Genomic DNA, 70,194 nt, shown 5'->3' on the forward strand with positions numbered 1-70,194 from the left:
GCTCTTGACTATTGCTCCCAGAGAACCCCTAAAGGAAAGAGACCAGACATCATCAAAAGTCTGTTGGACTCAGACAGTAGGGTATTGTGCACGGTTATGGCAGAAGACTTTACTGAAGTATTCCCCCATACTTTGAGATGGACTGGCCACCTGTATCTCAGTTCTGCACTCCTCTCTAAAACTAAATACATGCCTGTGGTTGTGCTGAAAGACTGTAAAGGGACAGCAAGGGGTACTACAACTACCTTGCTTCTACACTGCTATTGAGAGAGGACTGCAATGTGATCTACCTTAGAACGCTGCCTTTTGCTGCTATATGTACGACTACTCCGGTCATCAACTCAGTAAAGAAAGACTATTTATTGCAATCAATGGGTCTGGTTATTGTCTTCACCATTCTCCGGCTGCACTCCGGCCTTGAACCCAGCCAAAGACACTCGATCGAGGGCACTCCAACTACCAAAGGGCCGGAGCCCCAGTACCACAGAGTGCGCTGAAGAAAGAAGGCGTGCCCCCTCCATTTACTGCACGTCCCCAGGGAGTGCCAGAGGGAGGAATACCCTTGTGGACTAACTACCCCTCTCAGGGCCACTACTCACCACACCCATCCTCTCTGCTGTTGCATTGTCTCCACTGGAAAATACCTAATTGTTAGAGTTCCTGGGTAAGCTGATCCCATGATGATACACTGCCAGGATCCCAGGCGACAAAGCATTACACAATTCCCATTGACGTCAATGGTAGCAAGATACTAAGACATGTAACGGTCAAGAAGCCCATGTCACTATCCTCTTTTAGTATACTTGAAAATTAGTCTTATTAAAAGATGAAGCTGGTGGTGAAGCCAAGCACAGCAGTATTATAACAGGGGGGAAATGGTTTGCACTTTTGTCATTTCAGTTGAAGGGAATGTATCACTTCTATTCTATTTTTACTAATTAAAAAACAGATACTAATAAATGTTCTTTTTTATGTTTTTATTTTTTACTACATATTTTTTTTTTATTGTTTTCTGTAAATGATCATTGGGGCAGCCACATTGCCTGAAGTGCTGTTAACAGCATTTAAAGATACAGTTTACAGCAGCCACATGGACCATAGGTTCATGTAGTCTGGAGATGTTCAATGACTTCAATGGGACACTGTACTAGACATGCCCCAGGACCTGTGCAGAGGGCACTGTGCACGGAGAGGGAGAAGATGAGCTTTGCCCATTGCATAGTGTGACTAGTGGATCCTGTGTTATCTCTATAGACCAGGGGTGCACAACCTTTTTGGATTAGGGGCCACATTGTCAGCCTGAACCAATTCCAAGGGCCGAAAATAAAACTTAAAAGGGATATTACCAACTGAAATATTATTTTTATGGCATATTGAACATACAGTATACGGTATATTATAAGTGTCTAGTTACACTTCTAGTACTCCCATGTAATGGGAGACTACATGAAAAATACATGTGAGCAGCCACAAGACTAGACATACATGTCTGTTACCAGATGGTTGGGAGCTGCACAGAATGGTATTAAGGGCCGCAGGTTGTGTACTCCTGCTATAGACTGTAGGTGTTACCAGTCATTGTACTCCTTCCTGTGAAGATAATGAAATTACTACAGAAAAGTAATCTTAACAAATCAGGAAATGACAGCCTCTATGAGACTCACTAAACAGAACTGCAAGATTTCATGATTTATTTTAAGAGATAGGCCTCTTTCACACGGGCGTCCCAGATTTGCTCCGGATGCGTCCCGGGTGTATTGCGGGAAACCCGCACGAGTGCACACGCAATTTCAATCAGTTTTGACTGCGATTGCGTTTCTCAGTTTTCCGAGCGAGTGCAGTGCATTTTGCATGAGCGTGATAAAAAACTGAATGTGGTACCCAGACCCGAACCTCTTCACTGAAGTTCAGGTCTGGGTTCGGTGTTGTGTCGATTTTATTATTTTCCCTTATAACATTGTTATAAGGTAAAATAATAGCCTTCTTAATACAGAATGCTTAGTAAAATGTGCCTTGAGGGGTTAAAAAATATATAATAAAAAAAATAAAAAAACAACTCACCTCATCCTCTTGTTCGCGCAGCCGGCATAGTCTTCTTTCAGGACCTGCAAAAGGACCATTGATGATGTAATCGCGCTCACCACGTGGTGAGTGCGGTGACGTCAGCGCAGGTCCTGCTGAATAAAGATAGAAGGATCACCACGTGGTGATAGCGATTATGTCATTAAAGGTCCTTTTGCAGGTCCTGAAAGAAGAAGAAAGAAGACGATGCCGGCTGCGCGATCAAGTGGATAAGAGGAGTTATTTTTTTTATTTTCTAACCCCTCAAGGCACATTTTACTAAGCATTCTGTATTAAGAATGCTATTATTTTCCCTTATAACCATGTTATAAGGGAAAACAATACAGTGAATAGACTTTAATGGGGTCCGGGGTTGTTCATCCCCATCATCTCCTAGCAACCATGCGTGAAAATCGCACCGCATCATCCGCACTTGCTTGCGGATGCTTCCGATTTTCACGCAGCCCCATTCATTTCTGTGGGGCCCGCGTTGCGTGAAAAACGCAGAATATAGAACATGCTGCGATTTTCACGCAACGCACAAGTGATGCGTTAAAATCACTGCTCATCTGCACAGCCCTATTGAAGTGAATCGGTCCAGATTCAGTGCGGGTGCAATGCGCTCACCTCACGTATTGCACCCACGCAGAATTCTCGTCCGTGTGAAAGGGACCATAGCGACATGGAAAAAAAAAAAAAAAAAAAAAAAAAAGTTTATTCAATTCAATAAAATCTGAATGTGGAGTAATTTGTGCATGCACCTGAGTATTAAATAATGTCACCCAACTACATACTTACAAAGGAGATACTGGTGTATTTTAATACATGTAGCCATGAAGATTCAATGTAACCACAAAAGGCAAACTGAAGACAGGACATGTCTGCATCTGAGGTATGAGTAACACAATCTAAATATATGTTCTCCACTTCACTTAGAAGGCATTAAGGACACTGCATAGCAGAAGAAAAATGACAAATATATCAATAGGAGAACCATGATGGGCGTTTCCGTTTCTGCTCAATAATCCTCTTCCCTTCATCTTCAGGACGTGGCTTTTCCCCGTCATAAAGAATTACGGTTTCCACAGTGGGAGTTTTGAAAGGTCCTCCTTCCACAGCTTGTATTTCCTTCCTGATAAAGTGCGTTTCACGGCGAACTCTATCATAGCAGAAACCACACAGGACGTGTTTCAGCTTTAGATGCCCACATTCCGGACACGTGTCAATGTTATTCTGAAAAAAATTTAATAGAAGGATAAAAATATTTCTATCCAAGCAGAGGCAGCGTGGTCAAAAAAGCCAATATATCAATCATGGTACACCGGGTCTTATTTGAAGGTTTCAGCTATAGGTTCCCAACCCAGAAATCTTGTGTGCTGAAGTTCTGATCTACATAAGTGGATAAAAGCCACTACACAACCACAAAGTAATTAAGAAAAAAAAAAAAAAATACTTAAAATCAGTCTCCCTGCAGTTAGTCACCTCTTCACCCCAGAAATGTGTACATGCGCAAGACCAGGTTCATATAAGCAGTTTTTACAGAATCTCACAAAAAATGGCACATCATTAGTAATCAAATATAATATTCAAATAGCAGGGTAGTTAAAGGGGTAGTCTCGTTTGAGAGATCATTAGACTATGCCACCAGTGTGAGATAGGTGCAGGTTCCACAGGTGGAACCTGCACTTATCTCCAGAACGAAGATGGCTACTGTATTTTCAGGAGTCCCATACATTCATTTCTATGGGAATTGCGAAAATACTGGAGCACGCTCGGTCTGCTGTTTTTTTTTTTTTAAACTCCCATAGAAATGAATGGAGAGCGCATCGTGTACGCATTCTCCTTCCCATTCGGGGGCCTGTTTTAGAGATAGGTGCGGGTCTGAGAGATGGGACCCACACCTACCTGACTTTGATGGCATATAATAGCGATATGGCATCAAAGTCCCAGATAACACAACTCCTTTACTTGTATCACTGAAGCATATACAGTTGCAAGAAAAAGTATGTGAACCCTTTGGAATTATATGGATTTCTGCACAAATTGGTCATAAATTGTGATGTGATCTTCATCTAAGTCACAACAATAGACAATCACAGTCTGCTTAAACTAAAAAAACCACAAAGAATTAAATGTTACTATGTTTTTATTGAACACGCCATGTAAACATTCACAGTGCAGGTGGAAAATGTATGTGAACACTTGGATTTAATAACTGGTTGAACCTCCTTTGGCAGCAAAAACTTCAACCAAAAGTTTCCTGTAGTTGCAGATCAGACGTGCACAACGGTCAGGAGTAATTCTTGACCATTCATCTTTACAGAACTGTTTCAGTTCAGCAATATTCTTGGGATGTCTGGTGTCAATCGCTTTCTTGAGGTCATGCCACAGCATCTCAATAGGGTTGAGGTCAGAACTCTAACTGGGCCACTCCAGAAGGCGTATTTTCTTCTGTTTAAGCCATTCTGTTGTTGTTTTACTTCTATGCTTTGGGTCGTTGTCCTGTTGCAACACCCATCTTCTGTTGAGCTTCAGCTGGTGGACAGATGGCCTTAAGTTCTCCTGCAAAATGTCTTGATAAACTTGGGAATTCATTTTTCCTTTGATGATAGCAATCCATCCAGGCCCTGACGCAGCAAAGCAGCCCCAAACCATGATGCCCCCACCACCATACTTCACAGTTGGGATGAGGTTTTGATGTTGGTGTGCTGTACCTCTTTTTCTCCACACATAGTGTTGTGTGTTTCTTCCAAACAACTCAACTTTGGTTTCATCTGTCCGCAGAATATTTTGCCAGTACTGCTGTGGAACATCCAGGTGCTCTTGTGCAACTGTAAACGTGCAGCAATGTTTTTTTTGGACAGCAGTGGCTTCCTCTGTGGTATCCTCCCATGAAATCCATTCTTGTTTAGGGTTTTACGTATCGTAGATTTGCTAACAGGGATGTTAGCATATGCCAGAGACTTTTTTAAGTCTTTAGCTGACACTCTAGGATTCTTCTTCACCTCATTGAGCAGTCTGCGCTGTGCTTTTGCAGTCATCTTTACAGGACGGCCACTTCTAGGGAGAGTAGCAGCAGTGCTGAAATTTCTCCATTTATAGACAATTTGTCTTACCGTGGGCTGATGAATTGTAAGGCTTTTGGAGATACTTTTATAACCCTTTCCAGCTTTATGCAAGTCAACAATTCTTAATTGTAGTTCTTCTGAGAGCTCTTTTGTGTGAGGCATCATTCACATCAGGCAATGCTTCTTGTGAAAAGCAAACCCAGAACTGGTGTGTGTTTTTTAAAGGGCAGGGCAGATGTAACCAACACCTCCAATCTCATCTCATTGATTGGATTCCAGTTGGCTGACACCTCACTCCAATTAGCTCTTGGAGATGTCATTAGTCTAGTGGTTCACATACTTTTTCCACCTGTACTGTGAATGTTCACATGGTGTGTTCAATAAAAACATGGTAACATTTAATTCTTTGTGTGTTATTAGTTTAAGCAGACTGTGATTGTCTATTGTTGTGACTTAGATGAAGATCACATCACAATTTATGACCAATTTGTGCAGAAATCCATATAATTCCAAAGGGTTCACATACTTTTTATTGCAACTGTATTACTTATCCATGTCGGTATCTTGGTGCGTCACTTGACCAGCACTCTGACCCAATCTTACAGCATTTTTGGCATTACTTGCTCTATACATTACTATGAGACTCATAGTATTGAAATGGGTAAGTTAACTACCATGCTATTTTCATCTTTAAAATCACTCACTAAAAGAAAAAAAGAAAAAGGATTGGGTTTAAAAGAAAAGTATTAAAAGGGTGCTTCCTAAAGGGTTAAAGGGGTTGGAGCATCTTACACACTTGTGGCTGTGCTTGCAGTGAACTCTCCATTCAATCCTATGGGAGCTCCGGAAATATTTCAGAACAGTGTTCTCTTCTTCGCTTTGGAGGCCCCATTCTAGAGACAGGTGCAGGTCTCAGAGGTGCTTTATCGGATATGGGCGGCATATCCTAGCGATATGCAAGCTAAGTGCGAGATGGGCTAACCCCTTTAAAATATTAATTCACTCTGTTAGCCCACACAAAAAAATTCAATAGCAATCATTAAAAAAAATGCTTATGTATAGATACTGCTGCTATAGTGCATCCATGTGCTCTTATAATTTCCCCTCAAAAAGTTGAGTCCATTCACACGTCCGTATGTGTTTTGCGAATGCGCAAATTGCGGATCTGCAAAACACGGACACCGGTAATGTGCGTTCCGCATTCTGCGGACTGCACATCGCCAGCACTCTCATAGAAAATGCCTTTTCTTGTTCCCAATTGCAGACAAGAATAGGACATGTTCTATTTTTTTGCGGAACGGAAGTGCGGATACGGACAGCACATTCCGGCCCCATTGAAAATTAATTAATCAAAATTGCGGAACGGATGCGGACCCATTTTGAGGACGTGTGAATGGACCCTAATATATTGTGCCAAAATTCTAGTGAAAGTTGTGTCTTCAGAAAATAACTATATTCAGACAGATTCGCTCCAATTGCGATATATCCATGATCCGATTCAGAGCCGCACTTTGGCTCCACTCTTACAAACAAAATATTTCACTTGGCCGTATCTTTTATTCAAGAATTATAGGTAAGTAGTAAATAATTCTCACTCTTCTGAAGCCCAAAGTGTGCTTTAAATTTCTTTTATTCTTTATTAATATTCCGTAGTGTTCATATATCCTTTTTTCTTTGACAGCTCTGAGCTGATCTTTATCCCATGCTGCGCGATGTTTCGGGGGTCACCACCGATTTTAAAGAGGGAAGCATTTTTGATTACAGTCAGAAACAAAGCAAGGCGCTAGAATTGGACACAGAACCCTTGTGCGAAGGGGAGTCTAAGAGTGGCTCATCCAGGACACAACAGATACAGTCAGCTCAATCAGCCCCCTTGAGAGGGAGATCTCAGAATAGAGGCAGACGTGGGAGAGGCTCACGTACACAAAGCAATTTTTTCTAGGGAGGGGCCAACCTTTGTACGATTATCTGCTGAGCGACAGGAAGTAAGGTCCTATAAAACAAGGGGGTCCCCCTCAGATGAGATGCAGATCATCAACTTATCCAGTAGACTGTTGAATTGTGACAAAATGAACCTCCTCAAGAAAGGTTTATCATTTGTACCGACGAACAAATTTAATTTGTATGACTGGGTGAAAGATCTACATCTCTTTATACGCAAGTTAAAGTGGAGGAAATTTTTCATCACACATGAAGATCTCCCTGATGTCCAGCTGTTGGCTGGGCTATGGGAGGAGGGGAATAGAGGCCCAAGAAAAGGTCCATTTACTAAATTGAAATCCCTATCTTCCAAAAATCCACCCATTGGAGATCACACACCATGTGACACCTTTCTTAAGGTGGCAACAGACCAATTGAGGCAAATGGAGGGACATAGAACTGGTCATAATAACCTAACACATACAGAGATGGAACCGCTGAGAGCTCTAGAGTCAGATTCCTCAATTGTAAACCCTCGGATAAAGGAGGAAACATTGTGATTCTAGATTACCAACAGTACACAGACATGTGTTTGACCATCTTGATGGACAAACAATGTTACTCTATCCTCCCATGTAACCCAATGACCTCATACTGAAAAGAGCTGAAGTCGATCTCGTCACAGGCTCTGGAAGTCAAGTTGATAAGCAAAGCAGAGTTTGAGTTTTTACTCCCTAAGTATCCACAAACAGCCTGTTTTTATGGCCTCCCAAAAATCCACAAGGGGCTAAATCCGCTTAAGGGAAGACCAATTGTGTCAGGCACGAATAGCCTGACACATCCCATTAGCACCTATGTGGATCAGATTTTAAGGCCTTTCGTCACTGCCTTGCCCTCGTACGGCAGGGATTCTATGGATGTCATCAAACACATTGATGGCATCCAGATAGAAGATGATATGATACTAGTAAGCCTGGACATAGAGGCATTGCATAACTCTATACCCCACAATAGGGGATGTGAGGCAGTGGCAGAGATCTTATGTGAACGGGGCACTCATCTCCAACCTCATAACATGTTTGTGCTCCAATTAATGACATTTATTTTGGAACACAACACATTTCTGTTTGACAATAAGTTCTACCATCAAATAAAGGGTGTGGCCATGGAAAGCCCATGTGCCCCCACTTTTGCCAATATATATCTGGGCAGGTGGGAACGGGAAATTGTCACTGGTGATGAGTTTAGGGATGAAGCATCGTCGATTGTAATGTGGATAAGATAAATCGACGATGTGTTCATCCTTTGGAAAGAGGACAAGGACACATTTGCTTCATTTGTGGCCAGGCTGAACAACAATTGGGGCCTATTCTTCACATGGGAAACCAATTCATCGAGTATTACATTTCTTGACCTTACCATCTATAAGACAGAGGATATCACTCTGGGAACACGGTTGTTCCGGGAAAATACCGCCATGAACAGCCAGCTAGGCACGCACAGTTGTCACCTGCCAGCCTTGAAACATGGGATCACTAAGGCCTCTTGCAACCGTTTAGGTTTCATTTTTTGCGTTCCGTATACAGTCCATATACAGAACCATTCATTTCAATGGGTCCGCAAAAAAATGGAATGTACTCCGTATGCATTCCGTATTTCCGTTCAAAGATAGAACATGTCCTATTATTGTTCGCATAACGGACAAGGATAGTACTGTTCTATAAGGGGCCAATTATTCGGCTCCGCAAAAAACGGAATGCACACGGATGTCATCCGGATAGCAAAATTTTGAAAAAGCCATACGGTCATGTGCAAGAGGCCTAAGGGTCAGTATTTGCATCTGAGGCGCAACTGCTCGAAGATGCAGGATTTTCAGATGGCGGCGGTAGATTAATAACAAAGATTTAGACGCTGGGGTATTCTAGGAGGGTTCTTAATCAGGCATACCAACATGCCCTCAGTTGAAAGGACCTCATTACTTAACCCGCGGCAATTGAGGGAGACATCGGAACAGATCCGCATTATAGGCAATTTTGATGATTCCCATGTAGAAGTAAGGGAGATATGGTCACAATTCTGGGGCATCTTACGTGCAGACTCAGATGTGGGATATCTGGTTGGTGATAATCCAGCGATTACATATCGGCGTGTCTGTAATATCAGGGATCGCCTTGTACACAGCTTTCTCCAGCCAGTGCGACAGGGTTCAAACTGGCTACAGAATCCGTCAAAGGGTACGTTCAGATGCGGCAATTGCGACGAGGGGCAAGCCAAGAGTTCCATGGCAAATTGTGCCAGCTCTAGCCACAGGTCAAGCCTGCACACCCAGTAGTCGTTGGGGTTCCTCGCTTCTCAGAGCGTCCACATTAGAGTTGTTGCGATACCAAATTTTTGATTCGGTTTCGATACCATGAAAAAGTATTGCGATACTCGATACCATTCGATACCACGCGAAAAAAATAAACAAAAAAAGCCACGTGCATTCCTCATTTTTAAAAATGGCGAATCGCGCAGTTTTTATTTTATTTTTTCTGTTCCGGCATTCACCACCTAGATTTTTTTTTAATATTTTAATAGTTTGGACTTTTCTGACGTGGCGATGTAATATGTTTATTTATATATTTTATATGTGAAATTGGGAAAAGGGGGGTGATTTATACTTCATATTTTAGTGTTTTTTTTTTTTTTTACTTTTTATTTAATAACTATTTCCCCCCTTAGGGGCTAGAACCTGGGATCTTTCATCCCTTTTCCTATTCACCCTGATAGATCTCTATCAGGGTGAATAGGACTCCACACTGTCCCTGCTGCTCTGTGCTTTGTGCACACAGCATCAGGGATGTTACCATGGCAACCAGGGCTTCTGTAGCCTCTTGGCTGCCATGGTAACCGATCGGAGCCCCAGGCTTACACAGCTGGGGCTCCGATCAGAAGCTGCCACTGCACCACCAATGAGGGGGAGTGGAGAGGTCCCTGTGGCCACTGCCACCAATGATTTTAATACTGGAGGGTTGAGAGGGGCCGGCGCACTGTGCCACCAATGATTTTAATGGGATGGGGGGATTGAGGGGGGGGGGGGGGGGGGCCCACTGCACCACCAATGATTTTACCCCTTTATACAGGAGGCGGGTACTAGCAGATCAGCGGCAGTTAACTGCCGCTGATCGCAGCTCCCTGTCAGGGGCAGGGTGCCGGCAATGCGATTCTGCTGCCGGCACCCGCCTCCTGTATGTGTTAAAGACTGACTACTGTATATGAGTCCAGACTTTCACTATTAGGCCACACAGAGCGGCGCCCAGCGATGTCTCAGCACTCACCATTTAGTCCTGGGCGCCGCTCCGTTCGCCCGCAGTGCCCCATTACTGTCTCCTCTCCTGCTCCACATGCTGCTGATTACTATCGGAGCGATGGGAGGAGACATCAGCTTCACTAGTGGGCGTTCCTTCTCCCTGGCTGTAGCGCTGTCCAATCGCAGCGCAGGGAAAAGGAACGCCCACTAGTGAAGCTGATGTCTCCTCCCATCGCTCCGATAGTAATCCTATCATTGGTGGCGCAGTGCGCCCGCCCCTCCTCCGCCCCTCTCTTCTCATTGCCGCCCCTCCTCCGCCCCCTCTCTTCTCATTGCCGCCCCTCCTCCGCCCCTCTCTTCTCATTGCCGCCCCTCCTCCGCCCCTCTCTTCTCATTGGTGGCAGCGGCAGCAGCACAGGGGGAGGGAGGACAGCTTCCTTCTCCCCGTGCTGCTGAGAGAGAACATGAGCGCGCCGATAGCAGCGCGCTCATGTTCAGAGATACTAGACTGCGCAGAAGCGCAGCCCAGTATCGAAAAAACGGAAATCCCGGTATCGTATCGATACCGGGACAAAAGTATCGATTGGGTATCGAAATTTCGATACCCGCAACAACCCTAGTCCACATAAGCCGTTAACCCGATGAAGTCAGACACATGTCGGTCTAGGCGTTCCCTGAGGCTGGATCCGGAGGACGGATGTCGATGGGTTGGCTGCAAGAATGATCTCATATCCGAAGTGAACACCACATCTTCAAACCGCCCTGTTCTTGCAGGCGTGGTAGGATTGATACCCGCACCTGTTTCACTGTGGGTGGAAATTCCTCTGCCAGCGCCCGCAACAGCAGAATGCAGCATCTTTCGCAGCAAGGCCTGGAAATGCTGCATTCTGCCAGCCCTCTGTGATGCTGGTAACATGTCTGCCATTTTGTGTTTGTACCAGGGGTCTAAGTAAGTTGCCACCCAGTGCTGGTCCTTGCCCTTTATGCTTTTTATACAGGGGTCCCTCTTCAAACACTGGAGCATGAAGGCCCCCTATTTGCACTAAATTGGAAGTGGTGGACCGCCCTGGCTCCTGCTCATCGCCCAGGAGAATGTCATCCTCGGTCTCCTCCCCCCAGCCACTGACAACACCAGGGATCCCAAAAAAGTTTAAAGTCCCCCTCAAAGCCTGCTCTTCTTGCTCCTCCTCCTCCCCCCAGCCACCATCCTCCTCTGACTCCTCTTCAGACTCCTGCTGACTTGTCTCAGACGTAGTAGCCCCCCCTTCCCCCGGGAATTCATTCAGCATTGCGACTTCCTCATCTTCCAGCTCCTCGACGGCTTGATCAATGAAACGACGCAATGCACGCTCCAGAAAGAAGGCGTAAGGTACGATGTCACTGATTGCGCCCTGGCTGTGACAGACCAGTTTGTTGATCTCAAATGGCCGCAGAAGTCTGCATGCGTCGCACATGAGCAGCCATTGGCGCAGTGAAAAGAAACCAAGCTCCACAGAATCTGTCCTGCTGCAGAGTTAGTACAGGTAGTCGTTAACGCCACGTTGCTGCAGGAGCAGCCTATCAAGCATATACAAGGTGGCGTTCCAGCGCGTCGGGCTGTCACAAATCAGACATCTGACGGGCAAGTGGTGTCGCATATGAACGTCAGCAAGGCAAGCCATGGCCGTGTGAGAGCTTTGGGGGGGGGGGGGTGCAGCGGAAGAGGCAGTAGCAGTGGAAAAGGAGAAGTCAGCAGAGGAGGAGACGTAGGATGGAGTAGGAGGAGGAGGCAGGCCTGCATGCAATCCGTGGCGGTAACACCAAATCCACACGGGAGCCATGGGATACATGCTTGACGGCCTTCAGAGGGTTCACCCTGTGGGCAGTAAAAGTTATGTACCTTCCCTGCCCGTGTTTGCTAGACCACAGGTATGTGGTCAGATGTATCTTGGCACCGACACTGTGTGCCAGAGATATATTCACTTGCCGCTGAACGTGGCCATATAGCTCTGGGATGCCCTTCTAGGAGAAATATTTCCTTCCGGGGACCTTCCATTGCGGTGTGCCAATGGCCACAAATTTTCTAAAGGCCTCCGAGTCCACCAGTTTATATGGCAGTAGTTGGCGGGCTAGCAGTTCCGACAAGCCAGCGATCAGCCATTGGGCAAGAGGGTTATCAGGCATCATCAACTTTTTATGCTCGAACATTTGGGCCACGAAAGCCTAGCTTCTGCCAGATGAACACGACAACGGCACGGTGGAAGGTGGAGTGGAGGACAAATGGGAGGAGAAAGGAGAAAAGGCAGGACGTGTAGCGCCGGGAGTGTGGCTTTGTGGGTTCTGACGGCGTTGCTCCCACTAGGCTCAGTGATGGGAGGCCAGGTGCCTTCTTAAGGCGGTCATCCCTAGGCGAGTGTTGGGCTTACCGCGACTTATGCGTTGACAGCACAGGCTGCAGATGGCAACACTATTGTCAGCAGCTGACATGTAAAAAAAGCCCACACTGCGGAGCCATGAACCGACGTCCTGGGAGCGCAAGAAGTGACCGTGCATGGTGGATGGCTCGCTCAAAATAAATTTGCAGTTTGCTTTTTGCCTACTGTGCTCTGCCTGCTTCTCCTCCTTCTCTGCCGCTCCATTTCTCCCTCTGAACTCTCCTCTTCCTCTCTTGTGGTCACCCACGTGACATTCATCGACATGTCATAATAGTCACCTTCACCACCACTGACATCAGAGATCTCAGAGTAGGCAGCCACAGCAGGGACCTCCCTCCTTAGGCTGATCTGGGTACTGTCGTCAGACTGCTGGGTGGCGACCGTTGTTACCTCCTCTTCCTCATCTGATGTCAAGAATGGCTGCGCATTGGTAAGGTCTGGGAATGAATGGGAAAATAATTACTCTGACTCGAGTGGAGGGGCTATGGTGGTGGTGTCTTTGGGGGTGCACACAGCAGAGAGTGAGGAGGGTGCAGATACAGAGGATGAGGAGGGTGCAGAAGTGGAAGGCTGAGTGAGCCACTCAACCAACTCTGGTGCGCCTTTTGAAGTAATCGCACGCGCCTTCTCCAACTTCCCACTTAGGCTCCGGCCTGGTGCACCTGCCCGACCCCTACCACCCCTGCAGAACGGCCTGCCTCTTCCTCTGCCTGTTATTTTCAAAATGACCCTGTGCCTAAGACTCTAGAGAAGAGCAGTATTTTGTGAAAGCAGGTATATTGCAGGCCTCAATCAATATTTGGTGGAAACAGGTATATTGAACCCCTTAATCAGTATTTTGTGGAAGCAGGTATATCACACCCCTCAATAAATTTTTTTGCCACAACAGTTATTTCCAGGACGTCCCCCATGACAGCACATGGGAGGATGTCCAATCCAATCTCTGTAGGGACAGGAAGTGAGACAGGTTATAAGCCCCCCCTTCCCTCCAATCTCCAGTGTCTTCCTGTCCCTACCGGGATAGGAGGTTGAGACAGGATTTTTTCCCAGCGGATTCAGGGTGCTTACCTAGGCACCAGGGGCTAGGTCTGGTCGGGGGTCCCGTACTCTCGTCACAGCCCAGTTCGGGCGGTGTCCCGCATGGCCCTGCTAGCTCCCCCTTCGGGGGTTCTCTAGCTCTGTCCCGGCCTACCATGGACGGCGGTAGCTGGGACGCTGCAGCCGCTTCTCCTCCGGGAGCTCTGGGCTCAGCGGCGCGCTCCTTACCCTGCGACGCGGCTTCATGTGTCGCGACTATGACGTCACTTCGGGGTCATCCGGAAACAAGATGGCGGCGCCCAGTACAAGCGCTGGAGACCCGGAATCCCGGTCTCGCGCTCAGGGGTTGACTCCCCCCTCCTGGGGGTTGAGTCACCCTTATAAGAAAGGAGCAGCGCGGCAGCAGAGGTGGAAGGTAAGCCCCAGTGGGGAAGTCTAAGCTGCTGTGTGTTTCTTAGCCTCCATGGAGCCCCAGATGTCAGCCAAATCTGAGATTGTGTCTGACTCCTCTGCTGCAGTCCATGTAAGTGTTTTTATCCCTATTTCCTTGGTGTATCCCCCCAGTCATTTGAGCACGGCCCTTTTCTCAGATTTTTTCCTAGGATAAAAAGAGTTCTGGGCAGTCGGCCCTCCAGGATTCCAAAAAGAGACCGAGAAAATGTGCGACTTGTGGGGAAAAAAATGCATACGTCCTACAAAAAACAGTTGTGTGTCGATTGCATTGCCAAGTTAATGAAGGAGGAACAGCCGTCCTTTCTCACAGATCTGAGAAACATTGTCCGTGAAGAGGTGCAGGCTACGGTTTCTTCTCTAAACCCTCCGCCACCCCCTTCTCAGCCCGACTCCCCTTCTTCAAAAAGAAGGACGACTCAGGAGGACTCTGATTCTGATAATCAAGAAGTCTCAGACGGAGAGATTGAGGAACCCACCATCTCTGCGTCAGGTTCTTCGGATCACTCTAGAAGATTTTTATTTTCTACTGAAGACCTAGATGCCCTCCTCCATGCGGTTAGAGATACAATGCAAATAGAGGAAGCTAGTCCTCCCCTATCCATTCAGGATGAAATGTTTGGGGGTTTGGGGGTAAAAAAGACTCGCCTATTCCCAATAAATTCCCAATCTGAAGGAAATAATTCTGGAGGAATGGAAGGAAGCTGAAAAGAAATTAATTATACCTTAGGAATTAAAAAAATCGCCTGATATTTAATCCTGAGGATACTAAATTATGGGATGAAGTTCCTAGGATAGACATTCAAGTGGCTAAGGTCACAAGGAAAACCTCCATTCCCTTTGAGGATTCCTCTAATTTAAGAGATCCTATGGATAGGAAGACGGAGGGTCTTCTTAAAAAAGCCTGGGAGTGTTCGTCTGCACTCATTAATACCAATATTTCCGCCACCTCGGTAGCCAGGTCTATGAGGTTATGGCTAAATCAGCTGGAGAACCACCTCAGATTAAAAACCCCAAGGGAGGACATTCTAGAATCCATTCCCCTCCTTAAAATGGCCACGGCCTATCTGGCAGACGCCTCGGCCGAATCTATTAGAATTTCGGCTTGAAACAGCACCCTGGCAAATACAGCTAGGAGAGCCCTTTGGCTGCGAAGTTGGTCAGGGGACATAGCTTCAAAAAACAAGCTCTGTTCGATCCCTTTCTCAGGTTCACACGTGTTTGGCCCAGTCTTAGATACAATCCTTGAAAGTGCTGCGGACAAGAAGAAAGGGTTTCCAGAGGAGAAATCTAAAAAGACGCAGTCCTTTCGGAAAAATCCAGGCCAGGGGCAGCCACAGTATTTTTCAGGTAGAGGGAAAGGCAAGTCGGGCAGGTGGAGCTACCCCAAAGGTGGGAAGGGGAGGGGGTTCCTTCTCAAACCCAACACTTCCTCTTACCAGAACAAATGACGCCAGACCAGTGGGGGGGGAGACTTCGGTTCTTCAGCCATCAATGGTCTCTAGTAACTCAGAACCCCTGGGTACTTCAGACAGTACGAGAAGGGTACCAAATAGAATTCAGTCGTCTTCCTCCTCAAAGGTTCTGTGTTACCACACCCCAGTCTCCGTCACTAAAAAAACAGATGGTCCAGGACTTAGAAAAACTTTGCACTATGGAAGCAATAGTGCCGGTTCCAAAGGCCCAGCAGGGCAGAGGCCACTACTCCAAGCTGTTCTGGGTAAAGAAACCAGACGGTTCGCTAAGAACTATTATAAACCTGAAGTGCCTGAACAATTGGATTCGATATTTCAGGTTCAAGATGGAGTCGATACGGTCAACAGTTCCACTGATTCCAGCAGAGGCACTAATGTGCACCATCGATCTCAAAGATGCCTACTATCATGTCCCCATACATCCGAGCCACCATCAGTTCCTCAGGTTTGCAGTGATGTTAGACGGCATAATTCATCACTTTCAGTTCCAATGTCTTCCATTCGGGATCTCAAGTGCCCCACGCATTTTCACAAAATTAATAGTAGAGATAATGGCTTTCCTGAGACAACAAGGAATAACAATAATTCCATATTTAGACGACTTCCTCCTAACAGCATCCTCAGAGGTCCTATTGCAGAACCACCTACAGACGACGTTAGAGGTTCTACAAAATTTAGGCTGGATAATCAACCTAGAGAAATCAGATCTCAGCATGAACGTAAGAAAGATCTTTCTAGGAACCCTTCTGGACTCCCAAAGACAGATGTCCTTTTGTCCAGAATCAAAACGCATCGCATTTATAGAAGAAATATCCTCCTTCCAAAGAAGAAACATCTGCTCCATCAGAGAGGCTATGCGGATACTAGGCTTGATGACATCCTGTATTCAGATGGTCCAGTGGGCTCAGATCCACTCAAGGCCTCTACAAGGTCTAGTTCTTACCAAGTGGGACAAAGACCTGCAGGGAGGGGTACACTGGTTGAGAAGACCTTGCTTGACAGTGGTAACCGATGCCAGCATGACCGGTTGGGGTTCACACATAGAAGACCATTTCCTTCAAGGTTCATCGTCCTTGGCAGAGAGTCAGCGTTCCTCAAACGTAAGGGAGCTAATGGCGGTACTAAGGTCCCTCCAGGCAGCAGAACTTCTCCTAAGAGGAAATCACGTACAAATACTATCAGACAATATAACTACAGTCTGTTATATAAGACATCAAGGGGGAACTCAGAACCCAGGTCTTCAGGAGGTCGCAGAAAAGATCTTTCTTTGGGCACAGGAAAACGTCCTATCTATCTCAGCCCTCCATATCAGAGGGAAGGACAACATTACAGCAGACTTCCTGAGCAGAAGAAGATTCCATCCAGGATAATGGAGGCTGAACAGGCAGGTCTTCCATCAGATCTGCAGGAAATGGGGGTACCCCCAGGTGGACCTTCTAGCCTCCAGAGAGAATGCCCAGGCGTCTCAGTTTTTTTCCCTGGATCCCAGCGGAGAACCTCTGGGGATAGACGCCATGTCAAAATCATGGGATATGGATCTAGCTTATGTCTTCCCGCCAATCCCGCTTATCCCGGCTACCTTGAGGAAGATCAGCGAGAGTTCGGGGAAATTCATCTTCATAGGTCCAGCTTGGCCGAAGAGGAGCTGGTATCCCCTGTTAAACAGGCTAAAGATGGAAGAACCAATATCACTCCCTCTGAGGCCAGACCTTCTCACTCAGGGGTCCCTTCTCCACCCGAATCTAGAAAAATGGAATCTGAAAGCCTGGATCCTGAAAGGAGAATGCTGAGTAGGCAGGGCTTGTCACATGCAGTGATCTCCACGTTGCAAAAAAGTAGGAAACCGGTGACAAACGCCATTTATAAAAAGATCTGGAGCAAATTTAATTCCTGGCGGGAAGATACACATCCGTCCAGATCAACTCCTTCTATCGCTCAGATTCTTGACTTCCTACAGAGGGGCTTTGACCTAGGGCTACGTCCTAGCACAATCAAGGTGCAGATAGCAGCATTGTCATCTTTTCTGGACTACCCTCTAGCAGAGCATCGTTGGATAAAGAGGTTTGTAAAAGCTATACTCAGACTTAGACCCACTCTGAGACAAACTGTCCCCCCTTGGGACTTATCTGTAGTTCTAGATACCCTCTGTAAAGTGCCCATTGAACCATTGGACTCCATCCCGTTAAAACTACTCTGCTGGAAGACGGCCTTCTTAGTAGCCATCACTTCAGCACGCAGAATTGGTGAAATTCAGGCCTTATCGATGAAGGAACCCTTTTTAAGAGTCTTCTCGGATCGAATAATTCTACAGTTAGACCCAGGTTTCCTCCCAAAGGTCGTATCTACCTTCCATAGAGAACAAGAAATATTCTTACCCTCCTTTTTCACCTCTCCTAGAGATCCGGAAGAGGAGAAATTCCATTGCCTAGACGTCCGTCGGGCAGTCCTTGAATATCTTCGCCGAACAGAACCAGATAGAAAGGACTCAAATCTTTTCGTACAGTTCGGTAAAGCAGGAAAAGGGAAGAAAGTTTCTAAGAGGACTCTGACATAGTGGATCAAATCAACAATTGAGGAAGCATATCGCCTTCAGAATAGTCCCTGTCCTATTTCTGTCAGAGCACATTCCACTAGAGCAGTCGCAGCTTCCTGGGCGGAGAAAGCGAACACCTCTATAGATCAGATTTGTCAGGCAGCCACCTGGACAAGTTATAACACCTTTTGTAAACACTACAGGTTGAACCTGGCGTCCAATCGTCAGCTTTCCTTTGGGCGAAAGGTTCTGCAGGCTGTGGTCCCTCCCTGATGGTTAAGTTGATAACTCTCCCATGTGCTGTCATGGGGGACGTCCTGGAAATCGGTAGTTAGTCTTACCGGTAACGTTCTTTCCAGGAGTCCAACATGACAGCACTCCTAATTCCCTCCCTAAAATATGTGGTTCAGTGTGAAGTTAACATTGTTTATCACAATAAAAATAAAATTGAGTTGCATCCATCCGGTGTAGTAATTTAGAAGACACTGGAGATTGGAGGGAAGGGGGGGCTTATAACCTGTCTCACTTCCTGTCCCTACAGAGATTGGATTGGACATCCTCCCATGTGCTGTCATGTTGGACTCCTGAAAAAGAACGTTACCGGTAAGACTAACTACCGATATCACACCACCCTGTTTTTTTGGGGCAACAGGTATATCGCAGCCCTCAATCAGTATTTTGTGGAAGAAGGTATATCACACCCCTCAAATCAGTTTTTTAGGGGGCAACAGGTTGTGCCAATAGCGTTTGTCCCTCTATATAGCTGCGGTATTGCAGCAGAACCGCACACAACTGCTGCACAATACAAATGCACTAGAATATACTTTCTATGTTACAAAAGTATATTATAAGTATATCACATCCCTCAGAATATCACACCTATCAAAAGCACACCTATACCAGTCCTTAAAAGGACTTTTGTGCCTCTATTAGCTAGCGTTTGGTGTCCCTAACAGCCTGCTCCACAAAGCAACCTCTCCCTACACTGGCAAAACACTAAATATAAAATGGCTGCCAGATCGGGTTCTTTTATAGGGTGGGGGTGTGTCCATGTGCTGGAACATCTCAATTGGCTGTCCTGTCCCACCTGATGGATGTGTCATGGGTCAAAGTTCAGCGCAATGCAAAAGAATATGGCGCGGGCGGACATCGCCGCATGTTCAGCTAATCACGACCGCTAGGCGAACCGCAAGGCCATCTCTACCTATCACCCCTGGTTGCTCCAACTGATTATGGTTGTGGTTATTTTCAATTGAGCCACCTCCGCATGCGGTCATGTAGACAGACATTAAAGGGAACCTGTCATCTGGATTTTGGGTATAGAGCAGAGGACATGGGCTGCTAGATTGCCATTAGCACATCCGCAATATCCAGTCCCCATAGCTCTCTGTGCTTTTATTGTGTCAAAAAAAACGATTCTATAGATATGCAAAATTAACCTTAGATGAGTCCTGTCTCTCCATGCTTGAGAGAGGAGTCCAGCGTTCTCTGACTCTGAGCCCAGCAACGCCCACTGTGAAGGAGCCCAGCATCCTCCGAATCTTCTCCTTGCTCCCCAACGTCACAAAGCTAGAGCGCCGTAATCTCGCGATGCACGAGCTAGCGCATGCGCAGTTCGTTCCCTGAGGCTGATGCCAGCACAGGGAAGGAACACTATGCCGACACTGCGCATGCGCTAGCTCGCGCATCGGGAGATTACGGTGCTCTAGCTTTGTGACGTCAGGGAGCAAGGAGGAGATTCGGAGAATGCGGAGCGGTGCTGGGCTGCTTCACAGTGGGCGTAGCTGGGCTCCCGAAAAGTTAGTAGCCTCATTTACATACATACATATATACATATATATATATAGTTTTTTTGACACAATAAAAAGGACAGAGAGCTATGGGGAATGGATATTGCGGATGTGCTAGAGGCAATCTAGCAGCCCATGTCCTCAGCTCTATACCCAAAATCCAGGTGACAGGTTCCCTTTAAGTGGTTTAGGAACTCAGAACTTTAGGTCTTGAAGTCTCGATACTCCATAATGATGGGACAGTGATAGGGATGTAGTTGATCCCGGAACATTAAAAACACCCCATAACGACGTGACTGCTGCAGGGACGTGAGTGATCCCTGTACATTTTAGTACATCGTATGCTAAAGACCCTAGGTCTCTCTAGCCGTAACACCCCACAAAGATATGACAGTGACGTGAGCGGTCACTGCATATTCAGCCCCTGGGATAGTTATCCAATTCAGGACTGAATGGGCTAATTATGCCATGCATCAGGGTACAGTATGTCACTGTGGCAAGTGAGGCACGGTGCACCCAGGGATTCACCATGGGAGAGGGCGATATTATTATGCATGTCATCTAGGGTACTATTAAGTTGGGGGTGTATTATGGAGTTACATTGTATGGAAATATTGAAATCTCCAATGTTACAAAACCACCATTGGTGCAATATGTGCGACACCGTACCTAAAATCACCAAATATTCAAACACACAAATATAATGTAAAATGATAATTTATTGATGCAATTTAATACAAAACTCAATGAATGACATTATAAAAAGTTTAGCAGCAATACATGAGATGCCATGACAAAGATACTCTCCCCAAGGTTATGGTCACATGTTAACTATAACTCACACAAGTATAGACAAAAGTCAATGTATAGTGACCACACTTACATACTCCACCCTGATCCTGCACAAGGCATTAGGACACACATTAAGAAAGCAGCCCAAATATTTAAGGCATTTAAGGTTGCCTCCCCCCCTTTCCAAGATGGCGCCCTGGGTTTGATCATACGGCCAGGAGCCATGACGGGGCGGATTACGTGACCAGCTGGATCACGTGGGCGCCCTTCATCGCGAGACCCGGCAGAACAACGTTTGTAGACAGGATGAGGCAGCATTGCATCACCTGCGGTTGTCTCAGATGTGATGGATTACCTGCAGGTGTAGTAAATTTAGACTCATGTGATGGGGTATAAACAGGAGGTGGAGAGGATGGTTGGGCACGCCCCCAGGAGGAGGCGTCAGCGAAACGCGCGTCGGGGTTCGGTGGTCTCTCCAAGTTCTCGGTCTGTATAGGAAACTCCTCATCTGGTGTTATTTTCATGGCATTTTATCACATATGTAGCAGTAGCCTGGTGCCCAAGTGGGGTGTATTATGGTAATTGTTTTTCCTTAAATATTTGGGCTGCTTTCTGAATGTGTGTCCTAATGCCTTGTGCAGGATCAGGGTGGAGTATGTAAGTGAGGTACACTACCGATTATAGTGGTCACTATACATTGACTTTTGTCTATACTTGTGCGAGTTAAAACATGTGACCATAACCTTGGGGTTTGTCATGGCATCTCATGTATTGCTGCTAAACGTTTTATAATGTCATTCATTGAGTTTTGGAAATATTGAATACAGATTTCCCTGTCACTCTGTGATTTGATGGCTGTTCAAGTGCTAGCAGCCATCCACTGGATGTGCGCATGATCATATGCGGTTCTCCATAATGGAATACATACGATATTCGCAATACTTAATCATATGCGGTCTTCTGTTATTGAAAATTTGCAATATCCACCATATCTAGATTTTTTTGCTTCTAATATGTCCCTGTTATTTACCTCCTGATTAGGAGATATCTGCCGTTTAGGTCCCCAATATAGGGGGATTTTCTTACCTATCGAGGTTGGGCCGGTTGAGTGATGGCTGACGGAGTGCTCCTACCTCCCAGGCGCAGAGTCTACTGATTGGCCAGACCGGAGCTTAGGGGCGGAGCCATACTGATAAATCACTGGGGTTATGGCGGCCGCAATAGTGCTGAGTGCGCTGCCACATGGAGAGGTGACGCGTGCGCATTGGTGTTTGTCTGTCTATAACAAATTAGGCAATATAGTTATATAGTTAAAAGGTTAAGGTAACAACCAGAAACGCGTAGAGTCTGAGTTAACTACAGCCAGCAATAACAGATGTTATGAATATGTGACAGGCAGCCAAATAGATTTTTTTGCTATTTTGATAGTGAGGGATACATTGATTTCCACCTTAGCATTTACCAATATCATCATTGGTAAGGGAGGACAAACAAAAATGTACAAGGAAGGGGGTGATTGTAGGGCACTGTGTATGAGAGCAGGGTCCACTGATATGAGATAAGACACCTCCATCCATACCCTCACTAGTAATACCAATAGGAACAGAGATACCCAGGTGGATTAACCGGCAATACCCTTTATTGTTCCGACTTATGGTATCGTTCTTCCAGAGATATATACAAGTGGTTCCCCGAGTTATTTTGTAAGTATTTTTCCAATAAAGTTGGTTTGTTATTTTTATTTTAGCATTCTCAAACATACTGTGAATGACCTTTATCAGTGACGAAATTGGGAAAATCGATTAATAAGTACGGTGATTTGTTACGCCCCCTTACTCATGCGTGATCATGGGATGTAATCAGGCTCCTTACATACACCTTACCCTTATTACATCACTTACAAATATTTACATATGAACTATACATTTTGATTACTTGCAGCTGCAAGTAATAATCTTCATCAAATCGGAAGTAGTTTTATAGTTAGTATGAATTCTAGCAGTGTCATGAGAAAAGCAATCATGCAGTTATCAAGGGTGGCGTCTTGCATGAGTATCACCCTCACACACTGAATGAACATAAATCTAATATCAAAAGATACATTAAAGCTCAAAACAAAAATGAGGAAGAAAAAAAAAAAAAAAAAGGAGATAAATATAGTGAAACTACATTGTTGCAACACTGTTATGAAATGAGACAATAAAATTGACAAAATTAGAATATATTAATCTAGGCAATACACCAGAAGAGAATAAACGCAAATTACAACAACATGAAGGATAACAAAGATGGAAACAATGAGACCAAAGAGGTTAAAGAGGACCTTTCATTACAATAAAAAATCTAAACTAAGTATGCTGACATGGAGAGCGGCGCCCAGGGATCTCCCTGCACTTACTATTATCCCTGGGCACCGCTCCGTTCTCCCGGTATCTTCAGATTTTTGGCTCAACTGGGAGGAGCCTGCTCTAGTTCTCATGGGCGTCTCCTTCTCCCAGGCTTTAGCGATGGCCAATCGCAGCGCTCAGCTCATAGCCTGAGAGGTTTTTTTCTCCCAGGCTATGAGCTGAGTGCTGCGATTGGCTCCATGTCAGCATACTTAGTTTAGATTTTTTATTGTAATGAAAGGTCCTCGTTAAATGAAATCTGTAATTTCAAGGTGTTTCTATGAACAGTATCTATGTAACAGGTTAGAGTTTTTAGAATTATTGAAATGTATAGTTCATATGTAAATATTTGTAAGTGATGTAATAAGGGTAAGGTGTATTTAAAGGGGTTGTCCGAGATCAAAATGATTTTTTAAAAACAGTTTACTCACTATTACTAGCCGAGTCAAGGTTCCCCAGATGTATTTAGGTCGTTTTTACACTGCTGCATGGCTCCTACGGTCCCCAACAGATTGTTGACATAGTTGTTTATCTGTGCGATCACTTCCTGCCGCACTGCACTGTGGGTCCCAGCGCAGCACGGCATCTCCCACTTTCTACAGTCTAACATCTCGTCCCTGCACCCGCCCCCCTCATATCGTCCACTCCTCCATCTATCCGCCCCCCTTATAGAAAGCTGCATGGCCGGTGACGTCACCGGGCTCCCTGAGCAGCCGGAAGAAGAGGCTGCGATCACCTGCAAGGGACCCGGTACGTCACCGGGTCTAAGAAAACAATCACTTCCGGCTAATAATTTCATATATGAAAACTGGGCTTCACAAATATCTGTCAAGGGTAGGACATGCATGTATGTAATATGTATGTCACTATAGTACTATTGCAACCATGTCCCCAATCCCGGACAACCCCTTTAAGGAACCTGATTACATCCCATGATCACGCATGATTAAGGTGGGCGAGACCCCCGAAACGTCGCGCAGCATGGGATAGAGATCAGCTCAGAGCTCTCAAAGAAAAAAGGATATATGAAAACTACGAAATGTTTATAAAGAATAAAAGAAACTGAAAGCACACTTTGAGCTTCAGAAGAGTGAGAACTATTTACTGCTCACCTATAGTCTTCAGAAAATAGCCACATTTATTAATGATCTGCTCCAGCTGGCACAGTAAAATGGAAAGTTAGGGTACTTTCACCCTTGCGTTGTTTGATTCCGGCAGGCAGTTCAGTTGCCTGAACTGCCTGCCTGATCAGGAAAACTGTATGCAAACGCATGTCATTTTTCAGACTCATCATGATCCTGATCAGTCCGAAAAATGCATTGCAATACCGGATCCGTTTTTCCGGTGTCATCAGGTAAAACTGATCCGGTATTTATTTTTTTCTCATTTTTAAAGGTCTGTGCATGCCGGAAGGACTGAACCGGCATTCCGGTATTTTGAATGCCGGATCCGGCATTCAGGCAAGTCTTCAGTTTTTTTTCGCCGGAGATAAAACTGTAGCATGCTACGGTTTTCTCTTTTGCCTGATCAGTCAAAATGACTGAACTGAAGACATCCTGATGCATCCTGAACGGATTACTCTCCATTCAGAATGCATGGGGATATGCCTGATCAGTTCTTTTCCGGTATAGAGCCTGTGACGAAACCAACCTCGCCACTGGGTGGTGGAGAGGGCTGGCTGCCAGCCTCTTGCCCCAGGATTATGGGCCCTCTTATCAGCCAGGCTTCCTTTGTTCACAAAGGACTTCTACTAACTTTTGAACCCCTGGTCTAATTCGTGCCATTTTGGGATATGTTAAATGTCTATTTGTACTGTAAAGGGTGGGACATTGTATATTTGAGTAGTGATGTCTGTCCTATTGTCCCCACGTGTGTATTGGCGATTTCCCTTTGTCCTGAGAGATAATTGAATTACTCCTCGGTTGTCTCCAGGACAGAAGACATTGTGTATTCTCCTGCCTGTGATAATTACATCAACCCATTGTGTAAGGTAATTGTGTCACAGGCAGAGGGGAGGATTTTGTGTGGGAGTGTGAGTGTACGTGTTTATTGGTTGTTTTTACAAAACCCTGTGGGTGGTAACCTTGTTGGAAAATGTGTATAAGTCAATGCTTGTGTGTTCAATAAAGAGTTCCTGGTTTACCCTTCATCATGTTGAGGCTGGTGTTTGGGTAACTGATCGACACTGGGGATTGCTATACGCTGAAGATTTGCTATACTCCTCTGGCTATACTATTAGCTCTTGGAAGAGCTGTTCCTGCTCTCTTGATTTAGGAGAGGTTCACCCACTGGAGCCTGGAGCCTTGTCGTAGGCCCAGGGTGGGTAGGAGACGGTGAGACCTCAACCAAGCTTTGGCGGTTCGTGGGGTCTGCAGCGCTTACGGTGTCAAGTGGAGTGCTTGGAGTCCTCGGGAAGCACTAGGAGCATCCATCGACGGAGGTACCCGGTTGGGGTGCCAGGAGATCCGTTACAGAGCCCCTGTGACAGAACTCTATGCCGGAAAAGAAAGTTGAATTAGTCTTACCGGTAATTCCGTTTTCGCGAATCCTCCATGACGGCACCTTACTTGGAGATTATCCTCCTCCTCCAGCCAGGCAGGGACAGGAAGGTTCAAAAGGGCCCGCCTCCTCACTTATCTTCAGTGTCTTCTGGACTTGACAGGCCCTAAACTTACATACTCATTCGTGACCTTCACCAGTTACTTAACTATTCTCTGTTATACATATTAAATCTCATACATATAACTTTAGACTAATTATTTAATTTCATAACTGGGGGGGGGGAATAAGCGGTGCCGTCATGGAGGATTCGTGAAAAAGGAATTACTGGTAAGACTAATTCAACTTTTCCCCTCCCCTCCATGACGGCACCTACTTGGAGAACTAACAGATTAGTCAATTAGGGAGGACAACTGCTTGTAAAACTTTCCTACCGTAGGATAGGTCTCTTTTAGAATCAATATCTATCCTATAGTGTTTTACAAAAGTATGAGGACTCGACCAGGTTGCTGCCCTACAGATCTGATCCAAGGAAGCGGATGCTTCTTCCGCCCATGAAGTCGATACTGCCGTGTAGAATGAGCCTTGATATTTACCGGGGGTCGTTCTCCTATTGCTATGTAGGCTTCTGAAATGGCCGATTTTAGCCAGCGTGTAATAGAAGGTTTGGACGCTTTTAATCCTTTCCTACCCCCTAAGAATTGGACAAATAAGTTATTAGCTTTTCTCAGTCTTTAGTTCTGATCTATACTTCAGAACACACCTTCTGACATCCAAAGTGTGAAAAACGTCTTTTTTAGATCTGGGATTTTCACAGAACGAGGGAAGAACACCTCCTCCATCCTATGGAACTCCGAGACCACCTTAGGTAGAAAGGAATCGTCGAATCTTAGAATTATTCTGTCGTCCCTGATCGTCATGAAGGGTTTTTTAACCGAGAAGGCCTGTATCTCGTTAACCCTACGTGCAGAAGTAATGGCCACTAGGAATACTGTTTTAAAGGTCAGATATCTGATATTTGCTGACTCCAAGGGTTCAAAGGGGGTTTAGTGAGACCGGAAAGGACAGAGTTTAAATCCCATGATGCGACCAGAGGTCTACTCTGGGGTCTGAGTCTGTTGGTTCCTTTCATAAAGCGAATGATCCACGGATTAAGTGCTATTTTTTCATCTAAATAGGCACTCAATGCTGAAATATGAACTCTAAGAGTGCTAGGTTTTAACCCTTTATTAAAACCTTCTTGGAGAAAATCTAGAATAGACAAAATACTCCCCGCAGAGTTAGAAGTATTTTCTGAACACCAGGAAACATATCTATTCCAGATTTTGCGGTAAATTCTATTAGCGACTTCTTTTTTGCTGGCTAGCATGGTATTAATTACTCTGTCCGATAGACCCTTAGATTTTAAGACTGCCCTTTCAGGATCCAAGCAGAGAGGTGCAGACTTTGCGTCTTTGGGTGGAGAACTGGCCCTTGACAGAGGAGGTCTTCTGACCAGGGTAGAATCCATGGATCCTCCTTGGACATCTTTGCCAGGAGAGGAAACCAGGATCTCCTCGGCCAGTTAGGAACAATTAGGATTACTTTGGTCCTCTCTTCTTTTATTTTCCTGAGCACCCTTGGAATCAGAGGCAGAGGTGGGAAACAATATGCCAGTTGAAAATTCCAAGAGCTAGTGCATCTGTTCCTGCACTTCTCGGATCCATGGATCTAGGGAAAAGTAAGTTGGTAATTTCGCATTTATTTTGTTTGCAAAAAGGTCTATTTGGGGAAGACCCCACCTTTGTGTTAAGGTTTGAAAGATTTCCTCTTTTAAACTCCACTCCCCGGATCTAATTTCCTGCGGCTGAGGAAATCCGCTTGCATGTTTTGCGTCCCTTTTAGAAAAACCGCTGTTTAGGGAGAGGAGATTCTCCTCCGCCCACAAGAAAATCTTGTTGGCTAGGGCTTGTAGTTGCTTGCTTTTTGTTCCTCCCTGGTGGTTTATATATGCTACCACCGTCTTGTTGTCGGATCTTATTTGTACATTGGACCCCTTTAACTCCTCTGCGAAGTAACTCAGAGCCCCCCACACCGCCAGAAGTTCCCGGTGATTTGATGAGTATTTCTTCTGGGATTGTGACCACTCCCCTTGGTCTGACAATGTTTGGAGATGTGCTCCCCAGCCCCACAGACTGGCATCCGTGGTGAGGATCAACTGATCTCTCACTATCCACGGTACTCCCCTCTGTAGATTTGAATTTAATTCCACCATTTTAGTGAGGACCGAATGTGATCCGGAATTGTTATTAGACTGTCCAGGGAATCCTGTTTCCGGTTCCATATTTTTAACAAATGTCTGAAGAGGACGGGAATGTATTTGCGCCCACTTCACTGCCGGGATACAGGCTGTAAAGGACCCTATCAGGGCCATAGTTTGTCTTATGGTGTGGGATTTTTGTTGACTGAATTGTTTTACTTGGGATTGGATTTTTGTGATCTTCTCTGCTGGTAAAAAGCATTTTTGTCTCACCGAGTCTATGAGAATTCCCAAAAAAACTATTTTTTGTGTGGGAACTAAGTGAGACTTCTCCCGATTTAAAATCCAACCCAGTTCCTCCAGTCTGTCTATCGCTTTGGATAGATTGGTCTCTAGATCTTTCTGGGAGTCCCCCACTATCAAAAGGTCGTCCAGATATAGAACTATCATTACTTTTTCCTTTCTCAGAGGGGTTATTGCCTCTAGCATAATTTTTGTAAAAAGCCTGGGGGCAGTCGTTATCCCAAAGGGTAGTGCTTGAAACTGGAAATGTTTTAGATGCCCTTGGATCCATACAGCTATTCTCAAGAAAGGTTGTGACCTGGATGAATGGTTACGTGAAAATACGCATCTTTTAAATCTATGGATGCTAGAAACCACCCTTCTTGTAGAACTTGACCGTGGTTCTTATAGATTCCATCCTGAATTTCTCGTACTTTATGGACCTGTTCAGGGCTTTCATATTTATAATGAGACGCATTTTCCTGTTTGTTTTTTTTTACCAAAAAAACCCTGGAATAACAGCCCAGACCGACTTGATCCGTTGGTACCGGAACTAAGACGTTCATCTGAACTAGCAGTTCGATTTCTTGCTCCATGCAGAGCTGGAGATGTTCCGAGCTCTGAACTGGAGTCTGAACTAATAGAGAGGGGGGGACTCTTGACAAAGGGAATACTGTACCCCTTGTGGAGGGTATTTAGTAACCAGTGGCTGCATGAGTATTTTTCCCAGCAATCCACAAATTTTCCCAGTCTTCCCCCCACTGGGGCTCTGGCGTCATTTTTTGGAAGATTCCTCAGAACGGGGGGAGAGAACATAAAACCCTTCCCTTTCTGTCTTCCCGATCTCCAGTTTTCCGTTTTACTCCTTTTATTTATTTTAAAAACTAACCTTTTTTTGGGGACGAAAAAAAAGGAGTTTTCCTCTTCTTTTTATCCTCTGGGAAGTTCTTTTTGGAATCAGAAGCTTTCTCTAGAATTTTATCTAAGTCCTGACCAAAGAGAAGGTTCCATAAAACTGGATGTTACATAATTTTGCTTTGGAACCCTGTGTTCCAGACCAAGCTTTTTAGCCAAAGTGCCCTTCTAGAGTTATTGGCTAGAGCCGTCGCTCTTGCGGCCAGCCTAACAGAATCCGCTGTTGTGTTGACAAAAAATATACGGCTTTTAATAAGAGAGGGAAGGAGTCTGCAAAGTTTTCGTATGGGGTATTGGATTTAATAGTATATCTAGTTGTTCCAACCAACTTTTTAGGGACCTAGCTACAGATGTGGCCGCGATATTAGGTTTAAATAAAGCCGCGACCGCATCCCAGGTTCTTTTAAGGTTAGCATCCACTTTTTTGTCCATAGGATCACGCAATGATCTGTATCTTCAAATGGTAAAGAGAACCTTTAGCTAGTTGGAGAGATGAAAACATCAATTTAGGACAATTCAAGAACTGGGATAATTCTTCTTCGTCGAAAGGAAGCCTTTTCTAATTGTTCGGGTAGGAAAACTTTCCTGTCTGGATTTTTCCACTCCCTCAAGATAAGAGACTGTAGATTTTTGTGTACAGGAAATACCCTTTTCTATGTATTTTTTCTTCTTTAATTTCCATGGTATCCCTGACCGCTTTCAATAGATCGTTTATATCGTCAGGTGAAAATAGATAATTTTTAAAAATCTCCATCAGAGTCAGAATTATTACTACTCTCATCGCTATCTGAAGAAACATCAGAGGAAGATGAAGAGGATTTTAAGGGGATTTTTTTCCTGGGCCCCTGTTTTGATGTTGATGGAACACTAGCGGCTGCAGAAAAATCAGAGAAAGCGGATTTTATTTCTTGCTTAATCAGACACTGCAATTCCTATTTTAAAGACGAGACTTCTTCCCTGACAACGCTATCAATGCATTTTCCACAAAGTTTTTTAGCATAATTATCGGGGAGTTTTGGCCGAACATATGCGACATCTAGGAATTTTAGATTTCTGCGCTATTTTAGGCCTTACAGAACTGTCTTTGTCACTCTTCCATACAAAAAAAGGGGAAAAGATGAGAAAGACTTCGTAACAGTGCAAGCAGCATTCCATACTCACAACCTGGATGTCACTCACTGCTACAGGTTGGTCCATAGCTTCCTCCTGATCCATATGTGCGGATATCTGAGGCTGCAGGAAAGCTTGCAATCCTCTCTGGTCAGAGGCGACATCGACTTGACCAGGGCGCCAGTTTTTAAACCCACGTATGGCCGGAAGTCTCCCCAAGTCCTCCAACGTCATCCAGGCCGGCAACTCTCAGGCTACCACAATTAGGCCCCCAGATGACGTCGGCCGCCGGAGCCGAGAATCTCGGGCAGCGGACGGCCCTAGAAACCGGAAGTACTCCTTTGAGTGTCCGGTTGCCGCGGGCCTGCCACTACGCGCTGGCAGCGCGCGAGTTTTAAACCAGAAGAGGACCGCGGCAGGCATCCATGGAACGGACTTACTTGCCCAAGGTAAGACCGTGGCTGGCGCAATGCACCCGCCATCCGCGATAGCTCCCGACCGGAGCACGAACGTAGTTCCTATCCTCCGCCTGGCAGGGACAGGAAGACACTGAGATAAGTGAGGAGGCGGGCCCTTTTGAACCTTCCTGTCCCTGCCTGGCTGCAGGAGGAGGATAATCTCCAAGTAAGGTGCCGTCATGGAGGGAGGGAAAAAACGCAGTGTGAAAGTAGCCTTAGACTGGCCTTGAGCCTGGTGTCTAACTTCTATCACCAATTTGAAGCTCTTGTGACTGCCTGGCCTAAGGTTTCTTGCACACGACCGTATGTATTTTGCAGTACGCAAAAAATGGATCCGCAAAAAATACGGATGACATCCATGTGCATTCCGTTTTTTGCGGAACGGAACAGCTGGGCCTTCATAGAACAGTCCTATCCTTGTCCGTAATGCGGACAATAATAGGACATGTTCTATTTTTTGGCGGAACGGAAATACGGACATACGGAAACGGAATGCACACGGAGTACTTTCCAGTTTTTTTGCGGACCCATTGAAGTGAATGGTTCCGCATACGGTCCGCAAAAAAACGGAATGGACACAGAAAAAATATACGTTCGTGTGCAAGAGGCCTAAGGCTGTGTTGTCTATTAGACAGCATTAGGAAGTCAGCCTTTTTTTCTTCTAAAAAGTTACGTCAATGAGTAAGGCTAGATTCACATCTGTGACATATATTCCAATTTATTATTCTGGTCTAGAAACAGAAAGAAAAAAAAAAAGAAAAAATATGGAGGACCCACTAAGTGCAGCTGCTGTGAGGAACACCCCTGATGCCGGACTAAACCCCAATGACCAGATGCCGCAGTATTCCGTTGTGTGCTTTTGCTGGGATTGGTGGGATGGCTCCTAAAAGAGCCTCCACCACAGATCTGAACCCAGCCCAAATTTAGCTTTTCAGCGTATCATTCTACCTTTCTACACAGGGATCAGCAACCCTCCGGCACTCCAGCTGTTCTGAAACTACAACTCCCAGAATCCTCCTTTCACTTCTGTGGGAGTAGATACAAGAACAGCCAAATAACGTGTGCATGCTGGGAGTTGTAGTTTCACAGCAGCTGGAGTGCCGGAGGTTCTAGTTTTAGACTCATGAGTGTGATACAGGAGATGACATGTCCTGATCTGAGTAGAATAGAAGTTACCAGAGATTATTCTCATTTCTTTCAATGTAAAGGAAAATTGAAAACGAATAACTCAGAAAGCAAGAAAAAAGCAACAGCTGTTCGGATGGGTTTTGTGGTGAGAAATAGAGTTTTCATACACAGCCGACGAGCCATTTCCCCATTTATCTCACATTCTACCAGTCAAGGACTGTACACAGGCCACCTTCAGAACATGTATGGAGGAAATACAACCATGAAGACTAAAAATGCGAGTATTGTAGAATACCTTCTCTTTCAAAAGTTTATTAGGATTCCTTCTTCGGCAGCGATTTACTTCTATTGTTCTTCTGGATTTAGGTGCAGCCATCCAAAAGATGCTATCCAGAAAACCGGGGCACCTTCATCTGATTTCTCAGAGGGACAGGGACAACGGAGCTTGGACAGCCAGAGCTGCAGAACAGGAGAAACACAAGTGGTCTTTAGTGAAATTCCTGAAAATGTCTGTCCCATTACTACGATTACATTAAGGGAACCAGGCACCATGAACATGCAGTCTGATCGGCAGGCAGCAGGTTATAGAACAGGAGGAGCTGAGAAGATTGATAGTTTATATTGATGGCCTATCCTCAGGATAGGTCATTCATATTTGATGGGTGGGGGTTAGACTCCTGGCACCTCTGCTGATCAGGTTTATTGAAAAGACCTTGGTGCTCGCAGAAGCCTCTTACTAGGCAGTGATATCACTGTACATCGGTCACATGTCCTAGTGAATGGGGCTGAGCTGCAATACCAAGCACAGCCACTATACAATGTACAGCGCTGTGAGCTCGGTGGTTTCCTCAAACAGCTGATGACCTATCCTGAGGATAGACCATCAATCTATACATCCTGGACTAAACCTCCAAATATTCTGCTCATTCAGGCTAAGGAGTGATATAGGCAGTCCCATCGTGACTAACAGCTTTCCCTATGTGAATCTGTCAATCACTGAGTAGGACTGCCCACATGACTCCTTAGCTCAGACATAGGAGACATTTTAATAAATAAAATACACGTTTTACAAAATCTTTCCCCCCCCAGAACTATATATTAATCTGCTCAGATCCTCTGCCTATAACATGTTGCCGCAGATTGTAGAGTATTTTATTACTTATAAAATGCCATCTCACATATTAGTATCCTTTATTTTTCTATCAGCAACATATTATACAGATGTACACATTCCATGGGAGTAGAGACTGTACAAATACAAACGCTCCAGCTCAACAGTTTCTGAAATGAGGGCAAGTCTGGTAGGACAAGGGAAAGAGTTCCTTAGAACAGGGGCAGCTGAGAGAAGATGATCATCGAGAGTGGTGGCCGAGGAAAGTAGTAAAGAAGAGGAGCTATGTGGGCGGTTAGCAAGATATTGGGGATTAGGTAAAGACGTGGGTGGGAATAGGGACGGCATTTAAAGGAAAACATAGTGGCTTCAATTTGGAGAGACTGGTAATGAGAGTTAGATGGAGAGTGGTGGGCAGGATAGAAGTGACTGGCAGAAGTGATCCCAGGAGACCAGGGAGGGGTAGGCAAGGGGGAAAAATTCACAGCAGCCGGGATCAGAGCGTTAAGAGGAGGGGACGATTTTGGAAAAATTTCTTAACTGGAAAGGATAGGTGTTTGTTGTTGAATATCGAGGTGACACCGATCCATTAACGGGGCTGTCCGGATGATTAAGATTTTGAAAAATGGATCAGAATAGTGTAAAAGTAAGTCATTCTGGTCTTACTGATCCCCGCAGTTCCCATTCTGATCCTTCCCAGTCCCTGCCCAGTCCTACTTCCCGAATACCTCTTGACACACCAAGGACATGACTGCTCAGCCAATCACTTATGGCTGTTTCACACGAGCGGATGCCGTGCGTGACATCCGCTGCGTGAATGACAGCCAAGACCCGATGCGGACAGCAGAAGCACGGGATGCATTAACATGACTGATAATGCTCCATGCCTCTCTGTGATCTTTTTACTACGAAATCACAGTGACAACTTTTATCTCACTGTGATTTTGTAGTAAAGAGATCACAGAGAGGCTCGGAGCATTATCAGTCATGTTATTGCTCCGTGCCTCTGCAGTCTGCATCGGGTCTGGGCTGTCATTCACGGAGCGGATGTCACGCACGGCATCTGCTCATGTGAAACAGCCCTTAGGGGCAAACAAAACATTTTGAAAGGGGAGTTTCAAAGTTTAACCCTGACATGCTCAGGGTCATACATTTATGGTGTCGATGTTTTCCATGTTTTTATGAATTTCTATAGTGGACTCCCAATGATTAAAGGGGTTGTTCCATGAAAATATTCTGCAGTTTTCAAACCAGCCACCTGGATCTGAATCCTTTTGTAATTGCAATCATTAAAATTCGTATAGTCCACCGAGTTAGGCCTCATGCACACGACCGTTGTTTGTTTCCGCGTACGTTCCGCCGATTTTAGCGTTCTCTGATGCGGACGCATTTATTTCTATGGAGCCGTTGAAAATGAGGATAGTCCACCATTTGTTATCCACGTCCGTGGTTCCAGTCCGTTCAAAAAATCTAACCTGTCCCTAATCTTGTCCGTGAAAAACGGTTCGCTGACCCATTCAAGTCAATGGGACCGCCAAAAATGAGGATGCACAACCGTCTTGTCTTCCGCGTCCATTTTTGTAGAATCAGTATCCTGGGTGAGGATATTAAAATTACACTTTTTTTTACCTTCCTTTTTTTTTGGGGCGATCCGCCCAAAGAACGGAAGACACACGGGAAAACACAACAACTGAGAAAAAAAACGCAACGGACAACGGATCCCCAATTTGCGGAACGGAAAACAACAATGTCGTGTGCATGAGGCATATCAACAAAATGTATCTATATAGCGCCACCTGCTCTTTCACACTTGCGTTCTTTTCTTCCGGCATAGAGTTCCGTCGTCGGGGCCTCTATGCCGGAAGAATCCTAATCAGGATTATCCCCATGCATTCTGATGGAGAGAAAATCCGTTCAGGATGCATCAGGATGCCTTCAGTTCGGAACGGAATGTTTTTTGGCCGGAGAAAATACGCAGCATGCTGCGCTTTTTGCTCCGGCCAAAAATCCGGAACACATGCCCGAAAGGCCGGATCCGGAATTAATGCCCATTGAAAGGCATTAATCCGGATCCGGCCTTAAGCTAAACGTCGTTTCGGCGCATTGCCGGATCCGACGTTTAGCTTTTTCTGAATGGTTACCATGGCCGCCAAGACGCTAAAGTCCTGGCAGCCATGGTAAAGTGTAGTGGGGAGCGGGGGAGCAGTATACTTACCGTCCGTGCGGCTCCCCGGGCGCTCCAGAGTGACGTCAGGCGCCCCCACGCTCATGGATACGTGATCGCATGGACACGTCATCCATGCGCTGGGGCGCTCTGACGTCATTCTGGAGCGCCCCGGGAGCCGCACGGATGGTAAGTATACTGCTCCCCCGCTCCCCACTACTACTATGCAACCAGGACTTTAATAGGGTGCCATAGTAACACGGAACCGCATTTTGAAGACGGATCCGTCTTCAAATGCTTTCAGTTCACTTGCGTTTTTCCAGATCCGGCGTGTAATTCCGGCAAATGGAGTACACGCCGGATCCGACAACGCAAGTGTGAAAGAGCCCTTAGACCTGCTCCCTGAGATGGCCGCACATGCTCAGTTTCATCCTTCAACGGGCCTCCTGAGCTGTGATAGGGAGAACTGAGACACGCCCCCTTAGCTGCAGCAGAACAGACACTCCCTTGAGCTGTCAGCTTGATATAAATCTAGCAGAGCAATGAATGGGAGATCTCTGGATCCATGTGAGGTACAGGGCTGGTTCTAGCTTTGTTAGAAAGAGGTTGTCATGTACTATATGATGTCTGATTAGATTTTTTACATTATTCATGGGATAACCCCTTTAATACATAACTAATCACTAATAACGTCCTCACTACTCCCACCGTATATCTTTACCGTAATCCACAGATCTCTCGCTAACTGCCACATACCTCCTCTGCTTTACTACTTTTCTCACCACCATTCGTTTCAAAGGGGCCGTAAAGATGCAGACAGCACACCATGTGCTGTCCACATCCGTAGTTCCGTTGGAAAATGATGATAATTACCATCAAAATAATCTAGTCAAATACAACCAGCACAAACATTTATTTTATTCACGGACACAGAAATAAAATGATGGACTGTCCAGAAATTGGTCGCTTGGCCGCCCTGAATACTTTCCCTTCTGCCGATCCCACAATCCCTGATGTGCTTCTCTTTCTTCCTGCCCAGGGCCATACTGTACATGCCCACAGGAAGAAAACTGGAGCGCATCCGGTCAGGATGTCAGAGGAAGAGCCCGCAGCTAGTCAGGGGCTCACGTGACCCCAGCCATGTTTGTGGAGTTGACACAGAAACGGATGGCTAAATACTGCTCAGCGTGCATCCTTCCCCGACAGATATGTATAGGCTGGATTCACATCACCATTTCATTTTCCCTTCTTCTGATCCGCAGAATAACAGAAAAAAGAAATGGATTCTGTGCATCCGTTATCCAGTATTTTGTGTGTGAGGTCCGTTTTTTGGCTGGAAGAACCCGCTTTAATAAGGGTGGGTGGTCTGGCTGCATGTACACTCATGTGCACTGATATGACCCATGTTAGGTACAGGCTGGAAGGACCCCTCTAATAAGGGTGGGTGGTCTGGCTGCATGTGCACTGATATGACCCATGTAGGTACAGGCTGGAAAGGACCCCTCTAATAAGGGTGGGTGGTCTGGCTGCATGTGCACTGATATGACCCTGTTAGGTACAGGCTGGAAGGACCCCTCTAATAAGAGTAGGTGGTCTGTACCTGCTCATGTCCCATGGCCACTCTTACCTGGATGGGGAGGCTGCACTCCTAGAGCTCGCAGCAGACTTTGTTCTGCTCTCAAGCAACATCTCAGAAGCAAACTGAGAACTCCTCCAGCAGGTCCACTGGACATCGCCATCTTTCCAGTGACCTCCTCTCTGTCACCCGAAAGGATGTTACACGCATGTGCGCTACATGTGACCCCGCCAACCAAAATATGGCCACCCTCCCCAACCAGGCATTCAATATGCGGAAATAGACCACGCATGCGTACCTCTGTCTGTACCACATAAACTGGTGCAGCTTTCTGTTCCTGTGTACGTGACTTCAGCACTGACAGGATAGACTGTATTACGGTCCATGAAAGGCGTGCTAGGCTGAATTAGGAGCCTGCGCGTTACTGGAGCAGGTATAAGGTTCTCTACTATAGAACTACAGTTCCCGTCAGGCAATGCGGGCGCGGATGGGGCGGCGGAATGTGACAGGGGTGACGTAGTGACGTGGGACGCTGTTGCCGTGCTGCTCTCATAGAGGAGGAGCGGAGTGAAGATGGCGGAGCGTGGTTACAGTTTCTCTCTGACCACTTTCAGGTGAGTGGGAAGCTGTCCAGTGGCCGGGCTGCCTGTGACTGCCCCCGCCCTCTCAGTGCTGGCCCCACCGGCAGCGTCCCCCCGGTCACCGCTGTGTCTGAGCCCTGCGTCCCTTTGTGTGCTCGCCCGGCGCTACTTTGCAGAGTCACTGTGCTGTGTAGCCGGCCTTTCGGTCGCAGCGTGGAAGCAATGAGAGGATAGATGCTTGCTGAGATTATAGAGACGGAGAATCGCTGCCGGACGGCTGATGCCAGTGTGAACAGTGGCTTGTCACCCGCTATGGCCTTTTACATGGCTTACAAGCACGGCTCTGCAGTGAGAGGAGCTGAGGATTGTGTGCGCCTCATCATACCACTCCAGTACCTGCGAGTAATAGAGTGCAGCTAACCATATAGCAAAAGTACCACACACCTACAGTCTGTGTTTGAGGCCACACTGAAAAGATGGGTCCGCATCCGATCCATAAAAATGTGGCCCAAATACATGTGGGATGGGCCTAATTCAGTGTTCCTCTTCTATACTGGATTCTTGCATGCCTTTTTTTTATCCTGTAAGATGGGTGTTTTTTTAAGCCATTATTTTTTTCTTTCTTTAATATCTCCTGATGAACCTTTCAACCTACGTGTGATGCGGTGTAAGCTCGTCAGCCCCCTTGATTTTCAGTGGCAGAGAATAGTGAACCATCAGCTGGACAGATGGGTACTGTACCTGTATGACCCCCAGCCTACCCACGGCAACCTAATTTCTACAAGGTGGAGGATAACTAATACCGCAGTTGTAAAAATAGTCTATTCCAGCCCTTTTTACATGGGTCACTTTAGCCCTATGTAATGTCAAACCCCATTAGGCTGTACTTCCAGGGGGTGGCCAAACCGCCCGCCTCCCTACGGCGCTCAAGGGCCACACAAATGAGAAAGTAGTATGTCCTTTAGGCTTTGTGGCGTCAAGATTAGTTTTGGCCCACATCCGTTCTGTGTTTTTTTACGGATCAGATGCGGATCCTTTCATTTCAATGGTGCCACAAAATATGCAGACAGCACACCTTGTTGTCCGTATATCCGTTCCTCCACAAAATAACATGTCCTATACTTGTCCCTGTTGCGGAGAAGAATAGGCAGTTTTAACAGAGGGCAGGATGTACCAATCCACATACACAGGGAGATATCTGTGTTTTGCGGATCAGCAATTTGTGAAATGTAAAGAACTGATATGGCCGTATGCAGGGCCCTTATCACTCTGAAAATGAGTGTGACCATTGGCTGCCCTGGCAAGGTGGGTTTTGTTCAGCATCTGCATCAAGGGTGCCTCGTGGAAACCCAAAAAGAAAGGAGTTGGCCGCCATCTTTAGGCTACTTTCACACTTGCGTTGTTCTTTTCCAGCATAGAGTTCCGCCACAGGGGCTCTATACCGGAAAAGAACTGATCAGTTTTATCCCCATGCATTCTGATTGGAGAGTAATCCGTTCAGTTTGCATCAGGATGTCTTCAGTTCAGTCGTTTTGACTGATCAGGCAAAAGAGAAAACCGCAGCATGCTACGGTTTTCTCTCCGGCGAAAAAAATCTGAAGACTTGCCTGAACGCCGGATCCGGCATTTTTTCCCATAGGAATGAATTGGCGCCGGATCCGGCATTCAGAATGCCGGATTCGTCGTTCGGCATGCGCGATGCGCAGATCGGTAAAAATGTACAAGACGGATCCGTCGTTCCGCATGACAAGCGGAGAGACGGATCCGTCCTTGCAATGCATTTGTGAGACGGATCCGCACCCGGATCCGTCTCACAAATGCTTTCAGTCAGCGGCGGATCCGGCGGGCAGTTCCGTCGTCGGAACTGCCCGCCGGATCACACTGCCGCAAGTGTGAAAGTAGCCTTAATCCTGCACATGTGCTGGACCGTGCACCATATTTAACACATCTGCATCAAGGTCTGATGGCTTAAAATTACTGAGCCAGCGCTCCGGTCCCAAATTGGCCGCAGATGGAGGGTCATGTTATCAGCCGCCCCCATTGGCTAGCACTGCGGATAGACTTTGCTTGCACTATTTCCCTGTACATCCATGGTGTTAGTCATGGAGGACCATGACCGACGGGTTAGTGCTTGTAACTTTTGATCATCTGTTAGACCCCGCCGATCTGAGGATAGGTCATAAATATGAAAACACGGAAAACGTGCTGTGTGTGGATGGTTGCGTTACTGCTTCTCTAACCCAAACGCAGCGTCATGATGACTTGTGTTGCTCAGAATCTCTGCTTCTATACTGTAGTCTGGCATTATGTGAGCACAGTAGGCCCATAAGTCATCATGATGCTGTGAGATCGGGTTAGAGGAGCAGTGTTCGGTCTGGGAAATGTCCACACACAGCATGTCTCCTGCGTATGTGTTTTGTTCTGTTTCCAGCTGTATGTGGATCCATTCACTTTAATAGGCCCACATGGCCGTTCTGCAAATAAATAGTACATGTCCTATTACTGTCCGTATTACAGGACACGTAGAGGACGGGTCTATTAGGAGCCGGACGTTCCGTTCTGCAAAAAATTTGGAATGCACACAGCCGGTATCCGTGTTTTGTGGATCCGCATGAGCCCTATGTCACAGAACTCGTGCCAGCGATGAATGTGCTGATTTCTTTCAGAGCATGGGCATAGAATACCCCATTTACAAGCTAGCCAATTCTCTCAGGACTTAGGCACAGAACCCAGTAAGTGTGAACGTGTCTTTGCTACATTGAAAGACCTTTAGCATGATATTATCTTCGGTTTTCTGCCATGAGAATGATTTCTGGCGTTACCGGCAGGCATGACCCAGCTCTTCAGCTTTCACTTTCACTCTGCAGCAGGGAGGAGGACGAGTGAGCAGTAGTCCGGAGCAGCTGTGCTTAGTCACATCCAGTTCAGCCTGTTATCCACAGGAAGGTGAAAAACCCTCATGTGATAGAAGCCATTTTTTCCTCATTTTAAGGCCTCATGCACATCGACCGTATGTATTTTGCGGTCCGCAAAAAATACAGATGATGTCTGTGTCCATTCCGTACTTTGCGGAACAGCTGGCCCCTAATAGAACATAGGGTTGTTTCAGGTATCGAACTTTCGATACCCAATCAATCTTTTAACCCGGTATCGATATGATACCGGGATTTGCCTTTTATCGATACAAGGCTGTGCTACTGCACAGCCCGTATCAGAGAACATGAATCGCGCTGCTCTCAGCGCGGGCCATGTTCCCTCAGCCGCACAGGAGAAAGAAGCAGTTCTCTCCTCCCCCGCGGCAGAAAACACATTGCCGGCACCCGACCTCTGACGGGGATCTGCGGCAATTAACCCCTCAGGTGCCGCACCTGAGGGATTAACTGCCGCTGATCGCAGCACCCTGTCATAGGTCGGGTGCCGGCAATGTGTTTTCTGCTGCCGGCTGTATTGGTATATAAACGTTAATTATCATTGGTGTGCCCTCACCCCCCCCCCTCTTCCCGTCCCTAGTATTAAAATCGTTGTGGCAGTGGCCACAGATCCCCTCCCCTTCTCCTCATTGGTGCAGTGGCAGTTCTGATCGGAGCCCCAGCAGTGTAAGTCTGAGGCTCCGATCGGTTAAAATGGCAGCCAGGACACTACTGAAGCCCTGGCTGTCATGGTCGGCTCCCTGCTGCTGTGTGCACAGAGCACAGGGACAGTGTAAGGTCCTATTCACCCTAATAGAGATCTATCAGGATGAATTGGACAAGGGATTAAAAAGATCCCAGGTTCTACCCCTAAGGGGGGAAATGGTTATTAAATAAACTGTAAAATAAAAAAAAATCTCTTATGCGGTGAAGACTGTAAAAGAAAAGAAAAATGTGCAATTCGCTTTTTTTTTTTTGTCACGGAATGCACGTGGCTTTTTTTGGTGTTTTATATTTTTTGGCGTTTTATGGTATTGAGTTTTATGGTATCGAAACTGAATAAAAAATTTTGGTATTGAAACAACCCTAATAGAACAGTACTATCCTTTTCTGTAATGCGGCCAATAAAGCTAGGTCTATACGACGACATTTGTCGTCCGACAATTTTTATAATGGTAGTCTATGGTGTCGCACAGCGACATACTGCGACGCGACAGTCGCAAAAAACCCCATTCAAGATGGATTTTTCTGCGACTGTCGCAGTATGTCACAGTGTGACACCATAGACTACCATAATAAAAATTGTCGAGCGACATAAGGCACAACTACACTGCATATGTCTTGCTCGTCGTGTAGACCTAGCCTAATAGGATATGTTCTATTTTTTTTAATTTTTTTTGCGGAACGGATATACGGAAATGGAATGCACCTTCTATTTTTTGGCACCACATTTGCTATGCGCCAATCCTGTGGAACACTCCCGGTCAGTATAGAGTCCTTAAATATCAGAAATAATGATCTGGCTATGAGATTACTTAATTCTCTTAGGATACAGGGGAGTATGCCATCTGGTCCTGGCCATTTGTCTATTTTAATATTTTTAACACTGCTGCACATCTTCTTTGATCAGACAGGCTACTTTTAACCCCTTCCATGGCAGGGACTTTAAACATGGCACCCGCTTGCGCTTGCAGGGCTGCCATAGCCTGTAATGATGATCCTGGACTTTTAACCCTTCACATGCAATGGTCAAACATGACCACAGCATCTGAATGTGCTAAAACCCGGAAGCATGGGCTTCCGGGTGTGCTCTATCTCCTGCTGGCAGAGATTGCTGGAGTCAGATGCATTGTGCGACAGCTTCAGTCCTCCGGAATGAACTGAAGCTGCTGCCTATTAGGGCTCTATAGGAATACATTGAAACTCTCATACACTCCAATGCTAATGCATCTGAGTGTATGAGCGAAGCAATCTGATGACTGCATATAAAATGGTGTTAAAAAAAAAAAAAAGTTTTTAAAAATATTAAAATATAAAAACTCAAATCACCTGCCTTTCCCCCAGATGTAAATAAAAAAATGTGAGCAAAAAATAAATACACATCACCACTTATACACACCTGTACTATTAAAATATAAAAATAGTTTTCCTATACAACTAAAAGGAAAAAAGACTAATTCGCCCTTTTTGGTCGCTTCACCACCCACTAAAAAGTGAACAAAAAGTAAAACACCCCAGAATGGCATCAATGAAAAGTACAGATCACCTTGCAAAAAATGAGCCCTCACACAGCTCCGCACACAACTACAAAAAAGTTATAGGGGTCAGAATATGGCGATTGAAAAAAACCCAATATTTTCTCCAGTTTTTATTTTTTTCAGTATTAAAATGCAAGAAAAACTATACATATGTGGTATTGTCGTAATTATATTCACCTAGAAAATGACAGCTCAGTTTTACTGTATAGGGACTGCCGTAAAAATAAAATCCATAAAACTGTTGCAGAATTGCGTTTTATTTTACCAATTTCACCCCACTACATCGTATGAACTATTAAAGGGGTTGTCTCATCATGGACAATGGGGGCATATCACTAGGATATGCCCCCATTGTCTTATAGGTGTGGGTCCCACGGCTGGGACCCACACCTATATCGAGAACGAAGCCCCGCAAGGTGGTGGCTGGAGGACTCTGGTCCGGCCATCACCAAGCCGGCTCCCCATAGAAGTGATTGGGAGCGTACTGCGCACGTGCGGCCTCCGCTCCCATTCATTTCTATGGGGCCGACGGAAATAGCCGAGCCATCGCTCGACTATTTTCGCCGCCCCCATAGAAAATGAATGGAGGGCAGCTGGGCGTGCGCAGTGCGCCCTCCTTCACTTGCTGGGCTCTGTTCTCGATATAGGTGCGGGTCCCAGCCGTGGGACCCGCACCTATAAGACAATGGGGGCATATCCTAGCAATATGCCCCCATTGTCCATAATGAGACATCCCCTTTAAATGATGTAATTAGAAAGTGCAACTTGAGCTCACCTAATTCCTGGTGACTGGTCCCTTGAACACATCACCTAGCGCTATAGGAGCCAGAAGCACAGAGCCATCTTGCTATGATTTATTTCTCTTGTCCACAGACGTCCGCACTAACAACCATTTCTTTCCTTAGTCCTTCAGGTAAACTTGTACAGATTGAATATGCGTTGGCTGCGGTAGCTGCAGGAGCACCTTCTGTCGGAATCAAAGGTATGTCATTTAATAAAAGTCTACCAGACTGAAGTTTAGGAACGGTTTATCAGGCCTGTTCACACAGTGGATTTTGCAAACTCGTCATCTGTCAAGGTTTTTCTGTTTGAATGCAGCATGCACACACTTGCAGTTTAGCTCCTTTGAACCGCGAACAAAGTCCCAACGTAGCTTCCAGCAGTGTCCATCTGGACACCACGCTAAGAAAGCATGTGTCCTTTCATGTTGTGGCTGTATACCGCTAGCTGCACAGATAGCAGCCTGGCTCCACTCAGCCGCTGACTGCTTTTTGTCACGGAGTCTGCACCAAATGTTCTGCATCAACAAGCGCCATGATGCCTATTAGAGAGAAAATCGCAGTGTATGACCTCTGGCAACCTGTTCTAGATTGTTGCCTCTATTTCAGGAAAGGTGAGGAGGCAGGTCCTTGCTACACGGTGCTCTGGAGCCTCCTCACATTGAAGAGATGTGCTGTCAGGCTGCTCAGCCTGACAGCATATCTCATGTACGATCGCTCCAGTACTACATGTTGGAGTGGCTTAACATCACGTTTTTGCCATCTGTTTAACGTATACACCATGCTTTTTTATCCTGCAGAGTATGGTAAAATATGTATTTTTTTGTTTACAATCGAATGTAAACAAATGGCAAAAATGTGGTGTGAATCCAGCCTTATAGAGCAGAAGCTCTGCTGTACAATGAGCAGCCTGACAAGAACGGGGAGGAGGGATGCAATACTCTTCATTGGTCTTAAACAGTGCAATAGAAGTTCAGCCCGTGGCCACATATGAGAGTTAAGTGTCCGCACAAGGAATTTCGATTTTCAAAATGTCGCACTACCCGGTGCATTTTCATAGAAGAACACTATTTCAGTAGAAATGCCGGCACTTTCTTGGTCTTTATCCCTACATAGCCTATAATAAAGAAAATGGAGATGCTGGTCTTCAATGGTAAAATGATTGTACTCAGAAAACATTTATATCGGATGAACACCAAGGTCCAATGGGGACTTCTGGAGAAATCTAAATTCCTTGTGTGGACACTAAATTCTTGAAGGTTTTCATAGTCTGCACTGATGGCAATGCTGTTTCATTGTAGGCTTTTCAAGGGGTTTTCTGATAAGTTCATATTGATGGCCGATCCTCAGTGATTGGTGGAGATTAGCTTTTCTGCAGTAGTGATGGAAGTCTGAAGTGGACGGAGCTGGTGACCACAGCTTGGACTCCCACCGATCTTAAGAGGAAGTCCTCAGCACATAAGCATCATTAAGTAAACTTGTTCTGTTTGTACTATGCCCCTTCGGTAACTTTTCCATTTTCTCTATTTTAGCTGCAAATGGTGTCGTTCTGGCAACTGAGAAAAAACAGAAATCCATATTGTATGATGAGCAGAGTGTACATAAAGTGGAACCAATCACCAAACACATAGGCATGGTGTACAGCGGCATGGGCCCGGATTACAGGTACCGTATGATGTTCAGGTTATCAGTGATCGCTGTAAGGGTCCATTCAGACGTCCGGAGGTGTTTTGTGGCCCGCGCTATATAGAAAATGCCTTTTCTTGTCTGCAGTTGCAGACAAGAATAGGTCATGTTCTATTTTTTATTGCGGATCCGGAAGTGCGGATGCAGACAGCACATAGTGTGCTGTCCTCATCCTTTCCGGCCTAATTGAAAATGAATAGGTCTGCACCCAAGTTGCGGACGTGTGAATGAACCGTAAACCACAACATAACCCTTATCTTCAGATTATAATTTTATTTTTTTTTTCATTCACTTTTAGAGTCCTAGTTCGCAGGGCCCGGAAACTTGCCCAGCAGTATTTCCTTGTGTACCAGGAGCCTATACCAACAGCACAGCTAGTACAGAGAGTGGCATCCGTCATGCAGGAATACACACAGTCTGGGTAAGCGCATTCTTTCTTCCTCCTGTAGATGGCATGAACTGTTCAGGCAGCAGTTCATGGTTTGTCATCTGCAACTTTTTTTTTTTTCATTTAAACCGTTAGTAACTGCCAATATGCATTTTTACGGTGGTCACCTTAGGCCGGGCCGCAGAGTCTAAGAGTCACAAGACAGCTGAGCTCCTGCCATAACGGTCTGGGTCAACAAAAGGCTGATCCTGGACGTTTAACCACTTAGATGCTGTGGTCAATAGCGACTGGCATCTATGGGGCTTCAGGGGAAGGGGGCTGCCTCTGTCAAGCAGTGACACTGCTACAAATGAGATTGCAGGGTGTATGTCTTCATACAGCAGCCAGGGGCCTAATGAAGGCCCCCAGGCCTGACCTCAGTGTATGCCAGAGGTGCAGCCTAATAGTGTCTGACAGTATAATACACTGCACTACAGAAATAGTACAATGTATTATAGACTTGATCAAGTCAGTTTTCTTGTGGGGACTAATAAATAGTAAAAACCTCCAAGTTTAAAAAGTACACTTTTTTTTTTTTTTTTCATTTAAATGATAACACGAATCATATCCACATACCTCTCCGTATAACGTAAAAGAGCTAAACGGTGTCCAGTCTTGAAGACTGAAATTACCCTGGTTAATAATTGGAAAGTTTTTGGTCATATTAAGCAATCGATAAAAAAAAGGCATGAATACTTGGTAATTAGTACTTAACTTTAGTTTTTAAGCGCATATTCTTTAACCCCTTAGTGACCAGCCTCTTTTGGGCTTTAGTGACCAAGCAGTTTTTTCATTGTAGAATTACGTTCGAATTCAGTGATACCAAATACATATATTTTCTTTTTCAGTTTTATTACATTTACACAGTAAAAACCCCGTAAATGGCTTTGCATCCGCGCATCTGAAGTATTTTTTTTTTTTTATTTATATATTTTTTTTTTCCTCCTACACATTAGTTTAAGCCTACATGCACACGACTGTATGTGTTTTGCAGTCCGCAAAAAAAAGGATGACGTCCCTATGTCATCTGTTTTATTTAAATTATTTTTTTTTTTTGCGGGGCTATGGAATGGAGCAACGGATGCAGACAGCTCACGGAGTGCTGTCTGCATCTTTTGCGGCCCCATTGAAGTGAATGGGTCTGCACCCGAGCCACAAAAAAATGCGGTTCGGATGCGGAACCAAACCACGTTCGTGTGCATGTACGCTAACTGTGATAACTTGTTGGGCTAGCAGTGTGATTAAAAAAAAAAAAATACCCTGTTATTTTATAAATATAATTTACATTTCTTTAAGAATTTTTCATTTGAATTTTTTTTAAAAAAAACTATGGGGGGGGGGGGGGTAAATTTATTAAGACTGGCGTTTTAGTCGCCGGTCTTAATATCCCCTATAGCTGGCGGTGGATCAGCCAGAGTTGTATAGGAGGCACTGGCCTCTACATAACTTCGGTGCATCCACCGCCTACATTTAGACCATTTTCTAGGCGTAGAAAATGGTAAATGAACCAGCCGACCCTGCCTGCCCAGGCCTGCTTTTTTTAGTCTTGGCATGAGCGGGGAAAAGTTGCAGATTGTAATCTGCGCCAGAAATACACCTAATATAAGTGTGTTTCTGCATAGTAAATGAGCCCCTATGCTTTTTAAAGGGAGCCTGTCATCAACTTTATGCTGATCTCACTGAGGGCAGCATAAAATAGTGACAGAAATGCTAATTTCAGCGGTGTGTCACTCATGAGCTAAAAGTAAGTGGTTGCTGAGAACCAGTATCATAATCATTGCAGCCAGGGCCTGGAAAAGAGTCACATCTACCTGAGAAGAGTCCTGGTTATTCATAATCTCCTGCTCTCCCTGCCCACCTGCTGATGATTGGCAGTTTTCTCCTAGAGAGATGGGGAGAAAACTAGGTAGAAGCCTGTCAGTCATCAGCAGGTGGGCAGGGAGAGCAGGAATTCATGAATAACCATGACTCTTCTCAGGTGGCCGTGACTCTTCCAGGCCCAGTCTGCAATGATTGTGATGTTGGTTCTCGGCAACCACTTACTTTTAACTTATAAGTGACAGACTCACCTGTCTCTACTTTGTTCTGCCGTTAGTATGAGCAGCATAAAGTTGACAGGTTCCCTTTAATGGATTATATATTTTTTTTCCCTGGTAATATAATATTACCTTAAAATAGATTTGTTTGCATCTGTCACTGGTTGGCATCAATTCAATATTACATGTTCATTTTCAGGTAATTAGGTCTCGGCTAATGGTATGACAACAATTCGTACAGGGAACAGTTTTTGGGGTGGGCTTTTTTTTTTTTTAGTTTTCAGAAAAGCCTCCATAGGAAAATTAGTTTTTCAGACTATTTCCTCATTTTTATAACCTTGCAACCCTTTTTAATGTAGCTGGTGTGCAGTGTGATATTGCTCCCTGACACACTGGAACTGCACATCAATGCCAGGCTTCTGATGGAGGTGTTAGTTATAACTTGCTCTTTCTCTTATTCCTTAGTGGCGTACGTCCATTTGGAGTCTCGTTATTAATTGCAGGTTGGGATGAAGATCGACCATATTTATTCCAGTCCGATCCTTCTGTAAGTAATATCCTTGGCTCTGTGTTATATAAAAGTGATTGCATTCTCTGCTTTCCATCCATGCATTAATACTGTTAAAGGGGTTGTCTCATCAACACAACCCATGGACATCCTGTTGAGGACCCCCCCCCCCCCCCTCTAAAAGTCAAACTGAGAGCAGCTCTGGATCTGGCGGACTTGAACCATCCTTGTATTACAAAGCGGACATTCAGATGAATGGTTGTCCATGTAATACTACTGTTTCCCTCAAGCGGCGGCTTTAGGGGAGATGCCCGGCTGACCTTGGCTTTCTGCTGCCACATTGTGAAAGTGACCTGAAGTATAAACTGGAATATGAGTGAAGGAGGCCTAATGCTAATGTCACACGGGGATGTTTCCATTTGAGGACTGACAACCCCTGGACAGGAAACTGACCAATTCAACGGATATCTTCACATGAGCAATTTTCTGCATGGACTGTGGGTCCGTACTGATAACATCAGGCCATGTTCTGTATGTGTCAGTTATTCCTGCAAATGAATGGGCGTATGGGAAAAGTGGATGGCACACTGACTTCACCTGCTTTAAAACTTGTCCACAGATCAAGGACGAGCTTGCTATCCGCCATGTTGAAGAGGCTTACATGTCTATTCATTTCTATGAACTGTTTTCCCCTCAGTAAACAGGTTTTCTTCTCCTTCAGGGGGCATATTTTGCATGGAAGGCCACAGCAATGGGAAAGAATTATGTAAATGGAAAGACTTTCCTTGAAAAAAGGTACAAAAGGTTTTTCATAATTTTTTTTTTTTTCCACAGCAGATTAAAGTGTTAATAATGGGAAGGGGGTACAAGGCAGGAGGGGAACAACTAGAGCTTTAATGACTTAAAATGCAGTATGGATTATTACTAAGGAAGATCGTGAATTAACTGCCTAAAGGGGCTCTGGCAAGTTAAGGGGTTTTCAGGATTGGAAAAACATGGCTGCTTCCTTCCAAAAACAGCGCCACACCTCTCCATAAGTTGTCTGGATTGCAGCTCGGCTCCATTTGGAGTCGATGGAGCAGACCTGCAATACTGCACACAGCCTCTGGACAGGAGTGGTGCTGTTTCAGGCCAAGAGGAGGTAGGGGTTTCACACCACGTTCATACTTTTCATATTTCTTTCTTACACGGCACAATTGTTCCCATCGTTTCATTGATGAGAATTCTATATATCGGCTATGAATATGTAGGTAATACTGTGTTTAGGCTACATGGCCATGTTTTCTTAATATACCTGATAAGGTTTCAGTGCTACAGCAGAACACTAAAGATCCACAGTATACAGCAATGTTCGACAGTTTCCCATTTTAAACTGGCTTTTTAATGGTTTACATTTTATTGATTTTGGTCGTTTTTTTTTTTTTTTTTTTTTTTTTTTTTTTTTGGGCAGATTTCTGTCATGTTATTGATAAATGTGTCTAAAAGTAGAGAGCTGCTGGCCATGCCCATATACGAAACGAAAAAAAAGTAAGAGCCTATTCTATGGGGTGCACCTCAAATTTGGTGCAAATTATGCCAAATAACAGACTCAAACACAATAACTGTGCCCAGTGTATGGCCTCTGATACCACATGTCCACAGCTTTCTTGTTACACTAATTCCATATGAATTATGCCTCATTGCAGCCATATACAGGGAAAGTCTGGGTCTATAGAGTCCTGTATGTGCAGTATTGTGGCTTAATGAGGTCTTGTTGCCATTAGGTCCCAGCATAATCTCTGCTCTGTAGTCTCGCGCAGTGGACACTAGTCTGCGCCTATGCGGACTACTGGCACTGGCTTCCACTTGTCCACTGCGCATGCGCCGGCTCCCTGCGCACCCAGATCGGACCAGAAAAGAGACTCTGCGCAAGGCAGTCCTAGGCGGAATAATCTGGCAGCAAGCGCGAGACTACGGAGCAGAGATTACATGACCTCAGGATAGTGCAGTGAATAAATTAAGTAGTAGGCGGTGCTTGGCTCTGGATCGATGGGCGCGGCTGGGCTTCAGGAGATCGTGGACAACCCCTTGGGCTCCTGACCGAGGTGATTTACATATGAATAAGATCGCTTTTTATAAGAATATAAGGCACACAGAGTATAAACAGAGGGATCGTTGTAAACACTGCATGAAGACTAATGGGCACATATAAATATCTCCATATCGTTAATCCTGGTGACAGAATCCCTTTAATGACCTTTAACTGCATGTTTGGAGTAGTTGTCCTTCTGCAGAATATATTTAAATTATTAGCACTTCTCTTTTTGAAAGCATTCTTACTTTGTAGCACTTTTCCACAGTACTGTATTTAATAAGACCATTAGGGAAAGATACTGTATATATTTTACATTAAAGGGGTTTCTCAGTATAAAATTGATGGGCCATAAATATCTGATGGGGGATCGGACTCCTTGCGCTCCTGCCGATGAGATGTTGGCTTTTCCTAGGCCAATATGTCACGTTGGCCTAGGCGCATGTGACCATAATAATACCAGGCACAGCTGTTATGAAATGGACGGCACTGTGCTTGGTAAGCTGTGAGGAGGCTGCATTGCTCAATTAAACAGCTGACTGGCAGTGGTTCCTGGGTATTAAACGCCGCCAATCCGATATTCATGACCTATTGTGAGGACGGGTCATCGGGGCACTCCATGAAAACCTCTTCAAATTACATTACTGGAAATAATCCACTTCAGTGTTTGAAAAAGAGCCCTTTCTTTGCCTTTGGCATATGTCTGTTGCTATCATGGACTACAGCTAACAAGTTCACAGAATAGGGACAAAAAGGGTGAACAGGTAATAAGAAAGTAATTTGTAGCACTAGTGTATTTGGTTCTCATTAAGTGCCCTGCTGTAATACTAGAGTTGCATTAATGTAAACCCTACACAGTACTTCAAAAACAGCCCTCATGTCACAGACGTACCGAGACATACAGATGTCCCAGCGACAGTGAGTGGCAGGAGATCTGAGAGACTGGCAACATGTGGTTTGATCTGACAGGTTTTCCTTGTGGATCAATAGGCGTCTGTGGTGTTTCTGGTAATGGCCACACCCCTTGCCTCAGGTGTTGCTTATGTGGTCATTTAACCTTCCTTATTTATAGTTGCTTCTCCCACTATGCTGTGCGATTTATAGCTTCTGTGGATTGTTTGTGGTTGGATCTCGGCGGAGTTCCTGGTGCTTCCATAGCCTCTTTGAAGTTAAGTCTTTCCTTTCCCTTTCTGTATTTTGATTGGGTTCTGTGTGTTGCATTTCCCTATTGTTTGTATTAGGCCTGAAGTAGACTCCTGTTCTTCCTTCCTTTTTTAGAGGAACAGGTAGCCTCGTCCCTGCCATTAGTACTAGGGTCTTATAGGGCTAGATAGGACTCTAGGTATTCCTGCGTATGAACTCTCCTACCTTTGGGGTCTGTTCATACTGGTAGTCAGGATTTTGGTTAGGGGTTTTCACTAGGTGTCAATCTTCCTTCTCTAGTTCTCAGGCCTGATTCCCTGTTTCCCCCTTCCCTCCTATGCTGTTTCCCTCCCACACCGAAGCAGATATGCTGGACAGTGGTGCCAAAATGTCAATCTTTTGTTACATTCCATGATACAAATAGAAATATATTATAATTCATCTGAAATAATACAACCTAAGGGTACAGGTAACATCACCCCAGTTATATGCTGCACACAACAGAAGGCAGCATATAATGCTGGACAAAGCCCAAAGGTGGTGTCTGCAGGTCTCCTGTCTTTATACCAGGCTGACATGGCTGCCACTCAGCATCCCACAGTCTCTTGTTGCAAGTAATGCAGCTAACTAATATACTAGCAAGCAGACCCCTATACTGGCGGTACTAAGGCTATTTACACCTTCGGAGGCCATTTAAAAAAAAATGATTGCATGTTACTCATTTTTGGCTAAAGGGTTAACCTGAGGGGTTAACTGCCGCTGATCTGCCAGTACCAGCCTCCTGTATTAAGGGCTAATTATCATTGGTGGTGCAGTGCGCCAGCCCCTCTCAACACCCCCCCCCCCCCCCCCCAGTATTAAACCCCCCCCATTGGCAGTGGCCACAGGGTCCTCTCCCCTCCCCCTCATTGGTGGCAGTGGCAGCTTCTAATCGGAGCCCCAGCAGTGTAATCCTGGAGCTCCGATCGGTTACCATGGCAGCCAGGACGCTACTGAAGCCCTGGCTGCCATGGTAACATCCCTGATGCTGTGTGCACAGAGCAGCAGGGATAGTGTAAGTCCTATTCACCCTGATAGAGATCTATCAGGGTGAATAGGACAAGGGATGAAAAAAAAAATCCCAGGTTCTAGCCCCTAAGGGGGAAATGGTTATTAAATAAAAAGTGTAAAAAAAAAAATGTGTACACACACACACACACACACACACACACACACACACACACACACACACACACACACACACACACACACACACACACACACACACACCAAAATATTAAGTATGAATCACCCCCTTTCCCAATTTTATGCCTTTTTATGAAGGCCATCCTTCATTCAAGATAGGGCCAGGGGCTATCCATAGCATTCAGTATATTGGGCAGACTAGATGGGCCAAATGGTTCTTATCCGCCGACACATTCTATGTTTACACATGCTATAATCGCAGCTGCCAGCTATGTGATTCTGCTGCAGTCACCTGCCTCCTGTATTAAAGGTTAATTATCATTGGTGGCGCAGTGCGCCCGCCCCTCTATCTTATTGGCAGCAGTGGTACAAGGGGGGGGGGAGAGTGACTCCTTCTCCCCTATGCTGCTGAGGAGAACACTGTGTGCTCCATGTTCTCTGATGCTAGGCTGTGCAGTAGCGCAGCCTAGTATCGATAAATGTCTAATCCCGGTATCGTCAAAATCGACAAGTATTGATTGGGTATCGATATTTCGATACCCGCAACAACCCTAATACAGAATATATGTACCAAGTGTGGCATCCATTACCTCTCTGCAGTGATTGTTGCCCAGCTTTCCCAGACTGCTGAATTACAGATTTGCCTCTTCAAATAGCTAGAGTAACTTTGTCTTCAGGGTCCTGGAAAAGATGGGTTCACAAGACTGTTGAGCTGCATTGGTGACAACAGATTACCAGTACCATATCATAGATTCACATAATGTATCAGGACAGCATTGTGTGTAGTTTATAAAACCAAATCTGGATTTGCTAGTCAGGGGCCTGGAAAAACTGAGCAAGAATCTGTGACAATTACTCTATACCAGTGATGGAGAACCTTTTACAGAGTGCCCTAACTGCAACCTAAAACCCACTTATTTATTGCAAAGTGCCAACGCAGAAATTTATCCGGAATACCAATATACTATATCTTCCCTGTACTTAATCATTTAGCTAGAATACCCTGCCTGCATTCAGTGCGCTGCCTGTGCTGTTCATAGTGCGCCCTGCGCTGATTCATGGCAGGAAAAGTCTAAGGCATACTGGTACACCAGGGTGCAGGTGCCCACAGAGGTCTGAGTGCCACCTCTGGCACCCCTGCCATAGGTTCTCCACCACTGCTCTATACTGTAGCATAGTCAGACAGATTTGTCATTCAGGGTCCCGGGAGAACATGGAAACATGTTATGTGGAGCTGTAATAGGCACTGCTAAATACTAGGTTTACATAAAAATAATAAATGAACAATCCCGTAAAATCTAAATCAGAAGAGTCATGGTTATTCATGAATTCCTGCTCTCCCCGCCCATCTGCTGATTGGCAGTCTTCTACCTAGTTTTCTCCCTTTCTGCCAGCAGGTGGGCGGGGAGAGCAGGAATTCATGAATAACCAGGACTCTTCTCATGTAGATTTGACTCAGCATTTCTGTCACTACTTTATACTGCCCTCAGTACCGTCAGCATAAAATTGATGACTGGTTCCCTTTAAAGGCAGACTTGACTTTCAAGCGCCTGGAAAGCCGGGCAGCACTTTCTGTAGTGTCAGTGCATGGGTGCTGTCTAGTATCCTTGCACAAACATGCAGGTGGAGGTTTTGTAAGAAGCTAAGTTTCCAGGGCTTTCACGGTTCTGTGACTGTCCATTGAAGTGTATTGGAGTTAAGCCCCGCCCCTTTCCTGAACTTCCTGTGTGGCTGTGAGGTCAGGCTAGTGCAGGGATGGCCAACCTGCGGCTCTCCAGCTGTTGTAAACTACAACTCCCAGCATGCAAAGACTGCCTACAGCTATCAGCCTACAGCAGGGCATGGTGGGAAGTGTAGTTTTACAACAGCTGGAGAGCCGCAGGTTGGCCATCCCTGGGCTAGTGCATGTAAACTGGTAACGGCCCGTCTCCGGCCAAAGATGGAGAGGCCGGGAGGAATGAGGGACTTGTTAAAACTCCAGGCAAAAAGACAAACGTGCTTTTTTGGCTGAAGACTGCCTTTATAAATATTCCAATCTCTGTTATTGTTTTTTCTTCTAGATATAACGAAGATCTTGAACTGGAAGATGCCATCCACACAGCAATCTTAACACTGAAGGTAATGTCATGCAGTGATGATTAGTTGTATGCCGTGAGCACGGCAGTGTATCCTAATACTACTGCTATGTGCTCCAACAGGAGAGCTTTGAGGGCCAGATGACGGAAGACAACATCGAAGTGGGCATCTGCAATGAAGCTGGATTCAAGCGCCTCACCCCTGCTGAAGTCAAGGATTACTTGGCAGCTATAGCATAAATGACTTCCGGTTGGGGAGGTTGGTTGATGTAGTTTTTTTTTTCTGCCACTAAAGGATACAAAATGGTTTCTTTGCAGATTTTTTTGCATACTTTCTTATTTCTACCTGTCCGACAGATCTTTTTAAATATGACATGAATCTAATCACAATAAATGACATCAAACAGACCAACTGCCGGCTTCTGTCATTTCTTGCTGTGACTAGTTTTCTGATGCCCCCCTCCCCCGCAGACATCATCAGATAGGTTTGTCTATGTTTAGCATATTTAAGAAAATATTTTAGTCACACAGCGGGATGCTAATTGTCTGCAGTGGATTCCTTAAATGTCTTGAGCTCAGCATTGAAGGGGTTGTCCCACTAAGACGCAAGGTAAGAGATCGTTCTGACCACTGATGCGCTTGCTGATCAGGAGAACGGGGCCCCATTCGAATGGAGTGGTAGTCGTGCATGTGCTCTGCTGCCCCATTCAGCTCTCTAGGGCTGCTGGAGATGGCAGACTCCAATTGCTCAGCCGTCTCCAGCAACCACATAGATCTGAATGACTAACCGGACACACATGCATGACTGCCGCTCCATTAAAAAAAGGGGGAGGACGAGGCCCTCACCGATCACACTGGCAGGGCTCCATAGGAACACTGTGAAATTCATGCAATGGAGGCTGAGAGAAGCAAATTAATAAAGTTGCCTAGTGTTAAAAATAAAAATGCAAAGATTGAAATCGCTCCTCTTTCCCGAAAATAAAAATCCTAGGCATCACTGCATTTGAAAACACCTATACTATTAAAATATAAAAAATGATCTCATACGAAGAATGGCATAATGGGAAAAAAGCCTAAAATTTGCCTTTTTTTTTTTTTTTTTTTGTCACTTCACCACCCAAAACAAATTGAACAAGTCATACACACCCCAAAATGGTATAATTGAAAAATAGTCTCCCTGCCCCACCCTTACCCTCCAGCCTGAAACCCTGTGATAAATCTGGTGCTGGTCTAAGCTTACACCATCCACAGGGTTAATAAATCTGGGTTAATAAATGTGTAGCCCCGGCCTAAAACAGTATAGAAAGTGACCAATGCCGGCAAAGAGGAGCAACAACGGTAGAGGAGGGTACATGATTACCTAATAATAAATGGTCATATTCATCATAATTCAGGTTTCCCACTGACAGTATTGATCCACAAGTATTAGTTAAATGTCCGACTTCCAGGACACATACTGATCACAGGGGTCCTGTGCGGTCCCACGTGTCTGCTACCACTCCATTCTACTCTATGGGACTGAGCTGAAAGGAGCGGCAGCAGATGTGTTACCACTGCTCCATTCAGATGGGGGAACATGGGACCCTTATGATCTGTGGGGTCCTGCAGGTCAGACCCCCACATATCAGACCCTTATCCTACATACAAGATGGAGTTAATTAAAGGGAACCTGTCACCAGGATTTTGTGCATAGAGCTGGGGACATGGGCTGCTAGATGGCCGCTAGTAAATCTGCAATACCCAGTCCCCACAGCTCTGTGTGCTTTTATTGTGTTAAAAAACTGTTTTGATATGCAAATGAACCTGATATGTGTCCGGAGATGAGTCCAGCGGAAAGGAGCCCAGCACCGCCCCGCGTCCTCCGAATCTCCTCCTTGCTGGCTGACGTCACAGAGCTGGAGCGCCGAAATCTCGCAGTGCGCGAGCTAGTGCATGCGCAGTGTCGGCATCATGTTTATTCCCTGTGCTGGCATCAGCACAGTGAATGAACTACACATGCGCTAGCTCGTGCATCGCGAGATTTCGGTGCTCCAGCTCTGTGACGTCAGCCAGCAAGGAGGAGATTCGGAGGACGCGGGGCGGTGCTGGGCTCATCTCCGGACACAGGACACATATCAGGTTCATTTGCATATTGATCAAAACTGTTTTATAACACAATAAAAGCACACAGAGCTATGGGGACTGGGTATTGCAGATGTGCTAGCGGGCATCTAGCAGCCCATGTCCCCATCTCTATGCACAAAATCCTGCTGACAGGTTCCCTTTAAAGCCCAGAGAAGGCAATGATCTGTCACCATGCAGATGCCGGCGGCTCACCTCCTGTGGCACGTTCTTTCCTCTGACTGTTTTTCTGTAAGTCCAGACTATGGCTACTGGCACTGACTCACAACTTCTATACAGGCTGGAAGCCTTCCTTAGTAACACTTAGCATGAAAATCTCATACAATGGCTGCTGACAGATGCCACTAGACCAGGCATCCTCAAACTGCGGCCCTCCAGCTGTTGTAAAACTACAACTCCCACAATGCCCTGCTGTAGGCTGATACCTGTAGGCTGTTTGGGCATGCTGGGAGTTGTAGTTTTGCAACAGCTGGAGGGCCGCAGTTTGAGGATGCCTGCACTAGACGATTGATACGTATCCATTGACTTCGATGGGTTGTATGTAGTGTCTCCTGGGAGGATCTTGATCATGTACCCATGGTTGTGTGAATGAGGCGCTAAATCCCTAAACTCTGAGGGGGACATTTATCAAGACTTCTCTCTAGTGTTGATCGAGCCACATAGTGCTCGGGCCGAACACATCAGGATGCTCACGTGCTCTACCGAGCACCCGAGTATAATGGAAGTCAATGGGAGAACCCGAGCATTAAACCAGGCACCCCCTGCTCTGAAGAGGGGAGGGTGCCTGCTTCATAGGAAAAGGTCAGAAATAGATGGAAACACCACCGAAATGATTCGGGAACAGCATGGGGAGGATGTCTGGATGCATCTTGGACTCCCAGGTCGCTGCTGGGATCGATGTTGTCTGAGTAGTACGCCCCTTTTACAGACTGACAATAATACAGTACTCACAAAACAAGATAAAATCGATTTTAGAGGAAAAATTGTTAGAAAACATTCTTTCCTGTATATTTACTTGTATATAAAGTGCAAGTGCTGCCAAAAATTACAAGAAAGGGGCACTCCGATAGAACCTGTATATGACATAAAGGAGGGCCTCATTAACATTGTGGTAGAATTGTTCAGGTAGTGGGACTCCTACACTCAAAGTCTATGCAATAAGTGAAAGATTTAGGTGCGGGCCTGCTGGTGAGCTGACCTTGTAAAACAGGTATGCTCAACCTGCGGCCCTCCAGCTGTTGTAAAATTACAACTCCCATCATTCCCAGACAGCCTACAGAAGGGCATGGTGGGAGTTGTAGTTGTACAACAGTTGGAGGGCCGCAGGTTGAACATCCCTGCTGTAAAACATTATATGCGAGGGCCTGCAGCTGAGCTGACCATGTAAAACATTATATTCGACGAAGAAGCATGTTGATATGGAAGAGGATGATGAGAAAAGGAAGATTCAACCATACACGATTGTTTGTGGTGGAAGGGGTGCATGGGAATACAGTGTATTCAATACACCATAAAAGCCTCATTCACATTGTGGTACAATTGTTCAGGTGGTGGGACTCCTACACTCATAAAGCATATGCACTCTGTGAAAGGGCTGCCTAAAATTACAAGGAATCGGCACTCCAATACACCCTTTGTTACACAAGGAGGGCATCATACACAGCCTTGAAAAATTATGATTGATTGGCCTACTGGTGACCCTCAAACATTTGGAGCAAGGGCCTGCTGATCTGACAATCTAAAACATGGGCGAGGGGCTGCTGCCGCTTTTGTGATTCTAGATAACCTAGGCCCGAGTGCACGTCCCCGTGACTGCGACGATCCATTCGGATGTCTGCCCTATCAACTTTCGATGTTACTTTCAGAGCGAACCACGGTGACCATGGGTAACAGGAAATCAGGGTTTGATTCTGGAGAGGGAGCCTAAGAAACCGCTACCACTTCTAAGCAACGCAGCATGTGTGCAAATTACCTATTAGGTATAATTTGGTAAGGGCCTGCTGGTGAGATGACCCAGTAAAAGATGTTCGGTGCGGGCCTGCTGGTGAGCTGACCCTATAAAACATTATATGCGAGGGCCTGCTGGTGAGCTGACCCTATAAAACATTATATGCGAGGGCCTGTTGGTGAGCTGACCCTGTAAAACATTGTATGTGAGGGCCTGCTGGTGAGCTGCTATGTGTTCCCCTTGTCTCCCCTCCTCGGTTGGCGAAGGAACTACGGACTCTGCCACCAGCGTTGTCAGATGGAAATTGTTGGAGCAATTTTTCAACAAGGATCTTTTGGTATTGCACCGTTTTGCTTGGCTTCTACACCGGAGGAATGAGAGATGAGAAGTTCTCTTTGTAGCGGGGGTCGAGAAGGGTGAACAAACAGTAATCTGTCTTGTTAAAATGCGTATAACGAGTGGGTCGCTGGAAAGGCAGCCTAACATGAAGTCAGCCATGTGTGCCAGAGTACCAACAGGCAAGACTTTGCTGTCATCAGGAGGATCACTCTAAATCGCATCATCCTTTTCTGCCCACCCACGCTGAACAGATGGAATTAAACTTCCAAATCGCACTGAGAAGACTAACTGAGGGTGGTCTGGCTATCACCCTGTGTAATGTCTTTCCCCATTTCCACCTCTTCCACATGCAAAGTGCCGTCCTTTATTGTGAGCAGCGAGCGTTTGAGTAGACACAGAAGTGGGATGGTTACACTGATAATAGCGTTATCACCGCTCACCATCTGTGTTGATTCCTCAAAGTTTCTTAAAACCTCACAGGTCAGACATCCATGCCCACTCCTCGATTGTGAATAGCGGAAGCTGACTGGAAAGGCGACAACCATGTTGCAGCTGGTATTCCACTACTGCCCTCTGCTGCTCACAAAGCCTGGCCAACATGTGGAACGTCGAGTTTCAACGTGTGATCACGTCGCACAACAGCCGTCAATGACTTGCGGAAATGTGCACACACGCGGTACACCTTCACCAGTAGCTCAGGAAAATTGGGGTAGGTTTTGAGAAACCACTGAACCACTAAGTTTAAGACGTGGGCTAGGCATGGGATGTGTCTCAGCTTGCCGAGCTCCAAAGCTGCCACCAAGTTACAGCCATTATCGGACACAACCATGCCTGGTTCTAGGTTGAGTGGCGAAAGCCACAGCTCAGTCTGGTCTCCTATCCCCTGCCACAGCTCTGCGGCCGTGTGCTGTTTGTCCCCTAAGCATATCAGCTTCAGCACGGCCTGTTGCTGCTTCCCCACTGCAGTGCTACACTGCTTCCAGCTACCGACTGATAACTGACTGGTGCTGCATGCAGATAATTCAGAGGTGGAGGAGGAGAAGTGGGGGGCTGGAGCCACTAACGTAGGTGCTGGCAGAAACCCTGATCGATGTAGGGCCCGCAATCTTTGGCGTCTGTAGCACCTGTGCCATCCCAGGGTATGACTCGCCCCGGCCTCCATAACATTTACCCAGTGTGCCGTCAGGGAAATGTAGCGTCCCTGGCCGAATGTACTTGTCCATGTGTCCGTGGTTAAGTGGACCTTCCCAGTAACTGCGTTGGTCAGGGCATGTGTGATGTTACTGGACACATGTTGGTGTAAGGCGGGGACGGCACACCTTGAAAAATAATGGCAGCTGGGGACATCAGGCTGCGGAAGGCCTATGTGTCCACAAGCCTAAATGGCAACATTTTCAGGGCCAGTAATTTGGAAAGCTGCGCATTTAGTGCTATGGCCTGTGGGTGGCTTGGTATTTGCGCTTGCATTCAAATGCCTGGGGTAAGGACATTTGGACGCTGCGCTGGGACACGGAAGTGGATGTGGTCGCTGATGGTGCTTGCAAAGGTCCAGGTGCAGGGCGAGAGGCATCTGGGCCTGCGTTTTGTACAGGGTATTGGCCAGCATGTAACATCGGGGAAGAGGAGGCATTGGTGTGACCCGCAGACACAGATTGTGGACCCAGGCGTTCGGCCCACCTATTACGGTGCTTTGATGCCATGTGGCGGATCATGCAGGTGGTGGTGAGGTTGCTAGTGTTCACGCCCCTGCTCATTTTTGTATGGCATAGGTTGCAAATTACAATTCTTTTATCATCTGCACTTTCCTCAAAAAATCACCATACTGCAGAACACCTACCCCTTGGCAAGGGAGATTTCCGCAAGGGGCAGGGCCGGATTAACGTAGGGGCGGATGGAGCTGCAGCTCCAGGCCCCTGCATGAAAATAGGCCCAGTAGCCCGCATAGGCCAACCGGAGCTAGGCCCGCATAGGCCGCCTCGCTGAGGTGGCCTGGCGGCCACCCCGCAACCCTTTAGTAGGACTGAACCGTGCCGACTGTCAGATGATGACAGGGCCGGCGCGCAAGGAGAAATCTCACAGGCCTGCCCTTTACAGAACTCACCAGGACAGTGACAGCTGACAGATCAGGTCAGGTGACAGGTCAGCTGTGCACGCCGCGCTGCGTCGTCACGTCAGACTCCTCCCCTGGGGCCTAGGCCATGCCGTAAACTGAAAGACCGTGACGGCTGCAGCACGCGGGAAGTTCAAAATTCTTCCCGCGTGGAGTCAGGGGTGCTGCCAGCGGTGAGTCGCGTTCAGCAGCCTTCAGTGTACTGCCCAGAAAACAACTCATAGGCGGTAAGTAAATCAGCATTGGCTCACCTCACCTATTATACTGTATACTGTATAATTTATACATGTCATTCAGGAGCATGGAAAAGCTGGGTGATGATTTTTTTCACCTAGCTTTTCCATGCTCCTGAATTGCATATCTGCTTATAGGCATATATATCTTTATAATATATTTCAACTGGATCGAAACAGCCTTGCGTTAACAAGGGTGTACCTCCTTAATATGTTTCAACAAAGAGAATCGGTACAACGTGTTTACCTAATATTATAATAGCTGAGCCTGATCTATTATAAACAGATATGCCATTCAGGAGCATGGAAAAGCTAAGTGAGAAATAGTCACCTAGCTCTTCAATGCTCCTGAGTGGTATATCTGCTTATAATAGATCAGGTATTATAAACAGATATGCCTATAGGCAGATTTGCCACTCAGGAGCATAGCATGGAAAAGTTAGGTGAGAAATTGTCACCTAGCTTTTCCATGCTCCTGAATGATATATCTGCTTATAATAGTTCAGCTATTACAAACAGATATGCCTAAAGGCAGATCTGCCATTCAGGAGCATGGAAAAGCTAGGTGACTGTTTCTCACCTAGCTTTTCCATGCTCCTGAATGGCAGATCTGCATATAATAGCTTGGCTATTATAAACATGTATGCATATAAGCAGATATGCCATTCAGGAGCATGGAAAAGCTAGGTGACTATTTCTTGCCTACCTATCTTTTCCAAGCTCCTCAATGGCATATCTGCTTATAATAGATTAGCTTTTATAAACACATATGCCATTCAGGAGCATGGAAAAGCTTTTTCATGCTCCTGAATGACATATCCAGCAGCACTAGTTAACTCCTTGGGGGGTGGCTATACATAATACAGCCATCTATATAGATGGCTGTATATTTAAACTGTGGCCAGAGATGTACACTTAGGCTAAGTTCACACAGAAGATTTTTCACACGCAAACCCGTGCGTAAATCTGCTTCAAAATGACGCATGAACTTTAGTCCAATAGACTTGAATGGGATTACGCAGACCCGTTCACACTTCAAACTTTATGCATGCGTATTTTCACATGTGTAATTTTGCGTAAATTCAAACTTTATTTGTGCTATAAAAAGTTGCGTTTTAATTTTCTATAAAAAGGCCCATTAAAATCTTCTGCACCAGGCCCATGATGCTCTTAATCCGGCCCTGGCAAGGGGGTGCTCCGTGGAACAGTTGTGGGCCTGTTTGGTGTAGCCCACCTTCTCCCTTTTGCTACTCCACTGCCTCTTCCAGCCTGTTGCGGTGCTACAGATCCCCCCCCTCTGTACTGCTGTCCTCGCTCAGCTTTCCACCATCCCAGGTTGGGTCAGTGACTTGATCATCCACCACCTCCTCACTCTGCTCATCCTCCTGACTTGTTGACCTAATCACAACCTCAGTGATTGACAACTGTGTCTCTTCCTCAACCTCTTGAGACAGTAATTGCTGTCGAGTTATTGGCAACTGTGTCTCATCATCATCCACCTCATTAAACAGTAACTGCCGTTCCCCATCGTCATCTTCTTGTGACTGTGGATGCTCAAGAGTTTGGGAATCGGGGCACAAGATCTGTCCCTCTTCAAGCGTGCTTGGCGAGAGGGCCAAATCAAGGAATGGCGAGGAAAAGAGGTCCTCGTAAAATCCGAGTGTGGGATGACTTGTTTGTCCAGACTCTCCATGGTGGGAGGAAGGAGTATCAAGACTGGACTTAGTGGAAGACAGGGTGGTGCTTAACTGACTGGAAGCATTATCTGCTGCAATCCAACCGACCACCTGGTCGCACTGGTATGACTTCAAGAGTGGTGTCCTGCGCGACCCTGCAAACTCGAACATGAAGCTAGGCATTGTGGATGACTGTTTCTCTTGTGCTCTGGCAGCAGGCACAGTTTCAACGCACCCAGGGCCACGACCTCTGCGTGCACCATCACAGCCATCTCCCTGTCCCTTACTGCTCACCTTCTTCATTTTAAATGTGATATATGCTTGAAGTTTGTCACACGTATAGTAGCGTAGAATTTGGAAGTGTATGCACAAAAAAATTTAAAAAGGTATTTGGGATTTGGAAACATCACACAGGAGATATCCCGCAGATAATGTCAATGCTGTCAACAGCGGCTAATAAAAAATATAGGGAATGTCACAGGTATTTGGGATGAGGAAACGTTATACAGGAGAGGTACCACCGGTAATGTCACTGTCCAAAGCGTCTACGTAAAAGGTATACTGTATGTCACAGATAAAAATTTTAGGTGCACACTTTAAGGCCCCTTTCACACGGGCGAGATTTCCGCGCGGGTGCAATGCGTGAGGTGAACGCATTGCACCCACACTGAATCCGGACCCATTCATTTCTATGGGGCTGTGCACATGAGCGGTGATTTTCACGCATAACTTGTACGTTGCGTGAAAGTCGCAGCATGCTCCTCTTTGTGCGTTTTTCACGTAACGCAGGCCCCATAGAAATGAATGGGGTTGCGTGAAAATCGCAAGCATCTGCAAGCAAGTGCGGATGCGGTGCGATTTTCACGCATGGTTGCTAGGTGATGATCGGGATGGGGACCAGATCATTATTATTTTTCCTTATAACATGGTTATAAGGAAAAATAATAGCATTCTGAATACAGAATGCATAGTAAAATAGGGCTGGAGGGGTTAAAAAATATATAAAACTCACCTTAATCCACTTGTTCGCGCAGCCGGCATCTCTTCTGTCTTGTTCTGTGAGGAAAAGGACCTTTGATGACGTCACTACGTTCATCACATGGTCCGTCACATGATCCATCACCATGGTGATGGATCATGTGACTGACCATGTGATGAGCGTAGTGACGTCATCAAAGGTCCTTTTCCTCACAGATGAAGACAGAAGAGATGCCGGCTGCGCAAACAAGTGGATTAACCACCTCCCGTCCGCACGTTGACTATAAACGTCTGGGAGGTGGTTCTCTATTTCTGAATGGACGTTCCAGAACGTCCGTTCAGAAACTGCAGCTGCACGCTAATCGTGAAGCTGCTGATCGGGTTGCCCGCTGTCAGTGACAGCAGGGCAACCCAGAGAGAAGGCAGGGACAGTGCCTAGGTGTCCCTGCCTTCTGGATCGCTGCATACACAGCGCTCGCTGAGCGCTGTGTATGCAGAGCAGGAAGTGTTATGCGCTTCCTGTTCCGGCCCGGCGGTCATGTGACCTCCGGGACCGGAGAGTGCAGGAGCTGTGTGAGGTCTTTCAGAGACCTCGATCAGCCCTGCACAGAGGCTGTACAGCGCTGTATTGCGCTGTACAGCCTCTCTGGGGGGTGTATTTCTCCTGTAACTGGGGCTACTATGTCAGCCCCAGTTACAGGAGAAATCAACAGTGAAAAAAAAAAAAGAAAAAGTGAAGTAAATGTCCCCCAGAGGTCTTGTATGACCTTATGGGGGACGAAAAGTGTAAAATAAAAAAATTAAGTGCTAAAAAAATAAAATTAAAAAAAAGGTTTCACATGTAAAAAAAAATAATTCCCCAAGTAAGGAATAAAAAAAAAGTGTTAAAAATAGAAAAAATAAAATAGACATATTTGGTATTGCCGCGTCCGTGACGGTCGGCTCTATAAATATATCACATAATTGACCCATCCCAATAAACACCATAAAAAAAAAAAAAAATAACTGTAAAAAAAAAGCCATTTTTGTCACCTTAAAAAATGCTATTATTGTGTTAAAGTGAAATAAATAAAAGTATACATATTAGGTATTGCCGCGTCCGTAAAAACCAGCTCTATAGAAATATTACATGACCTAACCCCTCAGGTGAACACCGTAAAAAAAACAAAAAAATAACTGTGTCAAAACAAGCAATTTTTGTCATCTTACATCACAAAGAGTGCAACACCAAGTGATCAAAAATGCGTATGTCCCACAAAATGGTACTAATAAAACTGTCACCTCATCCCACAAAAAAATGAGCCCCTACATAAGAAAATCTCTCAAAAAATAAAAAAACTATAGCTCTCAGAACATGGACACATTAAGACATAATTTGTTTGTTTCAAAAATGCTATTATTGTGTAAAACTTTAATAAATAAGAAAAAGTATACATATTAGGTATCGCCACGTCCGTAACAATCTGGTCTAAAAAAATGTCACTTGACCGAACCCCTCAGGTGAACGCTGTAAAAATAAATAAATAAGAACTGTGCTAAAACAACCAATTTTTTGGTCACCTTGCCCCATAAAGTGTTATAATGAATGATCAAAAAATCATATGTACCCAAAAATAGTACCAATAAAACTGGCACCTTATCCCCTAGTTTCCAAAATGGGATCACTTCTTGGGAGTTTCTACTGTAAGGGTGCATCAGGAGGGCTTCAAATGGGACATAGCATCTAAAAACCATGTGGAGTTCCTTTTCTTCTGCGCCCTGCCATGTGCCCATACAGCAGTTTATGACGACATGTGAGGTGTTTCTGTAAACCGCAGAATCTGGGTAATAAATATTGAGGTTTTTTTGGCTGTTAACCATCGATGTGTTAAAGAAAAAATTGGATTAAAATTGAAAATCTGCCAAAAATTTCATCTCCATTTTCCTTTAATTCTTGTGGAATGCCTAAAAGGTTAACAAAGTTTGTAAAATCGGTTTTAAGTAACTTGAGGGGTGTAGTTTCTACAATGGGGTCATTTATGGGGGTATCCACTATGTAGGCCCCACAAAGTGACTTCAGACCTGAACTGGTCCTTAAAAAGTGGGTTTTGGCAATTTTCTTAAAAAAGAATTGCTTCTAAACTTCTAAGCCTTCTAACGTCCTAAAAAAAAAAAAAATTACATTTCCAAAATTATGCCAACATAAAGTAGACATATGGGGAATGTTAAGTACTGTATATTCCTGCGTATAAGACTACTTTTTAACACATGAAAATCTTCTCAAAAGTCGGGGGTCGTCTTATACGCCGGGTATGGCGGGCGCTGCAGTGCCGGGACGCCCGCATTATCAACAGAGAGAGCCCGGGCTATTGCCTTGTATCCCCAGCAGCTGAGAGCTGCGATGTAACCCACGGCATATGCCCCCCCTGCGCTGTACCTTGTATACCGCCCCCTGCTCTGTACTTTGTATGCCTCCCCCCTGCTCTGTACCTTGTATGCTCCTTGTACCGCCATCCTCCCGGCCGCTCGCATCTCGCTCCTACGCATGTGCGAGATCTCCGTGCGGCGTATCTAAGTGCGGCGCAGATGTGCATATGTGAATGTGAATATGAAGAATAACATAACAAAAACATGTTCAGGGTATAGGTGGCACATGTTTAGGGTCTGGGAGGCAGGGAGGGAGGACAAGGAAGGTGGTGGGATGCAGGGATGGTGGTGATACCATGGGATGGCGGTGGTACCTAGGGATGGCGGTGGGATGCAGGGATGGCAGTGGTATCTAGGGATGGTGGTGGGATGCAGGGATGGCAGAGGTACCCAGGGATGGTGGTGAGATGCAGTAATGTACTGCTGTGTGTTGAAAAAGGGGTAGTCTTATACGGCGAGTATATCCCAAACTCTATATTTTCAGTGTAAAAGTTGGGGGTCGTCTTATACGCCGGCATATACGGTAATAAATATTTTATGAGGTATCACTTTCTGTTTTAAAAGCAGAGAAATTGAAATTTTGAAAATTGCAAATTTTTCAAAATTTTTGGTAAATTTGGGATTTTTTCATAAATAAAGGTGAAATATATTGACTCAAATTTATGACTATCATGAAGTACAATGTGTCACGAGAAAACAATCTCTGAATGACTTGGATAAGTAAAGGCGTTCCAAAGTTATTACCACATAAAGTGAGATATGTCAGTTTTGCAAAATTAGGCCTGGTCAGGAAGGGGGCAAATGGCCCAGATTTGAAGTGGTTAAGGTGAGTTAATTTTTTTTTTTTTTTAACCCCTCCAGCCCTTTTTTACTTAGCATTCTGTTTCCCTTATAACCATGTTATAAGGGAAAATAATACAATCTACACAACCTTGAACCCAAACCTGAACTTCTGTAAAGAAGTTCGGGTCTGGGTTCCACAGTCAGTTTTTTATCATGCGCGTGCAAAACACATTGCACCCGCGCGATAAAAACTGAACAACGGAACGCAATAGCAGTCATAACTGACTGCAATTGCATACCTACTCGCGCGGGTTTGCCGCAATGCACCGGGACGCATCCGGACACGCTCATCTTCAAGGGGCCTTACATTGGAGATGTGACACTAGTAATGTCACTATCAGCAGCGGACACCGTCTATTGAAAAAGTACACTGGATGGCACAGATATTTTTTGGATGCACAAACTTTACTGGAGATGTGGCGCAGCTAATGTCACTGTCCGCAGCGGACACCGTCTATTGAAAAAGTACACTCGATGTCACAGATATTTTAGGGATGCGCACACTTTACACAGGAGATATGGCGCGGATGATTTAACTGTCCGCAGCGGACACCGTATACGGAAAAAGTGCACTGGATGTCTGATATTTAAGGGATGCGCACACTTTACACAGAAGATGTGGCGTGGATAATTTTTACGCAGTGGACACAGTCTACGGAAAAAGTACACTGGATGTCACTGATATTTTAGGGATGCACACACTTTACACAGGAGATGTGGCGCGGATAATTTGACTGTCCGCAGCGGCCTATTAGACGCTATTTAGCGCAGGATGCGCTAAAAATATATGTTGCTGCTGTCACACACAATAGTCTTTAAAAGGACTTTTGGGTCTCTGAAAAGTTTTTTGTATAAAAATCTTCCTTTACACTCCGTACACCATGGGTGTCAAACATGCGGCCCGCGGGCCGCATGCGGCCCGCAATGAATATCTTTGCGGCCCGGCAGTCTAGTATCTCTGAACATGAGCGCTGCTATCGGCGCGCTCATGTTCTCTCAGCAGCACGGGGAGAAGGAAGCTGTCCTCCCTCCCCCCTGTGCTGCTGCCGCTGCCACCAATGAGAAGAGAGGGGGGGGAGGAGGGGCGGGCGCACTGCCCCACCAATGAGGAGAGAGGGGCGGAGGAGGGCCGGGCGCACTGAGCCACCAATGATAGGACTATTCCCATTTCCCACACAGAGCGGCGCCCAGCGATGTCTCCGCACTCACCATTAGTCCTGGGCGCCGCTCCGTTCGCCCGCAGTGCCCCATTACTGTCTCCTCTCCTGCTCCACATGCTGCTGATTACTATCGGAGCGATGGGAGGAGACATCAGCTTCACTAGTGGGCGTTCCTTCTCCCTGCACTGCGATTGGACAGCGCTACAGCCAGGAAGAAGGAACGCCCACTAGTGAAGCTGATGTCTCCTCCCATCGCTCCGATAGTAATCAGCAGCATGTGGAGCAGGAGAGGAGACAGTAATGGGGCACTGCGGGCGAACGGAGAGGCGAACAGAACTAATGGTGAGTGCTGAGACATCGCTGGGCGCCGCTCTGTGTGGCCTGATAGTAAGAGTCAGTCTTTAACACAATACAGGAGGCGGGTGCCGGCAGCAGAATCGCATTGCCGGCACCCTGCCGCTGACAGGGAGCTGCGATCAGAGGCAGTTAACCCCTTAGGTGCCGCACCTAAGGGGTTAACTGCTGATCTGCCAGTACCAGCCTCCTGTATAAAGGGGAAATTTATCATTGGTGGTGCAGTGTGCCCCCCTCAACCCCCCATCCCATTAAAATCATTGGTGGCACAGTGCGCCAGCCCCTCTCAACCCCCCCAGTATTAAAATCATTGGTGGCAGTGGCCACAGGGACCTCTCCCCTCCCCCTCATTGGTGGTGCAGTGGCAGCTTCTGATCGGAGCCCCAGCTGTGTAAGCCTGGGGCTCCGATCAGTTACCATGGCAGCCAGGACGCTACAGAAGCCCTGGTTGCCATGGTAACATCCCTGATGCTGTGTGCACAAGGCACAGAGCAGCAGGGACAGTGTGAAGTCCTATTCACCCTAATAGAGCTGAATAGGACAAGGGATGAAAGATCCCAGGTTCTCGCCCCTAAGGCTACTTTCACACTTGCGTTCAGAGCGGATCCGCTCATATAATGCAGACGGTGGATCCGTTCAGAACGGATCCGTCTGCATTATATTGTAAAAAAAAATTTTTTTTTTTTGATGCGGCCCACATAAACTTAAATTATTTTTTTTTTGGCCCATGTTAGCCTTTGAGTTTGACATGCTTGCCGTACACTGTCTGTCCCTTCCTAAGCACAGCTCTCCCTAAGACTGAGCAATTTAGCGCAGGTTGCGCTAAAAACATATATTGCTGCTGTCACACCCAATAGTCATTTCAATGGGTCCGCAAAAGATGAGGACAGCACTCTGGGTGGTGTCCGCATCCATTGCTCCGTCCCGTGGCCCTGCAAAAATTATGAGGCATGTCCTATTCTTGTTCGTTTTGCGGACAAGAATAGGCATTTCTATAATGGGCCTCCTGTTCCGTAAATTGCGGAAGGCACACGGACGGCATCCGTTTTTTGCGGATCACAATAAACGGCACGGTCATGTGCATGAACCCTAAGACTGAGCCGAACACGTGTCATCGGGTGCTTTATAGCACCCGATGACATGTTCCGGCCAGCCAATCACTGTAATGCCAGTAGCCAACATGGCTACGGCATTACAGTGCGTGCCAGTACCTCCCTGCATGTTTATTGGCTGCATAGACGAGTACCGCCATGTGCCGAGCATCGAGATGCTCGAGTCAAACAGGTGTTCGGCTGAGCATGCTCGATCATTACTACTTCTCTCCCCTGCTCGCATTTATTAAGAGGAACATCTTTGCAGGTCCACGCGATGAAGAGTAGATCTAGAACAGCAAGAGATCTGGTCTAGATCTACGCTATGATCTAGGCTAGATGATAATACGTGTGACAGACCGCCTACTTTGGCAAGAGGTGAATAAATCCCCCAAAATTTGCTAAACTTTGCACAACAGAAGAGTTTGTGACTTTTTGGTGCCACTTATATGGCGCAGAGGAGGATAAATGTGCTCTGAGCCTAGAAAATAAAACAGTAAAAAGATTAATAACCTTGTAAACAGTTTCACTGTGTAATATTACATTTCCATACAGACTCTGATATGACCATAAAGATA

At 45.8% G+C, this 70,194-nt stretch overlaps 2 protein-coding genes across 2 annotated transcripts; one reads left to right on the forward strand and one right to left on the reverse strand.

Moving 5' to 3' along the window:
- Positions 1-2,855: 2,855 nt before the first annotated feature.
- MRPL32 (mitochondrial ribosomal protein L32) lies at positions 2,856-36,919 on the reverse strand. The gene is given in 3 exon segments (XM_040432188.1): positions 2,856-3,294; positions 32,144-32,307; positions 36,751-36,919. Coding segments are annotated over 3 exon segments (528 nt in total). The 5' UTR covers positions 36,863-36,919; the 3' UTR covers positions 2,856-3,042.
- A 245-nt stretch (positions 36,920-37,164) lies between these two features.
- On the forward strand, positions 37,165-54,768 carry PSMA2 (proteasome 20S subunit alpha 2). The gene is made up of 8 exons (XM_040432288.1): positions 37,165-37,313; positions 43,353-43,429; positions 44,759-44,891; positions 45,211-45,333; positions 47,841-47,922; positions 48,605-48,678; positions 54,343-54,400; positions 54,481-54,768. Exons 1-8 carry the CDS (start codon positions 37,273-37,275, stop codon positions 54,595-54,597), a joined length of 705 nt encoding a protein of 234 aa, XP_040288222.1. The 5' UTR covers positions 37,165-37,272; the 3' UTR covers positions 54,598-54,768.
- Positions 54,769-70,194: the final 15,426 nt, after the last annotated feature.

The sequence above is a fragment of the Bufo bufo genome, chromosome 5 (genome assembly GCF_905171765.1).
Source record: "Bufo bufo chromosome 5, aBufBuf1.1, whole genome shotgun sequence".
Lineage (NCBI taxonomy): Eukaryota > Metazoa > Chordata > Amphibia > Anura > Bufonidae > Bufo > Bufo bufo.

Bases quoted from the DNA above. Each gene is read 5' to 3' on its own strand.
- PSMA2 (XM_040432288.1), top strand. From the start codon at position 37,273: ATGGCGGAGCGTGGTTACAGTTTCTCTCTGACCACTTTCAG. The intron at 44,892-45,210 runs GTACCGTATGAT...ATTCACTTTTAG, and splicing joins GGCATGGGCCCGGATTACAG to AGTCCTAGTTCGCAGGGCCC. The intron at 45,334-47,840 runs GTAAGCGCATTC...CTTATTCCTTAG, and splicing joins CAGGAATACACACAGTCTGG to TGGCGTACGTCCATTTGGAG.